At 34.3% G+C, this 72,089-nt stretch overlaps 1 protein-coding gene and 2 long non-coding RNA genes across 4 annotated transcripts; 2 read left to right on the top strand and 1 right to left on the bottom strand.

Moving 5' to 3' along the window:
* Positions 1 to 14,017: 14,017 nt before the first annotated feature.
* Positions 14,018 to 14,935, bottom strand: LOC138130300 (uncharacterized). Its single transcript, XR_011159539.1, has 5 exons — positions 14,840 to 14,935; positions 14,731 to 14,784; positions 14,438 to 14,674; positions 14,304 to 14,390; positions 14,018 to 14,253 (listed from the first exon to the last, which is right to left on the bottom strand). It is a non-coding gene; the product is annotated as an uncharacterized lncRNA (long non-coding RNA).
* A 16,701-nt stretch (positions 14,936 to 31,636) lies between these two features.
* On the top strand, positions 31,637 to 67,170 carry LOC138130252 (uncharacterized). Of its 2 annotated transcripts, XR_011159537.1 has the most exons (3): positions 31,637 to 35,133; positions 47,252 to 47,383; positions 47,438 to 67,170. XR_011159537.1 is itself a non-coding variant. In XM_069046684.1 (2 exons), exons 1-2 carry the CDS (start codon positions 31,781 to 31,783, stop codon positions 47,307 to 47,309), a joined length of 3,411 nt encoding a protein of 1,136 aa, XP_068902785.1. In that variant the 5' UTR covers positions 31,637 to 31,780; the 3' UTR covers positions 47,310 to 67,170. The 2 variants fall into 2 exon arrangements, 1 of the variants encoding a protein (XP_068902785.1); XM_069046684.1 differs by having other exon boundaries at positions 47,252 to 67,170.
* On the top strand, positions 42,967 to 43,420 carry LOC138134524 (uncharacterized). Its single transcript, XR_011160750.1, has 2 exons — positions 42,967 to 43,235; positions 43,288 to 43,420. It is a non-coding gene; the product is annotated as an uncharacterized lncRNA (long non-coding RNA).
* Positions 67,171 to 72,089: the final 4,919 nt, after the last annotated feature.

The following is a 72,089-nucleotide window of genomic DNA, read 5'->3' as shown; positions in this document are numbered from 1 at the left end:
ATTTCCAAGGTCACAGCCCATGAGAGTCCAACACCTCTACCAGATATTTTGATGTCCTCTTAGTCTTTCTTCTAGTGATAACGAAAAGAAAATACATTTTCTGTTTAGTTAGATATGAGACTCTTTTTCACTGTCGCTGTTTTCAATAGTGCGAAAAAAGACATTGAGGATTGAAGTGTACTTACAATTATAAAAATATGTATAACACTTGCTTATGATTCCAGAGCAAAGAATTCTCCATTCAAATCCCTCTAGTAAAATGTTTTATTTTTTTAATTCAAGTTTAAATACATGTTTTATTTCATTTACTCTAAAAAAAACTATCTACTATACCCGAATGCTTGAGAAAGTAATTTAAAGAATATTTTTCATTTTCTAATCTTAGAGATAAGAAAGTGGTAAAAATAGGAAACTTATTTAAACGAAAAACAGCGTGTCTTTATTAAAATATTTGGCTGATTAATGACAGCGAACGCTTCCTTAATGAAGAGAGTTATGTCAAAGATCGATTCTGTGAGTATCTCTACACTGCTTTCTGTTTGCTTTCTGAAGTTTGTGTTGATAACGACAAGATTATAATCATTGGTGGTAGTTACAGTCTGACTACGTCTGATAGCTAGACGGTTATCACAAGGCAGCAAACGTAACCGTGAGATAGCTACATAATTGAAGGGAAGGAGCTAAGAGCATCCTCGATAACATTTTTAGAGGCGTCGAGGTGTGCTTTTCATTATAATTAACCATTCAAAGCGAACCTTGCGCTTCCTTCGAAATTCAATCAAGAAGAAATAAGCGCAATTTGTACTTGAAGAGGGAACGAAATTTTTAATAGGACCTTTTAGTCTGGAGTCGCGTCTGGAACTTTAACGATCTAAATAATTAATTCCGCTTCGTCAAATATAGAGACAACTGGAAAAGAAAAGCAGGTGGACGCAGCCGAAGAATTCAAACGTCACCATAAAATCCGTGTTATTGCAACATTAGCATAATGGAAATGACGTCACGAGCGATTAAGCTATCCGAGGTGTCCATTTAAGTCCGAGCCAAGATTGTGGGCATAAAAGGCAATGGATGGGGAGTAATTGAGTTCAATTGCTGCATTTGCTGCGAAGTTTGTTCCATAGTGGCCTCTGTCCAGGAACAGAGAGTAAAGTTGTTGCTATGCGCTACTGCTGTCGGAGTCAACGGCCGACAGCCAGTAAGTACCTGGTCGTCCCCGACCCCCCTCTCTTCCCTTCGACTCTAAATAAATGCACTTAGTACCAAACAATACTGCAGGTACTTCGTCCCGGTAATTGTTGTGGGGGGTCCGGGACGGCTTCCACGAAAATGTGACTGACGCACGGTGCTGCTTTAGGAATCCCATTTTCCGCAACTGTTGGTGCTATGATTGATGCAAGCTGTTTACGCTCTACATACGGCACAACCTCTTAATCGCATCATGAAATGGTTTTATTGCACCAGTGCGGATGCGGCGACTGTTCGTAGGGGAGACCTGGGACAGATATCGACCCGGAATGGCGACTGACGTGTTTTCATAACAAGTCCAATGCAACGGACGTGTGTTTTGATGACACTCGGCAATATTCATGACAAATTACTGTTTTAGTAACGAAGGTGGAGATTTTTTCAACTATTTTATTTTAAATGTGTTTTAAAAATCAATTTAAAATCAACACTATTGTTTAAAGACATCGGGAACTTATCGTTATTATTATTTAGTGGCATTTGTAAGATAATAAGGCTTACTTACTCTAGGGGACAGTTTATAGAAAGAGAATTAAATACATATAATTCGAATTACATTGTAACGCACGATTAACCAATGAATTCGAGAATTTGATTGGTTCAATCTGGTCACGTGTTCAGTTAATCTCGCATTTGAAAACGATTAACTTAATTTCGCTTCTGTAAACTGGCTCTACACATGCTAAAATATTGCCGTGGAACTGAAGAGTGGATTAGAAAAAAAAATAGCTTGTTCTTTTTCTTATTAATTTAGACACTTTTTAAAACAACTAAGACATGATTTATAAAAATGTCGAAGTAATTTGGACTAAAAAACACTTTAAACATCGCGCGTTCAAATGAAATCCTGGGCTGGGAAGGTGTTGGAAACCGTCAATTGTTGTGCTTTTTTAAAGCGTAGATTAATTGGAGCATATTGACAGCTAACCTAAAATTTCAAGCCAAAAAAATCTTTCTTTTTTTTTGCAATGCTTTACATTAAAAATAGAATCACTTAACGATTCCTATTCTCGAAGAAAAGTATCTAAGGCTACCTTTTGCTGGAAACAAACATGTTCAATTATGTTCCGATTAAACATAAACAAATGTCATTCGTGTCAAACGGCGGGAAATTCAAACTTTACATTGTGTTAAACGGTTTAATTTTTCCAGTGCCTACTCAGCCCAGGATTTCATTTGAACGCGCGATATAATTATAATGAACGCACAATCTTAAAATCATTGATATTATTCTAATTTCTAAAAACTGGTTAATGTTTTTGTTGGTAAAATATGTAAAAAATTCTACATTGAATAATTAAATTAATAAATAAGTCACGTCATTTTAGGTTATATTTTTAATATAAATATGATGGTCCCAAATTAACAAACCATCTGTGATAAATTTTAGTCTGAAGGACCAAAATGGCATTGCATTGACAGAATTAATTAAATATTCTGAATATAACCAGTTTTATACGAAAAAAAATGCCATCAAAGTTACTTATGAAAAACAAGTACATATTATGTAAATATTACTGTCATGTAGCAAAAAGCTTTCATAGTTTTTGGAAATTCATAATACGAGTGTTGTTGGAACGGCCTGTCTAATTTGGTGAACAGAATTTTAAGACCTCTTCTTACATTACTTTTTACAAAAAGTGTTCTTATTCTCACATGTACAAAACGGCAAAAAATGAATCGGACTCTTTTGAATTAAATTTGGAATAAAATTTTCTAAGCACTCCTTCTTCAGAAAGTATGTATTGTTTCGTGATTCTTTTAATAGTGACTGTACAAATAATGGTATAAATGACTTATCAGAAATATTCCGAAGAAAATGCCTAATAAGTTATAACTGTAAAATTATCATATGACTCATGAGCACGTAGAAGGTTTTTTGAGCACCAGGACGAGTGCGCCAAATGGGGTTTCTCCCGGATACCTACACCCTGTATATAAATGCCTTGTACATAGCTAAATAGTAATAATAGAAATTGTTGTAATTAGCGTAGAAAGCAGACTTTATTCAAACGAGTAAATTAATATAGTGCGAAACGACGCATTATACATAACAAGTAAGTTAATTGACACAATATGAACAGCTCATCCATTTGGAAAGTCTGCACTGGTTATTCACGTTGACAAAACACAGTGAACAGAAAAACTTTCTTGTTTGTGTTAAAAAGCATCAAGTTTATTGGGGAAAGTTCTTAGGTGCCGTATTTCCTTGAAATTAAGACAAATTTGAACAATAAGAAGATTCTGGTCAAAGGAATAAAAACATTTCAACTTAAGAATACGAGATGAGATCACATATATAGAAATTTTGAAAGCTTTAATGTCAATCATTAAAGTATCTCCGGTATAATATGTTTACGTTTAGCTCAGTAACAAATCATTAATTTTCTGTCATAAATGTTTTTTGTTCAGGTGAATAATCCATTTTGTTACTCGTACAATAAATATGTATCATTTAATTTTGAATGAAAGTTGTTTTTTAATAGAAAATAGAGCACAAAATGGAAAACAAAGCCAGTTAATCACAAATTTGAGGTTAAAGTTGACAGCAGTGACAGTTTATATTATAAGCTACAACATACAGGAAATAAACAGAATTTGTGGAAAAGTACCGATCAGATTTTTATTTATACACCTGGTAGAAAATACAATATGATCAACAAAAGAAGAGATAAGGGGCCCCCATGGAAAACAAAACGGTCTGAAAACGTGTGGCCTAGCTTCAACTTCAGCGATGATGAAGTGAGGTTTTGCCGAAACTCCAGTAAAAAATTATAAACATAAACCACTGGAAAATATGATTTTGTCATGAATGTTCTGTATTTTCGAGTGAAAACCTTTTGTCACCTAAAAGTAAGTCAAGTAAATATTAAAATTGACAAGTGACAGTTTATTAAGTTACGTCGCACGTTTTCAGAAATTTTGTTTTCCATAACCGTCTCTTATCTATTTTTTTGTTATTAGGTATATTGCATAACATCCTTGGTTATACAGTGAGGTATATTATTAATTATGGTTTAACCAAGAAAAACTAGTTTAAAAAATAAGACAAAAAGGAAAACAAAATATCAGGTTTTCATTTAAATGTATCCTCAAAATAGGCGTTGAAGAGTCGATTGTGAACGCACCACGGATACAGATTACGCGGATCAGCTGTTTAAATCTAACCTCATTTTTTGCGTTGTTTGTTTTTTAGTACAGTCGCGATCAATAAATTTTGGACACTAGTGTCATCGTGCTGTCATACATTCTAAAACGACCTTAATGCTTTAATAACCTTAATTTTGATTGTGTCAATTTTGAAAATGTGAATGTCAGATTTACCGACAAAACATTCAAGAAGTTTTAAAAATCAGACAAATGGACTAGAACCAGGTTTTAATTAATAAAAAATAAAAAACAAATAAATAACAATTATAAACTTAATATTTTGTCATCGTTCATGACAATTTGTAGATACATTTGACAACAATTTCATCATTCATGTGTGACAATTTCAATGAAGCATGATTTGAGTATTTTTTTTATACGACAGAAAAATTATGTCCAAAATTTAATGATGCCAATAGTATCAGACTGACAAGTGGTGCGTTCACAATCGACTCTTCAACGCCAACTTTGAGGATAACATAATAAGGTAGTCAGATTTGAACAAAACTCAAATTCTGTGGAAATTTAATCGACATATGCTACAGTTATAATTATTGTGAGAAGTTCTGCAGTAGGAGTAGAATGGAATAAAATCAGAATTTACGTAATTAAAAACCTTCCAGCTAGAATAAAATTATCGCTAAAATAAAATATATATCTCTGTGTTCTGTCCTTAATTTATTTTTATGCACGATTATATCATAATTTGACAATTATGCACAAATTTTCTTGACGTAAACGTTTCTTTATGGGTCACGGACCACTTTATGCCCTTGGCCCATAAAGAAATGTCAAATAAAAGTCAAAAATCTTTCTGGTGAAATTCCGAAAAAAATTGCCACTTAACTTAAACTATTGTACCTAATCCCGAATGGGGATTACTGGACACTCATTTCTGCCGCTTTCTTAACCTCGTTCATCATTTCGTTGATGAATTTATAACCGAAAATTGCAACTGGCAAAATGGCTACGGTTGTTTTCATTGTTCCCAAGGTTACGCGCAAAACTAAAAATTTGACGGAGCACTACGCGATGCGAACATCCGTGACGTGAGCAGACATTTGTTTATTAATTTTTGTTAAATGTTAAAACTGGCTTTTATGGCCTTCAGCGTGTTTTTAGCCCTCGTTAAAAGCCCTATTATGCCCTTAATACATAATTAACATAAATAACTATTAGACATTCTATAGTTTAGTTCATTTTATTTGACTCACCTATGTTTTAAACAGATTAAATTAATTTTCTTTGTGTATAGCGACCCAGATGTAAAGCGAACAGAATCTTCTTTGTTTCGCCATACATTATTGTCTTTTTCTGCCAAAATTTATGAAAACTCTGAAGACATTTAAGAAGAATATATAAAAGAATTCGTCCTCTCTTCAAAAGAACGCGCCATTTTTAAGTGTTATTTAATTACTTTATAGCGATCCTGCTCGGAATTGCTGCCGGATGAGTCACTAAAAAATTCTTTTTTGTAAAGAGAAAAAGGGAAAGTCGAGTAACCCCCGAATCGACTCGATTTGTTCGACAAGGAACAAAAAGCACTTTTATTTTGTGACAGACTACAGTTCATTTGTCAAACTGACATCTTGTGGGAAAAGAGTTCACGTATGGCCAAAGCGATAAGAGTGCTCTTGTTTACATTTTTTAAAACAGAACAGGAAAAAATAATTTGAACATTTTATAAATACATACATTGTTCAAACATTTTACATTAGAAACACTAAGGGTCAGTTTACAGAAAGAGAATTACATATTTAATTCGAATAAATTTTAATGCGCGATTAACCCATGAATCCCAAACTTCCATTGGTTCAATCTGATCACGTGTTCATTTGATTAACTTATTTGCGCTTCTGTAAACTAGCCCTAAGACACTAGAAGATACCTATTCAAAACTGAGAAAAATTACAACTTCCTAGATTCGATTTGTTCACTTTTTACCACATGCAATTAATAGTAATTAACGTTATAAGTCCGGGAACTCATAGTTTACAGTACGAGTTAGACGTTTAAGGACGAGGCGACGAAGGAGCCGAGTCTTGAAACTCGAAACGAGTACTGTAAAAAGAGTTCACGGACGAATGTCGTTATGTATTTTATTTCATCCTGCGTCAAATTTCGTTTGAAAAAAACATTGAAATTAATTTCAAAATAATTCAACAAAAACTCCAAATCTAGTCACATTTTTGGAACATCATTAGCAACGGCTGTTTGGCAATTGTTTATTTTGTTGAAATAATTTGGTGCGTCAAAATGACTTCTAAAGCAAATCCTCCGGAAATTGTAAGAAAATCTGCAGAAGCCTGTGCTGAATTAATACCTAGCAAGTCTGGTGAAAGGTATCAAAAACAATTCAGCCATTTTTGTAAATGGAAATCAGAAAATAATGTGAAGAAAATTACGGAAGAGGTTATGCTGGCTGGCCTATTTTTTAGATTTGGTTTAAATGGGTGTATTATTTTATTTGTGAACTAACGTTTTTAGTCTGAGAAAGTAAGTGCATCTTCTTTGTGGCCGAAATAGTTAAATTGTTAATTTGTATTTAGATGTAGTTTTGAATAAAACATTTCTTAAACCTGAATAATTGTTATTGCGATTGTTACTTTTGTGTTTCCAATAGCAACACTTAACCGGCGTCCGGTCGTTTTTTGCGTTTTCCCGGATTCAAATTGATGACGTAAAGTATTGACATTTGACACAGGATGAAATAAAATATTTTCACACCAAGACAGTTATACCAACAGTAACCACCCAAAATCGTTATTCATCAATTACTAATAAGGCTGTGTTGAATGTATTAGTAAGTGAAGTAGTGCTCCGTCTGTATTGACTGATTAAGAAATAACACTTTTCCTCGTTAAAATAAGTTTTATTTGACTTGGGTGTGCTCCACCTTTCCTTTGTTTTCCAAATGAATTATGAAGCTAATGATAATTACGGAATTGGATAACGTGAAGTGTGATATTCCTGTGTAATTAAGCGCACATTGCTCGTGGCTAGATTGGCAGTGTTAATAATCATATTACTTTATTTGAAACGGAGCTAATTAATGTGGGAAACTTTAGAAACTCGCCTTGCAAATAAACCTCATCCACAATGCAATAAATTATTCGGATGAGTCGTAAAAGTTTTCAGGTTAGAGTAAATGATCTTACAACAATATCACTTCCAGACACTTCAAAAGTTTCTCTTCGATTCCTTTTGTTGTGAGACAACAACACAACAAAAATAAATAAAAAAACAAAAACGAATTGAAAACACAATCGTATTGATCGAATTTAAGCGAGTTGTTTTAAACTGATGCATGGAATGATTTGTAGCGCAATCATCAACAGCATGTAGCCATAACTCATAGTGCAACAGTATCGTACGGTCTGTTACGTTTTATTTCCGAGATTTGTCTCACTTAAGTTAAATATTCGAGCAATGTATCCGATACTGTAATCTGAGCATTTTTGTCCGTCGAGAAATTCTGACAGACATTCTGAGAAAATCTTTAAATTGAGAGAACAACATAATGAAGGATTAAATTCTGATTCTTATCTAAACGCCGCATCAAGTTCAACACCACTTTGCATGCACATCAATTATACATTTTTAATTATCTGGAAAGGATGAGAAACACTGAATGCACCGTTTGTGGCCTGAAATCCTGCAAGATTTACACAATCTCTAAAAACTAGCGCGTTTGAAGCTTTCCAGAGCAGTAAAAATGATAAATGAAACACTAAATCAATTTAATGAAAAAACTAAATTATAGCGGGGAATGTGTAATTGCGATGTTTCATGTGAATTTTGGTAATTACTGTGTGTTGTGGAATTAATTACATCGGAGTGGGTCGTATCGTAAATTAGAAATTACGATGAGAACATTAGATTAAACATTTTATTTTATAGATGAGTCACAATACTTAAAATTAACAATACTTAAGTAAATGTTAATTATGCAACAGACGAGATATTAATTTGCAATACGATAATAACGTTGCTTAAATATTTGATAAGTAGACCACGATAATCCAAATAGTTGTTCTTGACACTTATCCGAGAATCGTATCCGCAAATAAATAACACCTACAAAAAAAACCTAATAAATAACACTTACGTGTGAGGGAGGTGTTGACTCTGATGCTGCTTATTTCCTTTGTGGCTAGCACTTGCTGTATGTGTAAATGTCACCCCAAAGGGAATCTGTCTTACCCTAAATATATCAGGCAGAAATATGATATTGTTTGCTTTAAGGATGTGCTCAAATGTCTAGTCTAATAAACGTGATAATGGGTTAACTCCAGGATAAGCCACTGCAAGTGTTAAACAATACAGAATCATATTACAGTTGGAAGAACAATGATCTGGAAACACGGCAGGCTATGGAAAGTATTATCGGGCGTTCAAATGAAATCCTGGGCTGAGTAGGCGTTGGAAAAATTAAACCGTTTAGAATAGTGTGTAAAGTTTGAATTTCCCGCCGTTTGACACGAATTACATTTGTTTATGTTTAATCGGGACATAATTGAACATGTTTGTTTTCAGCAAAGAGTGCCCTTAGATATTTGCTTCGAGAATAGGAATCGTTACGTTATTCTATTTTTGATGTAAAACATTGCAAAGAAAGAAAAAAAAGAAAAAAATTTGGCTCTAAATTTTAGGTTAGCTGTCAACATGCTCCAATTAATCTACGCTTTAAAAAAGCACAACAATTGACGGTTTCCAACGCCTTCCCAGCCCAGGATTACATTTGAACGCGCGATATTTATCCAAAAATTGAAAAGCACTGTATAATTAATTAAGAGAAATAGTTCTATATCATTTTTGAGCAATACTAGAAGTGTCACAATAAATAGATTTAATTTTTTTTTTATTAAATGCTCTGGTGTTGGATTTTCTCATGGGCTATGGGTCATATCCGCACAAACGACGAATATCGATGTCAAGTAGGAGCTACAAACCGATCGGGCAACATCGTTACGTTAGTGCCGTCTCTCTCTCTCTCTCTCTCTCTCTCTCTCTCCCTCTCTCCCCCCCCCCCCTCTCTCTCTCTCCCTCTCTCTCTCTCTCGTCTAGTCGACGTTTTCAGTTTTCATTTACAGATTTTCACTCCGCTTTCGCGCAAATAATTCCAAGGTCACAGCCCATGAGAGAATCCAATACCTCTAACTGTATACATATTGAATTTATGTCAGAAAATTACAACAATTTTCAGTTAAACCAAAAATCATTACTGTTCGTATAAAGCAAAGCAGAATTAGAAAATTGTAATAAACAAGATCGTATAAGCTGAAAAACTCCGGAAATAATCAAACAAAGTGCACGATCTTGTTGTGGAAGATTGCTAACTATAGGTTTCTGAAATTGCTAAGACCGTGTACAAATCGGCAACTCTTCATGATTCATATCTTTATCGAAGAATTTGTTGTACAAAGCTACCCGCAAGGAACATACCGCGTGTGCTAACAATGGATCAAAAACGCATTTGAATGCAAATTTTTCAAGGTTGTTGGGACCCTTTTGAGAAGTTTAGGTAGATTTGAAATCGCTCTTGAAACTTGGATCCATCACTTCATAACAGACGTAAAACAGCAGACAAAGCAATCAAATCAAAAAATGCTAATTCAGGTTTGTTTGTACTATTCTGTGATACGAAGAGATAATGCTCCTTGTGATTAATTAAAGATTACACTATGTTGCCCAATTTTTGTTATTGCATAATAAATGTTATTTCCTAAGTGCGTATCCCTAAAAAGATTAGAAAAGTGTTGGAAATCGCTTCTCTATGTATCTCTATAGAAACAGTTGAATTGGCTTTTTTTTGTAACCGGACTTGAAACACTTCAAATCCTAGGAGTTTAAATGTTTAAAAATTGCTGAAGCGGAGAAGTACCTAAAAAATGCAGTAAACCCTTTAAGGAGTGTTTTGGTTGTAAAGAACAACTCATAATAGATACGGTAATAATGGAACAAGCTAGAAAAAATAATAGAAATATTTATACCGCATTCATAGACTACAAAAAAGCCTATGATTCAGTACCACATTCATGGTTAATTAACATTCTTAAAATTTATAATAGTTATTTACATTAGAGTACGGGATGTGAATTTTCCGGCACGACAACTGGTTTCGGGCACGATGGCGCAGCCGAGTGCCTGATTAGTTGGAGGGCCGGAAAATACGTCCCGTACGACATTTGTATTAGACTTTTCGGCTGACCAAAATATTAAATCTTTTAAAAATCAAGACTAATTTTATTGTAGAATTTGACATCGTCAATAAAGAATCGAATGCTGTGGAATCAATTCCTTGACGACCGTGACCGCTCATTTGTTTTTTTCCTAACAAATTATTTGCCGGCTAAATTTTCACGGTCGTGCTTCAAAATTTGATTTTGGTGTATTAATCGAGTGAAAAAAATGTCTAGTATATAATATAGAGTGAGTTAAATGTGACACCAGAGTACAACTAGTGGCAGGACTAAATTCTGAATTATTACCACAAAAATCGAAACAACGTTACATAGGACAATTTTTTCTCACGAAAGTATGTAATAACTATTCTTTAATTCACAAATTTTTAATAAACCATATTTTATTACAGACAGTTTTATTAATAGGTGTTTGTGGTGCCTGGCTCCGAAAGGAGTTATATACTCTGAAAATGGAAAATGTCAAGAGAAGATATTATATTGATAATTGACACAAAAACCAATATTTGTAGATCGTTTGCCATTACCAATTCAAACTGGGTTGAAACTGTGAAGAAATATATGGAAGTCAGGTTAAATTGGTATTAATACAATTAAAACAATTTCAAATAAAATTGACAAATATTTGAACCTTGATTGCTCTATGGACACAAGATTGAAGTTCCTAAAATGATTCGTGATGACTGATGGCCTTCCTTCAACATCAAAAACAAAATTTACTGTGTTGCAGCTACAGCTCAAACAATGGTGAGTTGTGTCACAAACTTCGATACAGTGCTTTAATCTACTTGAATTTTTAGCAGTTGCTTCCAATGTAACCATCCAACATTGAGAATTCCATCATCAGTACCGTAAGAGAAGCACCAGTACAACATATTGACATTCAACCCAGAAGTAATAAAGCTGACAGTTACCAAATTGTTTCTGCATTGTTCTCTAAAGTGGAGAATTGTAACAATAATGTTTACAACTGTAATTTTACAAAATAAATTATGTTAATGTTGCAAATTATTAAAATGTCTTGTACTTAACCACTACTTCCTGGTGAAAACGAATCATCTTTCTTCAGGTGAATACAAGATTTTGGGGTTAGAATGTTTTGTAAATTTTTATTTTCCAGTTGCACTTTAGCACTAACAGCTAGTACTGGATAAAGTAGGTACACAAAACTATATATCAACTTCTGTGGTTTAGTTTTATTGTGCAATTTTGCAGATATTTATGAAATACCTGACAATTGTCAAACTTTTTGACATATAAAGCTGCCAACCCAATAGGTTGTATTTTCCCTGTTACGATTATTTTCTTTTTCGATCGATATAAATTAAACAAACACATTTATCGGAAAAATTATACAGGGAAATGTGTTTTTTTATACTAAATTAAAGTAACGTATGGACACTTTAATTTTAAAGTAACTGCGAAAAGAATAAATCAACGGTGTCCGCACATTTATCCCGTACTCCACTAGATTTTTCCCACATTCCACTAGAAATTTTTGACATTGTACGGGAAATCGCACCTCCCTTGACCTAAAGTGTAAGGTAACGCTATATTTCCCAGATTGGGAGGCCGAAAAATTAATTTGGATTTGATTAACTTTTTATCCCATGTTATGACATTTTGGAGAACTACTTTAAATTTATCAATAAACAATACTAAATTAAAATCCGACCCTATTCAAATTAAACGGGGAATTTATCAAGGAGATTCTTTAAGTCCTTTATGGTTTTGTCTAGCCATTAATCCTTTGACAAATCTATTAAATAGCACTGGATATGGTTTCAATGTTAGACTTAATAATACCACACTATCCAAATTAAATCACCTTCTTTATATGGATGACATAAAATGTGCATCTAAAAAGAATCACATTTTATCTTTACTAACAATAACTGAAAATTTCTCAAATGATATTGGCATGCGTTTTGGTATTGATAAGTGTAAAACGCAATCAATATGTCGCGGTCATTACGAAAATTTAGAATATATAACTAAAGGAGAAATCATTAAAAATTTAAATAAAGGAGAATTATATAAATATTTAGGTATTAATCAATCAAATCATATTCAACATTCAATTATAAAAGAAAATTTAGAAAAACAATTTTATTTAAGAATTAAATCTATTTTAAAATCAAAATTAAACGGTAATAATTTAATTAAAGCAGTTAATACATATGCTGTTCCATTGTTGACCTATTCTTTTGGTGTTATAAAATGGTCCAAAACTAATTTACAGAATATAAACATTCAAACTAAAGTTCTCTTTACAAAATTTTGTAAACATCACCCCAAATCTGCTATTGAAAGATTTAATTTACCACGCGAAAATGGTGGTAGGGGTTTTTCAAATCTAGAAATTCTACAACACAATCAAATTGCTTCACTAAAAAATTATTTTCTCAATAGAGCTCGTGATAACACTTTTTTAATGCTTTGGTTTCAGCTAATATAAAACAGAAGTCTTTACATGGGAGATATTTTAAAGAACTAGAACAATCAGAAATTAATATTCAGGCTTCTCATGCCTGGCTTAAAAAATCAAATATTCATCCTGAGACTGAGGGTTTTATATTTGCAATACAAGATCGTGTTATAAATATAAGAAATTATAAAAACACATATGCGGTTTGCAATCGATCATTGATAAATGTAGGATTTGCGGAACTGAAGGGGAAACCATTGAACACATCATTTCTTCTTGCACCGTTTTGGCTCAAAGCGAATATAACAAACGTCATGATATATTCGCAAAAATTATACACATGAATTTAGCAGTTAAATTCAACTTATTAAAGGATACACAACCACATTATATTTATAAACCAGAAAGTTGTTTGGAAAATGACAATTACAAATTATATTTTGATCGTACAGTTTTAACTGACATTCATATTCAGCATAACAGACCAAACATTATTATTTTAAATAAACAACAAAAGCAAGCATATCTTTTAGATATAGCTGTTCCAAATTCACATAATATAACACAGACATATAATACAAAAATTAATAAATATTTAGAACTCTCCGTTGCTATGAGAACTCTTTGGTGTTTAGAAAAAATTTCGGTTTTACCATTTATAATTTCAGCAACGGGAATAATACCGCAATCTCTTTTTAACAATTTAAAAATTTTGGACTTAGAGAACACATTGGTGGTTGAAATTCAAAAAGGTATACTCATGTCATATCGTGAGGAAATTCCTTAACATTGACACAGAACATAAAACACAAAAAAGTCAAAATGTGGAGGCGAGACGCCGGTAATTATGTTGATAAGCACTGCACTATTACTTGATAGTATTATCCGTAATAGTGGATGTACTCCGGCAAAATTGCTGTGCCGCCGGGTGGTAGGGGGTTAAATTTCACAATGTAAACAATTTATTTTTGAAAAAAAATTTGTTAAACTTTAGTTTGTCGTTTTTATTTAAAATTACAGACTATTTACACTGCGATTGATTTTGTTTGCAACATTCTGACTGATTAGCGTTCGTACATTTCTTCTGTTTTTCAGAGTAGTATAAATTGGTAGGACAACTCATTTCGTACGAATTCCCTTGATAACATTCAATGTATCTGTTGCAGTATTGCGGATGGGGCCAATATGATACGTCGCCGTCAATGCACCTCGGATCCACATTACCTGGAAATACTCTCATCAAGGAAATAACAAAAACTTAAGTATATCAATACCTGGTGTCGTCCCTGTTGTTGTTGTTTCCGTCACCGGCGTTGTTGTTGTTGTTACCGTCGAAGCTCTTGTTGAACTTGATGATGTACCTGAAGATCCAGAAATTAATACTAATTAACAAAAAGGATTTACTTACTACTAGTAGGAGCAATAGATGAATCGGTAGTCGTGGATTTAGTTGGTGATCCAGAACCACCTGCGCATTCTGCATATTCTGGCAATACGCAACCTTTATTGTTTTCGCTAAAAAATAATCCATCTGGACATTCTTCTATTGTGAATGTTCCATTAAAACATTTGTAATATTGGCCACAATCTGCGGATGATGGAAACAATATTTCTTCGTCATATGGATAGCCAGCACAAAGAGGATCTAAAATTATGCTGTCATAATCGAGGTATACATAGATAAATTATAAGAAAACGTACCATCAGTTTTGACCGGAATAGTTACGTAAGTAATTATTAAAAATAGAGAAAGGCCTATAACGTACATTATGTTGATTTTATTTATGCTGTTATGTTTTATATACTATACCTTTCATGTTCGCTGCTCTTGCACTAAACTGAAAGTAAATTTTAATAATACTGCTTTTATAAGATTTTTTTAGTCTCGCCGATATTGTTATCATTGTCAAGGTTAAATATTTGTTATTAAGGTGTTAATAATGACACGAAAATAAGTGACATTAAATAGAAATGCTGATTTGATTTATTTAATCTCTAAAGATATCAATCAAATTTCCGGTGTTTAGTTGTTTGTTTAAAATGTTTTTGCATCAACTGCACGTAAACAGTTTAAAAAAAATATTTTTAACATGAAATCTCGAAGCAGAATTTGTCTGGAAGTCGGTATTTGATACTTATTGTTAGACAACATTGTCATAGGTACAAAATACATAGGTATGTGGAAATTTACCCATATTTCGAAAACATCTGATTCGTTTGGCTTCAAAATCACAAAACGTGACGGACATTTTGCAGAAATAAATATTCAAATCGGTGCACTCTTGCACAAGTTATCGTAAACAAAGCAGAAGCGTCCTGAAGGAATTGAAAATATATCGGGTGTGTGCACGAAAATATTTCAAATATTTTGTACAGGGTTATTCACGAGAGGGGTATTTCTGAATTTCTTTTTGCCGCAACCCATTATACACATTGCAACAATATCTTGATTTCAAATTTTAAAACTAATTATAACTGAATCCCACGATGGCTCTTAGTTCTGTCTCTTTGACGTTAAAGCAAAAAATCTTTGTCAATTTGAAAACATTGTTTTTACAGTAACGATGAAAAGACTGACATGCTCCGCATTTATGGAGAGTGTGGAAAGAATTCTGTCGCCGCTGCGGATGTTTACAAGCTGATGGTAGACACTTGGAACACCTTTTACATTAACTTCATTTGTTAATTTATTTGTTAAATTTTGATTAAATACAGGTTATCTGCCAATCCGACAAATCTATCCAACTTACTTTGATTTTTAAGTTAAAAGAAATAACACATTCGTGTAGTAGTTACTGCCATTGGTATTGTTGGTTGCGGCAAAATAAAAATTCAGAAGTACCCTTCTCGTGAATAACCCTGTATAACAGAAGAAAATTTCACAGGGAATGTGCTTCTAACAATTTTTTTCGAAAAATTAAAAATAAATAAAGCCTCTGTCATGTGGGCCAAATGTTCAATGTTGAAAACATCTATAAAATTTAAAATAAAGTTGTTATAGTAACACTTTGTTGTTGATTTTACAGATATTTCATCCTTTGGGACTTTTTTCACTCATGAAGGAGCAAAAATTTACATTTATTTATGTTACATATTTATTTTATTGGATCCACTTAATCTACTAGTGAACCCAAGTTTCTTGTATCTTACTGAAAATATGTAAACATCAAAAACAACATTTTGTATAAACAACTTTTGATAAACAATTGATAAAAATTTAGGAAATAACACTTACAACTAAGACAGGAAAAAATATTTCTTACATCGAGTTATCTTCCAAAAGATCAAACGATAATGGGAGAATACTCTAGTAATCTTTTGCACAAACTAATAATAATGTATATTATCTACAGGTTTGCAAATTCCGAATTCAGAGCGTTGTAGGAGATCACTTCAGTAATCCAAATATGGAAATAAAAAAAAATCGGGACTTCCCCCACAAAGATACATTGATCTGAAGGTGAAGTATTTATGGTATATATGATTGTGGAAAATAATAACGTAAAATCATTTTTCTACAAACACTAGTAAAAAGTTAATTTTTAACACGGTGTTCCGAAATCTTTCTTTGTCTCAAAATAAAATCTTACTTTTAACACTTATGTATACTTCAAAGGAAAGCTATTCTCCAAAAATAGTTATTTATGATATAGGTACCGGGTGAGATAAGTTTTATCGTCAGTGCGAAAACATCCACTTCTAATCAATTTAAAATTCTCAAAAAATGCAGGAATTGTGTATCACTCTAGAACAGTCTGTAAAAATTTCAAAATTTTTAATAAAACAGGTAAAGATTTTGTTTTAATTCAATAACTGCTACATTAATTTACATAATTTTTCACTGAGAGTCCTGTCAAACATTCAGCAAGAATTTGGTGTCATTGAAATCATGAAAACATGACCGGTTTTTGAAATAAATGGAATTTGAGATTAAAGCGTAAAATTTAGCTATGATTTAGGTATTATTAAATTGGGCGGTCACTTCCACAATAGAAGTTGACATGGGTTATTTATGGTACCTTAAAGGGACTAAAGAATTACTGGAAAATTCTCAACAGATGTTTCCCAACAATGAGATATTTATTTATGACACTGCAGTTGTAAATCTTGGTCATTTTTCGCTCTTAATGTTAAAATTGGAATAATCCAAAAACGAATAATTTTCTTTTGATGCGAATTTCGTAAATGTGTTCTTTGAATTAATTGTGAATTATGAGCGTGTACGAAAAAAATTTTTTTTTTGCTCAAAATCGATTTTTTAAATTTTATGGCTCTGAATTAAGTGATAAGTGAAAATGTAACCCTAAAGTTTCTTAATTTTTAGTAATTTTTTAATAGGGTTAATCGTGCTGACGATAAAACTTATCTCACCCGGTATATCATAAATAACTATTTTTGGAGAATAGCTTTCCTTTGAAGTACAAAATCTTAAATTTTTGTAATTTTTCTTAAAAATGGAACGGCAACGTAGCTAGAATAGTATTTTGTTACTGTGGAATGCAGGCTCCTATGAATTGAACAAAATTAAAGTGCTTATATCTTCTTCAGGAAGAGCGATTTTTTTTTCTAAGTGGGTTCCCTACCACGCTCTGAATTCGGAATTCGTCAATTTTGAAACACCCTGTATAAAGCATACACCCATCGAAGTATCGTCTCCATGGTAAAACGATGAACGGAAGTCTGCTTTCTAATGCATGCACCCATAGAAATAGCATCTACATGGTAAAACGCTGAACGGAAGTCCTGTCGCATCCACCTTATTCATCTGATTTAACTCCACCTGACTTCTATTTATCTCCAAATTGTATGCGATTTCGCTGAGATAAGCATTTCGAGATATAACAGAAACATCGAAGCATTATCATGACACAAACTTTCTAAGCCACCCTCGTATATTTATTTGTTTTCAATGTTTTGACATTTCGACTATATTTTATTTTAATTTATTAACACATTTCTGATTGTATTTTTTATTTCGTATTACTCCGGCATTGAGCCTTGACAAAAATGTTTTTATCTTGACTACCAAAATAAATACCTATCACTCCACCATTTTGTTTTCATTCTCAAACAAGCTTGAGCGAACGAACATGTCTGTCTATACCTTCTCCGTTTAAAAAAAATCTCGCTGGCTGTTCTCGCAATATTGCTTGCTTTTTCATAATCTCATTTTATTTTTGTTCTAAGTTGCTTTTCAAATAAACCTACACTTTATTACTTCCACGATACTTTATTTTCAAAACCATAATACCATCTTGTATTTCAACACTTCAACTCACTTCTTTGAAACATAAAACGACAATAAAAATCGATATTAATTAAACTGAATTCAATTTTAAACTAAAAACAGAGTGGTTAATATTTTTAATCCCCCTAATATTTCACAACGCTGCCATAACAGCTCTAGAACTGCACTTAGTTTGTACGAATTCTGCAATTTTGCATCCAAACATTTCACGTAGTCTCTTGAACTGGAAACAGTTTGATATTATTGCAAGAGAATGACCCTCCAAAAATTGCAATTATTACATTGATGTAATTGTCAATCGATTATCTCTCAACGTTCAATTGAAGGCTCGCCAATTGCTGGCGCTCACTCAATTGAACATTGTCAATAAACTCCAACAAACAAGCTAAAGAGAATATTTCATACAGTTCTGTCTATAAATAATTATAGAAAATATTAATGATGTGAATTTTCAACCCTGCATGTAATTATCCACACGCACAGTTGTCACACCTACTTGTTTGACACAATTGCAGGAAAAAGCTTTAAAGCAGTGTTGATTCATCGCAGGAATTATGAATGAACTGTTATGATGATGAAGAGAGGGCACATCAACAGTTACTCAACATCCCCAAACACGACCCTCTTATCAACGACTGCAAAGGACTCTCATTGAGGTCCTGTTTTCGCCATGCTCCTTTTTATTGAATCAATCTGACTAGACACAGCTTTGGAACTCGTTACTTTGCAGCTGCATACATTAATTGTGAAAAAGATTAAAATAAAATCGATGGTTTGCCACAGATTATTATCAAATATTCATGTTTTATGTTGGAAATTGGCGGTGCGATTTGCTTAAAACTGTCACGAGGATACCGCTGTCAAAATAATTTTCCGGTTAGCGGGTTATTGAATGTCGATACGATAGGTGCGCTAAGAATTAGAATACATAGTTATCTGCACTCGATTTAAAATTCAAAGTACTACCTTCACGTATATGAGTTGCATGAATATTTATAGAAAATTACTCGGTTTAAATCGTTCTAATAATGGTTTTAGAAGCGCTTACGTGTTTAACTGTGACTGGATACACAACTATATCGATTACGATTCCGCTGGAAAACAATGTTGCTGCATAAATTGTAAAGTAAGGGGCGGTTCACCGCCACCGTTGCTAATTATTAATGCCTCTACAGGAAGTTTTGTGGAAAAGAACAAATGAACGAGTCAAGGGGCGGGTGTTCGAGATCATGGAGATTGGAAACGGGATTCTGGTTCCAGAGGTGTTTCCAGATAAAATGATATATGAATGTACTTACAAAGATTCAACGAAAAATAAACAGACGTTGTCATAGAACTATATTTTTTCTACAGGGTATCTATAAACGATTGTCTGGTCCAGCTTGCTACGAACACTTGTTAAATTTTGAATGTGCCGCTTTATATGTAGAACAAATTCGGATCTGAATGTCGTATTTTCGGGTTAGGTTGTTGGCTAGGTCCTACCCTCACAATGTATTTCCAATTTGCATTAAAAATACAGATTTGCTGAAAACTGGATTGAAAAGCGCGAATAAAACGCCATTAAGGTCAGTACCTAGTGACAGTTAATAATAAATTAAAATTGGGCATCTGTTTCAAAAAGGCGGCACGATAATATTTTTTTCCAAAGCTGGCTTGATCCGACAGTACCCTGTAGTAAGGTAACTTGAATATTTTTAGCCCACATGGTAGAAGCTTCATAAATTTCACCCTCGGGATTAAAAGATTTACTTTAGTCCCTGGATATACTATTTTTTGTATTTCAAGATTATCATTAATTTAGATTTAAGACTTGAGAGCTAACAAGTTCTCTGTCTGACAACATAATACTCGATTGCATACTCGTAGGAGGGAGTATTGATAAGTTCTTAGCCTAACACAGAAGAAGTTACTATACCTATCTCAGAACAAACTGTTATTTGTTCAACATAATCTTCTTTTAACTTTTTACGCTTAGTAAATCAGCCATTAAGTAATTTTGAACTTACATACTTAGGTACTGTGCAAAACACTGTTTCGCAACAATTGCTGCAATTTCATTTGAAGGAAACTTCTTCTCACTTGTTAATATTCTTTGAGCTTTCGAAATAGGTAATATGTAGTCGGAAGGTGCCAAATCCGGCCAATATGATGGATGGTCATTGAAATCTAAACTTAATTCATTAATTTTTTGCAACGCTTTGCTCTAAGTATCTAAGTAATCTATCAGAACATAACACCTCTTTGGGAGGGAGAAACCAGACTGTTTTAATTTCTCTGACTAGCCTTTTAGCCCTGGTTCGTCATTCCGTCATTCCTTCATAGTTACAACGCCATCAAAAAACTTAGAAGAATCTCCCTGAACTCCACTCGACAATATTTTTATCATAAACGAGATGAAAGATATGCTCACACTCATATGAAATGTTCCAAGTGTTTACTCTTTAGCCCGAGGTCTCATTTCATCTAAAGTTTTGTTGATGTACAACCGGCTCAACTGCGTATGTCAGTGATGAGATGAAATATAAACTAAAAGAATAATAGGTAGGTACACGAAAAGTAACATTATAATAAATAATATTACAATATTTTTTAGAACATGTATTTTTAAAAGGATTTAGAAATATTTTTCTTTTAACATTTTCAATAGTCTTAAATGAAACGAATCAAAGAAGTGGTTCGGTGTTGGTAAAGATTGAGAACTTTTAATTAAAACTTTACTATGCACTCTTTTAATTGCTTTTTGTACAACTTTCCTACAGGAAAGTTTTTTAAATCACCGAACCCTAAAATGTTATGACCTATTTTATATAAATTTATTTTTTTTTCTACTTCCTTCTCTAAAGGGTCACATTTTGCACTGACAAATAGTGTACAAAACGTCACTTTAAAAACGATTGTTCATTAGTCACAACTTGGTGTCCATTCGGGCGTTTTCGGGATATTAAACACGCTCGAAATTTCTTTAAACACGGCTTGAATTTTTTGGACATATTTAGCTCTAGATCAAGTTGGTATTTTGACGTTTATCAGTTTTGCATCCGGCGTGAAAGAAAACGTCATTGCAGTGGAATAATTCGTTGTATTTTTCAAATATGGACCTGAAGCCACCAACAGTTTGTATCCTGAGAAATATATATATTCCTATTTGGTATGTTCATTTAGTTTTTATGTTTAAATTAACGTTTAATAAAAAAGTTGCTTGTTTCGTTTGCGTGTTCCATTTGTTAATTTGGTCGTAGAAAAAGTATAGTATTCAACTCGCTTATAAACTTCTCTAGACACTTGTTTATTAAACACTCGCTCCGCTACGCTTCGCTCGTGCCTAACATAAAACGCGTGTCTAAAGTGCCGTTTATAAATCTTGTTGCATAATATACTATTTCAGTCTATAAGAGATTACATATAAAATTGCAAATGACAGCAAATGTCTCGGAAGTTTTCTGAATGGCTTATAACATGATTTTTCTATTGTAATATTGTCCAGCGTGCTATGAAAACTTGTCAAACTTTGTGTGCCGCTTTATACAGAGTGTCCCAGAGTTGCGAAAAAGCTCCATAACTTGTTTGTTATCAAAGATATCAACTTTTACTTTTTTCTAGATGATAACTACGCTTCTACTGCACATTAGGAAAATATTGCGGTATATATAGGTACAGTGTGTTTCAATATTATAAAAACACTAAAGTTGTTCTTTTTAAACGGAACCTACCCAGTTTGATTTTATTTTGGAATTCTATGCTAAATTATGAATCAAATTTATACAGGTTGTTTTTACTTATCTGCCATCGTTTTTGATCAGTGGTGCTTTTTTTACCAAAATTTCGAATTGCAGGGGTCCTTTCGAAAATTCGTACCTTCCAAATCGTTTCACGTAAATTAAAATGATTTACGCTGTTTGATTTCTGAATGTTTGCCGTACCTATTGAGTGTTTACTCAACAACCTGCTCAGTCGCATATGCCTACTGCGATTTTTTAAACATAACGAACTAAAAATGTCAAAAACTCATTTTTTTCAAATGGGACCCCGTATTTATTCTTGCACTGGTCGAAAACTTTTTTGACAAGCTTTTGAACAATATAAGGTTTGTGTAGTCGAATCTGAAAATCTAGGGTGCTATCCTAAAATCGCTAAATTTGGTGCAATTTTTCCGTTAAAAAGACAATACAAAAATCTAGTAGGCCTAACAAAAGATAATCACACAATATGGTCACTCCATAAAGATGAATCAACCAACAAAACAGTGTTTAACAATTAAACATTTTATTTTAGTGATTTTTAGTGATTTTAAGATAGCACCCTAAATTTTGACATTCGATTATACAAACTCAATACCGTTGGAAAGCTTGTAAAAAAAGCTTTCGACCAGTGCAATAATAAATTTGAAAAAAATGAGTTTTTGACATTTTTAGTTTGTTATATTTAAAAAATCGCAGTAGGCATATGCGACTAAGCACGTTATTGAGTAAACACTTAACAGATGCGGCAAACATTCAGGAATCAAACAGTGTCAATTATTTTAATTTATGTGGAACTATTTGGAAGGTACGAATTTTCGGAGGGACCCCTGCAATTCAGAATTCTGGTAAAAAAAAGCGCCACTGATCAAAAACAACGGCAGATAAGTGAAACGACCTGTGTAGATTTGATTCACAATTTAGGATAGAATCCAAAAATGAAATCAAACTGGGTAGGTTCCATTTAAAAAAACATAACTTTAGTGTTTTTATAATATTGGGACACCCTGTATATATGCCGCAATATTTTTCGAATATGCAGTAGAAGCGTAGCTATCATCTAGAAAAAAGAAAAAGTTGATATCTTTAATAACAAACAAGTTATGGAGCTTTTTCGCAACTTTGGGACACCTGTACTGTAGTTTCAATTTGGTTGTAGGTCGTAAAATTTTATTGGATATTATGAGCGATTAACGGGCACAATGGGTGGGTTTGAAAAGGTTGGGAAGCGGCGCGTGCCGTTTGCCGTACAATGCAAATATACCAAATGTACAATACAACCCTGCTTAAAATATTACCTGCTAGTGGTAAACTAGGATTTATAAGCCCCGCAAGATCTTTAACTTAAAGTACCATAAAATTTTACGACCTACAACCAAATTGAAACTACAGTATGTATGTAGAATAAATTCGGCAAATGCTCAATGTCACATTTTCAGGGTAGGTTGTTGGCTAAATCCTACCTTCAGAAATTTTGCCAATCTGTTTAGCCGAAGGTATTTGCAATTTACGAGTATATTGAAAAATCTAGATTTTCGGTATTTATTAACTGTCGGCCTGTCAAATTTGGTTTATTTTGGCTTCCAATATAATAATTCTGCCGACAAGTAGGTACCTACTGTCGGTACTTTAGTGGACCCTCAAACAACTGGGAAAATCCCATCATCCGACATCTGTTTGGCGCCATTCTTTAGCAAATCCCACCCCTTTTTGAGAAGCGATATCCATTACTTTTGTTCATTTTGTCAGATTTTAAGTTAGTTGATCTGCGAGTAAGATTTGCGGGCCAAGGCTTGCAAATGCGAATACTCACAAAACCGTTTCTGGACGTGTGATACACAAAATTTTCTTCTGCGGATTTTTATTAAATAAAAGTTAAAGCACTTGTTTTAATAATCGGTATTAGGGACTGACATTTATTAAATTTAATTAATTTGTTTTTTTTTACATCTTCCTGAAACATTTGGTATAACGCATACCCAGCCCATATTCAAGAAGCCGCTCCACATTTGGAACAATTTGAAAACATTTCTCGAACCCCATTTGTTTTGGTAACTTAAAAGAAAAATCCATTGAGGACTCACTTGTGTGAAATTTTTGATTTCGTTTTTTCCGTCAAGGTGACACCACCGCCGAGTGCTGCAACCTCTAAATCAAAGCCTCATTTGCAGCGAGTGTGGAAGAGTGCCGTCATTACAGTTTTAATTTATTAAATTACAGATGCATTCGGAACAGCTGTGATTATAGGTTTTGACATTAAACGACGCGTATAATACACTTTTTATTTTCTTAATGAAACACTCGGATTACAGCAGCTGCAATCAACATCTTTTTGTGAGAATTCTTGCGGGGAAAAAGCCAACTTTTCATCACGATGACATTCCATTCGCATTAACAGAACTGGCATTTTATGCGACGTTTATCCGTCACCATATAGAGAATTTTTCTTCGACGGTTTTACGTCACGTCGTGTCGACCAGCTTGTACGGACAACAAAGCACCAAATACAAATACGCTTTTTTGTGAAAGGTTTAATGGCAATGTGTACTGTCCTTTACACGCGAAACCGCACTGTTAGCATTGTAGCGTGTAAACGTGTCTTTTGCTAGCGTTGGGACGTTTAAAACAAGGACTGGCGACAATAATGGAACGTTTGTCGATGTCCAGGATGTGTGTGCTCTTCGGAAAATAAACAAGACGCTTTGTTGGTCGCAATTTGCGGTCAGATACTAGCGCAGTCATGCGATGAAAAAACGTCCAACCAAGTGCATTGAGAAATAAGATAATTTTCAGCTCATTACGTTCTCACTAGAGAGAAATTTCTCCACTGCAAGATAATATCCGTGTCTTCAGAGGTTTTACGTAATGACAGTAAAGAAACTAATAGACAATAAGTCCACAGCCGTCGAGTTTGAGTGCTATAAAAGTTGCAATGCAGCAATTTGAAAAAGGTAGAAATCGTTTCAAAATCATTATAAATCATCTTTAAAACTACATTCTGTTTTTATTGATTTATTCTATAATATATGCGAGGCAAGTTGATCATTTATTATTCCTGATATGGAAGCAACAGATATTTTAAAAGCGCCATTACGTGTGCAGCAAGGACAGGAACTGCAACACTTGATGACGTCGAGGATAGTAGAAAATAAATTAATGCTTTGTTGGTGGCTATTTGTGGTAGTGCTGGACCTCGCTACCCAATGAAAAAATCACTAGATTGTATAATTAATTGTCTTTTTTAGCAATAAGGAAGGTTATAAGGAAAAAACAATAATTCAGCAGTAGTGAGTCTTAATGGGGCCGTAAAAGTTTGCTTTGCATTATTTTGTGCAAATTAGAGAGAATTAAAAGCTGTTTAAGAACCACGAAAATAATTATAATAGCAATTATGTACTTCTTTGCATTCTGTTTATTATTCTAAATGTTTTATGTGTTCATGAATATTTGAAGTTATTTCCTGTATTACAGTTAATCTGATGCAACCAGGACTTGGTATTTACGTCAGTCTTGCTAATTTATCCTAAAATATACAATTGTTATGGATTAAAACAAATTGAAGAGAAACTTTTCCTGGCCAAATCCCATAACTTCCATTGGTCTTATGATCTCCTGATGAATGATTTGGTATCATTTAGAATTTTATTTTTGTCATTGACGACAAATAATAATATTGTCTTGCCGGTTTACATTAGAAACATTAGGGGCCAGTTTATAGAAAGAGAATTAAATATTTAATTCGAATTAAATTTTAATGCGCGATTAACCCGTGAATCCGAAACTTTGATTGGTTTAATCTGATCACGTGTTCAGTTAATCTCGCATTTGATTACGATTAACTTAATTTCACTTCTGTAAACGGGCCCAAGATCGATTTTTTATAACTATTTTAGATTAAAATCTAGAGAGAAAGAATCGAAATAGAGAATTTCTGATAAAAAAGCTGCTAACAAATAAATGTACAACATTTAATTAAGAAATTTAAACATGATGGGCCGTATCACGACACCGTTATTAAAGTCGCTGTTAACTAAAATCGTGATTAAAGTAAACATAAAACGATATAGATTTATGCAATTATAACCTGCCAGAAAGAGATGAATTCGTCACCATGGTAATTAAAGTCATGATTAATTTTAATAAGGGCCCAATGAATTTACACAGTGAACTTAATCGTAGCAGTCTACGAACTTTTTCCACGTTTGATTAATCTGCCAGTTTAATGAAATTCTTCAAAACAAACCTGCATATCATGAGATCATTCTCCATTTTTTATTTCACGCTCTTTCGAAAATATAGGGAACAGGAATAAAAATCCAGAAAGGAGAAAGGGAGGGAAGGGTGGGCGTAGGTGGCCGGGGAAAGTACCCCGGAGCCCCGCCGCACCACCTAAGGAAAAAAGAGGGGAGAAGGAAGAAAAAACAATTAGCCGACCGCAAGGTATACCGATAGGCCAGGAGTGGTGAAAGGGGAAGGCTATTAAAAAAAAAATAGGAATAAAAAAACTTGTAGAGTATTGATAAAAAAGGACAAATGTGAGATGAAAATAGTAAGATAAGAATTGAATAAATAGAACGAAAAATGAATATATCGAACTTGCAAGATTTAAAGAACTCACAATCTTTACATCCTTAGTATTGTTATTTATTATTATTGAAACAGGCTGGAATTTTTATTTTATGCTTTATCGAATAATTTTACTTGAAAACTTTATTTACCAGAAATTATCATTGGACTCAAAAACAGTTGACTGGATACGTCAAAAAATTATGCGAGGGTGGTGCAACATTATTGTTCACGTTATGGAAGTAAATTCCCACTGGTAATCATTAAAGACACCAATAATGCCATTGCTTGACGTAAATGAGTACCATGAGGGTATAGTTAAAACACTAATACCATCATTACTTCATTGTCTGAAAGATGTGTTTCATGAAGGTGCAATTTTAATCGTGTTATGAAATTGAAAAACACATCTAGGTAGATGCAATCTCGCTGGCAGCAATTCCTTTTTGGACTTCTTGTTTTAATAAAACGTAATTTATTTACTGCACGATCCATTTTGAAAAAATACAACAGTAATGGACAAACTATGTAATTCTAAATACCAAATAACTACCAAAAGGATTAAGCAAATTTACGTGCATATGTGACTGCCAAAAAATTATCATTTGCTCATAATGATTTTAAATTTGTAATTCCACGTCTTTTAGGTCAGGGACAATGCATGTCCTGCCCACGTACAATTCCATATTTAGGACTACGATAATGCTTTACTGTAACAAATAAAATCAACACCAAAATTTCAGAACAAACTCAAAGTGCCTAATTAAAAGTATAAAATGAAATAAATGTGTTAATAAAAACTGTGGAGATGTATTCAGAACAGGGGACACCACATTAAGTGGTCCAAATTTTCCAACGAGTAAAGAACTTGCTAAATTCTTTATTAAGAATGTGCTTTCAAACGTGGATTATTACGTTCCGTCAATGTCTGAACTTTACGGTAAATAATTTCAACCACTGGGTGTTATCTAAGCAGAATCTTTTTAATAACAAAAATATCTCACTTTTAAGTTGATCAAAATCTTGTGATTTTGTATAGCAATTATTGTTTCCATTTAATCATTTTCGCACCACGTGTTTTATAAAAAAAAAACTGTACGGTTATGAAATATAACAGCACTAATGCTGTTAGTAAAACAAAAAACAAGTACATATCTAATTAGCATTATAACCAAGACAGTGGCAATTTATTTATATTGTTATGACATAAATGTGAATGATGTGAAATTTAAAAAATCACCCGGTATAATAAACATCATGTTTTTTTGTGTTGTTGCTTATAACAGAATCTCTCAAAGTGAAGAAACTCGACTGTCTCTCGTTTATTCAAACCTCTCCTCAACTCTGTAATATTGCACTTACCAACCTTGTAGCGTAATAATTACATAACCTAATTTTCAATTTGAGGATGACAGTGCTAGTGGATCAGACCTACGCGATAGCGACACCGTCAATTGTTAGTGACGGTGTTGACTCATTCATATAGGAACCAAAGTCCAATTTTGATATTGCTGAAAGTGTTGAAACACAAGTTTTGAAATCTTTTGTTGTGCACAGACCATCCATTTTTGTCTTTGAACGTTTCGGAAGGGCAGTCAGAGCAGACAAAATAAATAAAAATTGTGGCTAATGGACGATGGTCCGGATATGGTTCAGCGGAAAAGGTTCTTTCCCATTTCCTAGTCAGGACACGAAGCGTCCAGCTTTATGAATGGTATAAAAACAAATGCTCCTCCATCCATCGTGAGTATTTAATGCGACAAGGGTCGTCGTGGGTTATCTGGCTCGCCCGTAGCTGGGGTGGGCCATGTGCGGGTCTCGTGCCAAGACCGCAAGTAATTGCCTGCGGTGGCGATAATTGACATATTGACTATGTCAGTGACAAGTGCCGTTCCACGAGGGGAGCACATTCTTTATCATAATGGCGCTTTATCAACAACAACACCAACAACACGTGTTCCCCACTCCACCTCCACGTTTCCGCCGCTGATCCGTTTAAACCCAATTGATTTTGCCTCTCCTTTAAATAATTGCAACCTTCGTAATTGCACCGCGCACAGGACGCATGAGGCAACGTCTATTATTGATATGATAATTAAAAATGTCGGCCTTCGCCGTCGTGCTCGTTAATAATTCATCGGCCTGACACAAAAATAAACTGGGACATGGAGCAAATTACAACGAGCCGATTGCACACGTGCGATTGTCCGGCCGCTCCGGTATGAAAATGAGGCTTTTTCACCGGATTGCTCAAACATGAGGTACCCGTTGCACCCGTGGCATTTCTACGATTCTACGTTCCACTTTTCGATTGGTCTGCTTTAAATAACTTTTATTAATAGGCGACTCCAATCAATTTAATTGCTGTTGAAAGCGTTCACCTGAATTAATAATAGTTTTTGAATTACGGTCGCTTTCAGAAAGGATTTGTCAGTACCAGGCGAAGGTGGATTCGGAGGGTTTTTAAATCAGTTTTCTTAACGGCGCTCTCCCTTGAAAAATCGATCTAATTTATTCTGGTACTTGGGGCACAATTGGGGTAGCAAATTTAGATTTTGTTAAAAATTTATCAGTCGGTTTGACTGAGTTGCACCGCATGCAGATATGTTTCAAATAATGCGGGTTATAAATTGCGCCGAATTAAATGCGAGATGTGTCTGGCTCATGTTGCACGGTTTGTAAAAATGTGAAAAACAGGTGTTGCATAAATTAATGTGGCTCGGTTTCGAAATTCGAAACAGAATACAGCGGGCAAATCCAAACTAATTATTTATAAAATTATACAAAAAGGTAAAAACTGAATGAATAATAAATGTGACATTTTCTTTTAATGGACGTTTTCTTACTGTTGACATTTCTAACTTATACTACATTATTATATTCTTCAATCCTCAAAATGTCAGTATTTCTACATTTGCTATCTACTTTTAGGTATGTGATTTTCTTCTTCGTCTTTCACTGAATTTTGTAACTGTTTAAAGTCCTTCCGCCGTCTTTTCTTGAATGTTATCAAAATTTTGTTGTCCAATTTTTGTAATTGTCTCATGTTCCAACTTTCCATTATATCGAGCGTTCAAAAAATTTGTAGTCAAGCAGGCCACGGTATTCTCTCTTTTCTATAAACGCAGATCATCTTTTTGCTTAATGTGCGACATTTTCTTCAGATACATAACCTCACTTTGATCATCAATTTAGGGTAATTTAAATAATTAATTTCATGTAAAAATCATGAAATTTTTTATCGATTAGCTCTAAAAAGAACAGTTTTTTGGTAAATCAATCTTTCTCATCATCGCTGAATAAATGATGTTTGACATCTAGACATCTGACGAAGCTGAATTAACCAAACAGAAGCTAGCTCCAGACCAGTTAACATTTTCAACGCATGTTACCTCTGCATTCCATTACGTTTACTTCCACCCATTTTTATTTTTCCTCTAAAGGTTTTGAGGATCCGTTGTCCTTTCAAAAGAGTTCAGCTCCCAATAAACGACAAGATTTTGTCTTTTTAAGGATTTTTAGCGATAGAGATTGCGATATTGTAGCATATTAGGTACCTACGTTATACATACCTATCAGAAAACTAAAAGGATGGAAAAAAAGTAAAAGGGCTAGTACCTGTAACAGATTGGAAAGGTCATATTTATTTTATTTTTCCTTTTGTTTAACTGTCGTTCCGTTTTGATGTTTTGTACCTAACAATTTTTTGGTCTATCGTAAGGATTTGTAACGCTTTCTTCTCTTTTTGAGAAAAAAAAATGAATAACTTACTACTATTTATTAAAATTTATCCTCAAAGTAGACGGTGAAGAGTCAATTGTGAACGCACCACGAATTACAGATCACGGATCAGCTGTTAAATTTAACCTCACTTTTTGTGTTGTTTGTGTTTTCACTCTGCAGACTGACGAGTGGTGCGTTCACAATCGACTCTTCAATGCCAACTTTGAGGAAAAAGAAATGAACACCCGATGTAAAGAAATATTGCAGATGACAAACAAACAAGAATCTCAATATCCAATCAACGTTTTGGTCTAGAAAATAAGTAATTGAATCATCTTTAACCACTGGTAGATAACAATTAATAAAAACACTGTCTGACACGTACTTTTTTTGATTCATTTCATATTTTTATGATGATAAATGATAGCTTAGGAAAGCGAACAAGGCAATGGAACAGAATTTGTGGAGAAAGAAGGCGTCTCTTGAGCATTCTCAGCTGAAGGTTCTTGCCGAAAAAATCACAATGCAAAAAACTTAGGTATTTTTCCTTGAACTATTGCGTCTGAAACAACACATAATTAAAGTGTTTTAAAATTTCTGTGGTGAATTTCGTAATTTTTAATTTCTAAATGAAATTATAAAAAAAAACATTAATAATAATGAATTTTGATAGATACGTGAGCGGTGCAGCAAGTAAAAATATTGCATAAACGCAATTTACTAATAAAATTTTAGTTGCAACATATCCTAAGTCATTTTGTTAATTACTTTTTTCGCAACGAATGTTTGATGATGTAATCTTTTAAGCGCAATAAATTTTTTACGATCGTATTTTATACATTCTTCTGTGGTATCCGTTATTATGGTGCATTCATTTTATGGCAAAACAATAAAACTAGTATCGATGCGTACTTTTTCCTCGACTCATTTGTTTCGCATTGCAAACGTGGTGCAGAACCCGACTTTGGAATGCAGTTAAAAGACTCGTGAATAGCTTTACGAGTTCTAGTTACACCCCCTCAAGTGTTCGGCCAACCGCGATGTAGCAGTCAAGGTTACGATTTCTTCGTCGTTGGTAACGTTCACCGCCGGCAGAGGCGCCCCAGATCGGGTGCCTCTTCGCGCGGTGCGCAGCGATGAGGCGACGGGGGCGTGGCGATTTGAGCGCGCCCCGCCCACGGGCCAACAAACTCTAAGCAAATTTCTAAACCCCTAACTAAGTTGACGTCAGCGAGCTGTTTCCGATCGCCTTCGTGCGGTCGTTCGGGCGTCCTCGGGCGAATTCTCATAGTGGTGTAAGAACACTTGCCGTGTTTAGTTCGAGCGTAAAGTGAGGCGAGTAGTGTGCGTTGGCCGTGTCGTTTTCGCGTGATAGTTCTCCAGGTGTCAGTGCACTGTTCGGTGATGGTGAGGGCGAGCGGCGCCATGGGGGCCGGGAGGTGATCGTGCGGATGTGCGAGCGCGGCTCAGTGCGATGAGCAGCGGGCCCCTGCCCCCCGTTCCGGATCTCATCCCCATAGCCGCGCTGCTGAAGAGCCCCAACAATAACGGCAGGGCGCGCCGGGAGTGCGCCCCTTGCGCGGCCCACTCGGAGGCTATGGGCGAGCAGCGCTCGCGGCGGACGGGGAGCCAACCTTCCGCCGACCTGATCGATAGCGCACAGTCACGTGGCCCCAGCGCCGCCCCACAGCCGCCGCAGTCCCGGAAAGCGAGGTCCGAGCGTCACCGTAAATCAGACAGACGACGCGAGCACCGCAAGCCCGCCAGGACACGGTCCGGCAGCAAACACAGCCCCAGGTCCCGCGACCCCTCGACGCCGGCATCCTCTCCGGAGAGGCCCGCGAACCCGCGAGTCAACCCCATTTTCGTGTGGGTCCGGCAGGAAGACACACGCATCGTGGACGTGAAATGCGAGGACTACGACAAGCGCAACCGCATCCTTCTGACCAAGACGGCCCAAGGGTGGCGCGCCATCCCCCGCACGGAGACCCTCGTGCCCACCCTGAAGGAGGCGGCTGAGGCGCATCACCACCACCACCACCACCACCGCAACCGCAAGTCCCGCAAGACCAAGGTGCGCCGGAGGTCCGCGGCCGTGCAGGTGGACTCCGACATCCAGCTGGACCAGGACGACGATCGGCCGCCCTCGCCGACGTGGACCTCCCCCGTTAACGTCGAATCCCATCTGCCGTCCCACAAAATTCACGTCCCCAAGAAGTGTCCGAGTCCGAGCCCCTCAGACAGCCCGAGTGTAAACAGTATCGTAATTGACAGTGCGCAGACTCAGGATGAGAAGTGCAGTGCCGCTAAAATATGTGACGTCAGCCCCTTAGATAACCTCCTCGCCGTGGCCGAATTCGAATTCAACCAACACATGCAATCCGGCGAATGGGAAAAGACCCCAGACAACGATGACATCGACGACGAGCAAAAAGAGTTCATCAACAACATGGAACAGCTCAACAATCTCATCGAGTCCTGTTCCAAAACGGACGACAAAGACGAACACCCCGATTTCGACGGACACCCGACCAAAACGGAAGATTGCGATTATACAGAAGACGACGACAATAATCTCGCCATGGACGACATCCTAAGTCGACTGGAACAGTCCCTCAGAAGCCCCGAATGCCCAGAAATCACCGAAGTCCTCAACACTTACGAGACCAAACTAGAAGACATCAAAGAAGCCGACTGCTTCGACAGTGATATAAACGAAAACAATTACAAATCAGTACCTGAGCTGGAGAGCTTCTTCGAAGAGACCAAAACAACAACCGACAAAGAAGCCGACCCCGACACCCCAAACCAATCACCCCCGGAAGACATCGTCGAGTCGTCGACCACCAACGAAGACGAACCCACCGACCTGTCGATAAAACCAAAATACGACGACAATGAGTGCAACAACGTCAACGACGTCGAGCAACCCACCGACCTGAGCGTCCCCAAGAACCCCAACACTGCGTCCCCCGTGCGATCGTCGACTCCTCGACCGCCCTCGCAGAACTCCGAAGCCATCCAGTCGCCGCAGCCGAGCGGGATCCCGGCCGTGCCGCCCTCCCCCGACATAGTTTCAACCAGTGCCAACAACTGCAAGAACAAATCAGTATTCCTCGAGTCCCTGCTGACCACGACTTCCCAAAAAATCGCACTCAACTCGGAAGTGACCATCATCAAGCAGAAAGAACCTTTGGATCTGGGAAAGTGTCGAAAGTCAGCCAGTCCCACCGTGACGTGCTCCGAAGAAGTGAAAAACGGCGGCGACGATTCGGAACCGCCCACCAAAAAATTCAAATCAGGCGACCTCACCTTGAAGAATCTGTTGGACTTGGAGATGGCGAAGTCGGGGGCGGAAAGCAAGACGACGGAAAAATCGAGCGTCCCGGAAACTCCCAGATTGCTCGAGCTGTTGAAGACTGATTCAGGACCTGATCCTTTAACGCAGCTGAGACAGATTCTCTACGACACTAATTTGAATATCCCGGACCCGATGTTGGTACCGAAAGAGAGATTGAGTCAGATTATCTCGCATCCAGGCCGCGAGATCCCGCGGTTGTTGAAGCAAAGACCCGAATTGAGATTGCCGGAAGCTTTGGCGTTTCCACATTTGCTCCAAGACCCGGATATTCTGGTGATTACCCTCCAGCAACTGGAAACCATAATACTCAAACAGAACCAGTCGTTAAATCTGAGAGAAATGAAAGGCACCAACGAGAAGAGTCAAGACAAAGGGACCAAGAGGCCGGAGAAACTTCCGGAGTCGAGCAAAGACAGCCACTCGAAGAAGAAGAGCCTCGACGAGTCCGTCAGCAAGCTGATGACCTCCGTGCAGGAGTCGCTGCCCAAGAGCGGCTTCAACGAGCTGGCGAGCGACATCGACGCCGCCACGACGGCGGCGTTCAACCAGATGATCTGGCTGCCGTATCTCAACCAGCTGGAGGCGATGTCTTTCGGGAGCAACCCCGAGATGATGAAGATGCTGTCGAACTCGCTCCCGATGTATCCAGGTCAGCTCCCCGACCTGAATCACTTGATCGGGGCCAATCGATTCCCGCCTCCGGTCAACTTCCCGATGCAACAACCCCAAGTCAACTACAACTCCCTGGAGTTGTCCATGTGGCAGGAAGCGATGATGCAGGCCAACATGTTGCGACCTAAGCACCCCTTCGAAGGCCTAAACCAGAAGAACTCGTTCAGGGACTACCTGGACAAGATGAATTTCGCTGCATCAGCGAAGACCCCCCTGAACAATCACAAATTGCCGTCGACCCTGATGAACAAGCCCCCGCCCAACAACTTCTACCCCTCGGGAACGAACGGCCACGCGCCCTTCCCCAACTCTTTCCTGAACGGGCCCGGCTACCAGTCGAACAGTTCCAAGCAGAACCTGCAGATCCCCCACTTCAACCCCCTGTTCGGTCAGAAGAACCTCCAACAGAAACCGCCGTCGCATCCGTATTTGCCGAAGAAGTTCGACCCCAAACCGAACTTCTCCAGTTTCTACCACCAGCGGTCGGACCAGAAGCAGGAACACAAACAGAAAGTTTCCTGCAAGTCGTTCGCGAACGTCTCTTACCAGAGGCACTCGTCCAGCGAACAGAGGGACAAGAACGGCGACTTCTCCAAACACCACTCGCAGCCTATTGATCTTTCTGGTTCAACGGCACCGGCGACCAAGCTGAAGGTTAAACAGCATCTCATCGATCCGGCGAACGCGTCCAAGTTGCTAAAGCACGACGACGTCCCCGAGGTCGGCAGCACCACCGCCAGCGTCGAGGAAATGCAGGACGCACACAAACACCTCTGGCACCCGCTCTTCGGAAAGTGAGTACCCGCTTTTCAATCCTGCTGAAATTCTTGTGCTTTCAGGCGACACGATTATCGCACTTAATTATCGTTTTGTTGTATCTTTAGTCGCAATAAATTTTATGGCGAAAATATTGCACCAACAACTTTAACTTTGCACGAGTGTTATAACTTTCTTGGCATTTTAAGCGTGTGTTTACTTTGAAAATGCAGCGTAATCGTATTAATAGCTTTCACGCTTATCTCGATTATCATATTGTATTATTCAAATTTATGTGGTAAATACGTTTTAACAGAACGAATTTGCATTTCTATTGTGATTTTATCGGCGAACGTAAAGCAAAACTCGAAGTGTGTTGAAATGAAAGGGTTTCCACGATTGAGTACGATTGCATGTTCGAAATAGATAAATATTTTTCAATTTACTACCGCTTTCGTCTACCAACTTTTCAAGGATCTTCCAGCTGGCGTGTTATACTTTAAATTTTACACTTTTCTCTCGGTGGTAAACAGTAATTATCATTATCTAGTTCAAGCTTCTAGCACTTAAATTTACATAAAATGCCTTCAAACTTAACGTGCTTCATTTCAACTAATTGTCTTGTTAATCACAGAGGAATTTTTTGCAGTTACTGCATAATTTCAATAGACCTGAAAATTATAGAGCTTTTAAAAAGTTCATGGTACTTCAATTGTTCACAGGAATTGTATATTTTTGGAATATTATACATTTTCAAACATTAAAAATCTTCCTCACTTCGTTCGACAGCGAAACTACCAGCCTCAGCACATAAAAAATCATTTTTACTCCTAATAACGTAATATGCTATTTTGGTGCAAAGTGCATTTTTTTTTTCTACTACCAGCTTTATCAGTATGCGTAAATAACTATTCCATAACATTTGATTAGATACCAATTGTCATATTTTTTTCATTTAGTAATACATATCTGTCTTGGTATTGTCAATGTTGCTAGAGCTTAAAACTTTTTTTGGTTACGATCTCCATTCCTTTTTTAAATTTTAAAAATAGGGATTTGAAAAACTCTACGTAGTTTATGCAAAGAATGCAAAGAAATAGTAGTTTATTTAACGAGTTCGTGTGTAAATTGGGCTTTTTTTGACATGAGTCATTTTAAAATGCGAGTGAAACGAGCGTTTTAAAGGCCCATGAGTGCCAAAAAACCCAATTTACACACGAACGAGTTGAATACAACGTTTTTTTATTCGAGAGAGCCACTTGAAAGCTCCAAATCGCTTAAAATCTTTAAAATTAACTTGACGTTTCGTTTTGACAAGTTGTGACATTTATCAAAATCCGTTCTCACAGGAGAAAATTCTCAAATTCTGACAGTGTCGAACAAAAAAATATTTTGTAAAATTAAATCTACATAGTTAAATAATATATTTAATCAACTTAAGTACAGTCGCGAGCAATAAATTTTGATCGTCAAGGTCATTCTTTGACGCAATCGAAAATGCTCCATTGTAAAACAGTCGTAAATATCATAACCTATCATCATGTTGTATGACATTAATTGTCTTTTTTTTCTCAATTTTTTGACACTTTGTTGACGTGGGCATAATCAGGCAGGGAAATTTTTTAAAAATTTGTGACAATCTAACCAAATTTTGAAATGACATTGACGACCAAAATTTATTGCTCGCGACAATACATTACATTTTTGGTTTACATTACAAAAATTTCCGATAATAATGCGGAATCTGGAAAAGTGCCCCGAATGCTTGCAGCGTTTCCACGTTGAATAGCAAGGGAAATCCTCTCGAAAAGGAATTTCTTTGATTAAATTGGTCACATTCACAGTAGTTTCTACAGAGTGCATTTTTTTGTAGATCCTTTTAAAGGACCATTATTGCCACGCAACTTGGACCAAATTTGCTAGAAACGTGGTCTAAACAGGTCTAAAAATATTTTGATTATGACTTTGGCTGGCCACGAATTCGTTGGCTTCCTAGGTATTAAAAAAATTAAACCAATCTATTTTTCAAAATTTGAAATTTAATTCACCACGACGAGACAAACAAAATTCAAGTCTCAGATTAACTCGGACGAACTTTGACCTAAAACTAAGTAAATCGTCGAGTAGAATTGCAGTTTTTCATTTAATTACCCATTATTAGCACATACGTGTCAAAGACGGTTTTGTAAGAATCAATCTACGAGTCAATTCTCGTTTTTCAGTGGCGACTTACCTTGAAGTTTTCACTTGTACTGCATTATTATACAAAGAAATACCAATTAATCAAACAGGTTCTGAATGCAAAGATACTGAATTATACATCTGCTTATTACATATATGCAATCCCTATTTTTTGCCTGCAAGTGTAAAAACTCCACTTTCGCAAGGGAGTGATTCGTGACTCGATGACTTCAGCATTCCTCTCCTCCTGAAACATTTAATTGGTCTACTTAGAAGAAATCACAGAAATAAAACTTTAACACCGTCTTTTTTGAATCGAAACAATCGCCTTGCCGTAATTGCTCCCAGACAAATGATTTCCTGCAATAAATTACATTTTCTTTGTAATAACAGTTGGTAGGTTAAAATTTAAGCGTACGCCGTGTAATTACGCATGCAGTGTATTACGTGAAGTTCTATTTTGAAAGTCACGTGTGATTTCCTTGTTCCCACAGGATTCGAGAGTCGTTTTAGCAACAAGTCGAAGGAACGATCTATATTAAGATCGGTTGCAAAACGCAATGACACGAGCGTCTTGCAATGATCGATTTGTTTCTTTCGTTTTATGTGCAATTTGCATTCGGGTTTATGGAGTGGCAACCTTGAAACAATTTCGCTGCATAAAGACGAAAATAGCAGTTCTCTGTTGGTAAACAAGATCGTTCACCTTCGGGCGTTGCGGATTATTGTTATTCTAGATTAATTATTGTTATTATGGCGAAGAGCTTCCGTAAACACGGCGGAGAAATGAGGCGAACGTAGAAAAGTTTGCGCAAATCCACATTCGATTTAATTAAAATGGAATTGGAATTAAAGATGAATAAATACAAGAAATGTCACGGTTCGACTGGTTCGACTTAATTGACTATTTCCGCAAAGTAATTGTTAATTTAGTACAGTCTTTTGACTCCTGGAATAGAATATTGATTAAAGCCATAAATTATGGAAACGCCATCGTAAATAATGACAGTGTTGCTAAAAATTGACGCTTCCTCGAGCGATAAAGAATTTATTGATTACAATGAAGAACGTTTTCAAAATTTCAATTTTCTCTTCGTTGTTTTTCCACCGCAATCAGCAACTATTACAACTCATAAATCAAGATAAAAGTATCACGTTTAATGATAAAGTGGAAATAACGTTTTGCAAACTGGTTCAAAATTCTAATTACAAAAGCGTGTTTGTGCAGTTCTTAATTTTATTATAACGTAAAGCAGATAAGCGCAATGATTTTTGAACAAAAGTAAAATTATTACATAAAAAAGTGTATTGTTCTCTACAAGTTATGTAATACTTTATAACGGGCCTTCAAATAATTTTATATTTAGAGCAACCTATGGAAATTCAATTGTTTGCAACATTTTTCCAGCGTAGAAAATGACACAAGAAACGTCTGGCATTTTAACGAAATAAAATTAGGTTAGAAAATATTTTTAATTTTTGTAGTGCATTCTCCCTATTCCCCCTCCACGGAATATGACAATATGAAATTGGGAAAAAGCTTACTATGTAACCAGTGTAACTCCGGAGAATAATTGGTTACCTACAAAAATTACTTTACACTGTTAACAGAATTAGAATGTCGCCTACGCCTACTCTAAATATATATTTATTTGAAGGCCCGATACAAAGACAAGTAAAATATATATAAAATTTATTTTCTTAAAATAACCCGTTTCAATTTTTTTGGATTTTTTTTAAAGTTTGAAATTCAAAAATATTTAAAATCCAGGAAGAATAAATGTTAGTTGACTTAGTTTTTACAGACTTTTTTTCACTAAATCAATTTTTTAAAGAAAAGAGGCAGAAATGATCATTTCTTATTTTCAGTAAAAGCTCAAGGTTAGTCATATACAAAAGCTCAATTTAGCGAAAAAAACGAAATTAATTGTGTGTAATGGTAATTTATTTAATTATTATTTTATATGCATATACATATGTATGTATTTTGTAATTTGACTTTTTAACCTTGTACCGATTAATCTCTTCTATTTTTTAAGCAAATTGAAGCACAATTTTTATAATTTTGTCTAAGAAAGCAAACATTTAATTAGCGCATTTGTAACATTTATTTCGTTATTCTGGTAGTGAATGACATTTAAAAAAGCATAACCTTTGCAGATGCAATAAACGTCAAGATAAGAACAGTAATTAATTAAATTTGAAGATAACCTTCAAATATTAATCAATTTTATGAAGCCATGGGCGGATCCAAGTTTTGTGTGTTTAGGAACATTAAAGATAATATCTCTTATGTAAGCCAATTTTATTGTAAATATTTACGATAAATAATTATGAAAAAATATTTGAACAAGAAAAGAAAAGCAAACACGCCGACTTAATTGACAAAATGATAAAATATAACGCAAAAAAAACACATTCAAGAGTATTTACTCATTTTACCTTTATTAATAGTCTTCCTACTCTCTTTTCATTTTCACAAAAAAATCTATGTATTTCTGTATATGTATTTATCATTGCGGATGTTTCTATCAAGCAATGAAACTGAAGTTACAACGGAAGAAGGTTCTTCAAGCGGCCACCCATCCAAACACTGACTCCACCCGACGCTGCTTAGTTTACTGATCGAATGACGGTAGCACTTTCATAGTAGCAGGGCCGTCATATTATTTATTACGAGTATTATCCGTGGAATCTTTGTTTTACGATAACTTTTTTTTCAAAATATTTGTAAAGGCTCCAAGGCTACTGATTTCGGTACCAATCGATTTAGTACTTCAAGAAATATACACAATTTTGTACAATTTTTCGAAATTGAAATCTTTGAAATCTTCTTTGATGTAAAATACCGTGAGATCGAAAAAAAAAAATTGTTGGCTGTGACCAAGAATTTCAGTTGGCAATTCGTTAAAATTTCAATCATCAGATGTCAGTCTTAAAAGTTAGGTTAGTGATTTTGAGGACATTGAAATCTTGATTTTCATAAAGGTGTGCATTATGTGTGACGTGTCATAAAAGAATCATGAGGAGCTCCAATCGTATTTACGAACTAGAGTAAATGTTCGAAATGTCTGCCTTCAGCTTCCAAACATAGTGCTACTCTCTTCGCTTCATGTTTTCAAATGACCTTCGCAAAGTTGGGACCGGGGACATCAATTAAATTGCAGTTATCAGTAATTACATGCATTAATTCGGGAATTGTGCCAGGCCTGTTTTTGAACACGTTGTTTTTCAGGTATGGAAAAACAAAATAATCAAGGAAAGTTGTTGATAAGTGCCTTAAAAGTCCGGAATGACAGTTACTATTGTAATTAATGACATCTGAGGACATTTGAATTAGATTTTTACGTGCTGTCAACTGAAGTGTATTAATTATGGCCATCTCGATTTTTTTTTCGATCGCACGGTATTAGTGGCCTGTTGATTTTGATGCCGATCGGATCACTGGTTTTGGAGAAATTCTGCACCCATTTAGTACCTACGCAGTATCTTCCTAGCAGAACCAAATTCTACTAGTGTTTTTTTTATTAAAAATTATGTAGGAAAATAATTTTGGAAGTCACTTACTGTTCCCCATATTGATATTTTTTATTACAGTATTATTCTGTCTCCTTTTTAAGTCGCACGTACCAACTGGCAATTTGTCTGCGACTGATTAACAATTCCGAATTAAAGGAAAAGTTCTTAGTCGAGAAATAAACTGGACCTGCTCTTGCCAGAGCCATATGCGAGCCTGGCAAGAAACTTTATATAAGTATTTGAATTTCATAGAAACAGTTAGAGAAATATTTCCGTAGAAAAAGCAGAATAATTTTATCAATCAATAAAGCGGCACTAGAAATGTCGATTATGCGACTCGTAACCATTCCCATAAATAATTTATGAAGTCACCTTAATACTTTTTGAAGTGTGGAATTTCGCCTGGAACCCGGTATTTGCGAGATAACGAGCGCCATTAAAATACAAACAAACGCCAGGTCGTATTAATATCGCTGTTAATAAATTGTGTCGCAACACCATAAGAAATTCATTGTACAAAACAGAAAGAGGGTTCAATTAAATCAGTAATTTTAGAAATCAACGGTTTGATTGTTGCGGGTGGTTCTGTCGTTAATTATAAATATCAGGATAGCCTAGAGTTCTTAATGACATTTCACCAGCCAATCAATAACCTTAATGCCACACCGATTTTCAACAAGACGAGTAAATTAATTAATGGTTGAAGCAGAACCGGATGAGTTACTCTGCCCTTGAATGTCCATCCCACTTAATAAAATTTAATATTTCATGTTGAATGCCATTCACTGTCGATGTACAGTCTGTCGCAAAGCATACGCCACTCGCCTTTAGTCGCTGCACTTGCTGTACCACGTAAAGCGCGATTTTGCGCTAAAAATTGCCGTACGCAACCGACTGTACTTAATTATGGAGATAAAATGCAATGCTGCAATTCATCTGGTCGTCCAGAGTGCACCACTCAAAGAACGAACAAATGGTGTGCTTTGTGGTTTCTTTGGTGAAAAGGTTTCACGCACCAGCTTCTTCGACATTGTTTTTTGGCGATAATATATTTTCCGACACATTCTTTCCATCGAGAATTCCATTTTAATGCTCTTTTGTGCTTTACAAACAGCGAGCTTTGTGTCAAAGCTGAAGGCAACACGCGAATGCATGAAATCAGCGTTTTGGGAAAAAAGATTTTTGTTACAACAAAAGAGAAGAGGTCGTTGCTTGCACATCGAGTCTAAAATGAAAAGTGTAAAACAAAAGAGAGCTTTCAGGTTTTCAACAAGTGAAAGAAAAATAAATTTGATTGTAGACTGGAGGAAAGCACAGCAAGGCTAACAAAAGCACAAAAGAAATGTAATGTTTATTTTTGTGTGCAAAACTTTAAACTTTCTGAAGGTGCTTCACACTTACACTTTTTAGATGTACAGAGTGATCAACAAGAATCCAAATCAGAGCAAGCGTTGCAAATTATCGGTCACGTCGTAGCAAAATCATATGCACATAATCGGTGAAAACATGGGCGTAGACAATTTATGGTCTCAAACGCTATTTAATAAAAAATGATACCTTATTTTATTTTAGACGTTGGAATTATAATTGTGCATTTTATTATTATTATAAGATAAGGGAAACAATTTATAAGATTAACAAGAGCAACATTTTACATTTGTAAGAGTAAGTAAATTATCATCTTTATTGCCAAACGCGACGCCACTGGTACGGAGATGCTTCGTTGAAATGTCACATTTCAAAATTCAAGGATGTTGTTGTTGACAATTTAAGTGATTTAACCTAGAAAACAAATCTTCGATTTCGGCAAAGTTTACAGACGTTTATTGAAGTTGTAAGCAATAATTATCCCAGAATAAGTTGTAAAATGGGTTTTACCATTAAAGAGAAGGCATTTTTATTAGATTATTTTCGAAAGAGGGTGAAACAAGAAAATGAAAACTGGCTTTACTTTGTACCACCTTACACCGAAGAATTTCAAGCCAGATGTCTGAACCTGATGGTATTGGTTATCAACAAGTTTATCAATGTCTTAAAATTATAGTGCCTAATTTTAACACATCATAATCCATCATTAAGAAGAAGTCAGGTCAGTCCTTAGTTCAAATTTTAGAAACGGTGCAAAATGTTCGACAAATTATCAAGGAACATCCCTCAACTTTCGTAAGGTGTTTAAGACAGCAAGTTAAATTGTGTTATGGCACTTATCAGAAAATTTTTAAGAAGGATATTAATTTGTTTCCCTTTGTGTGTTGCAAGAAATAAAACCCACACATTACCTTAAACAAATTGACAGCTTCATAAGGGTTTTTGAAATTATGAGAGGCAAGTTTGATTCTGTCTGGACCACAATGGAGAACATTTTGAGCAGTTTTTGTGAAAACTTATTTTTTGACCTTGGAGTAATTTAAATGTTTTAAACACTGCTAGAAAAATACGAGTAAGTTCTCAATTACCCAAAAATTAGAGAATAATAACTTTTACACTTACAGAAAACAACAAAACAAAGAATTGTGAAAAATAATTATTTTTAAAATTTTGTAACTCAAGATTGTGCCTTATGAAGGAATTTTGTGTAACTGTGTGTTTTTTCCTTAATCAATAATAAATAATAATTAATTATAACTTGCTTTTAAATCTATTATTCATGAATTACAAAAAATTTATAAAGGCAATTAATAATAGATTTTTGAGAGGTAGGCAACCAACAAAACGAGTTGCACAGCAAGTAAATAAAAGCGGCTGATTCATGATGGAAATACGTTTCGATAAAACAAAAGATGAGGTAGCACTCTTGATTTGGTTTCTTGTTGATCACTCTGTATTAGACCGTATTGCAGCATAAATACAAAATTCACGAAAAAACCAGGACAAAACTGAAGGTGGAGATGTAAAATGTAAGAATTTGGCAGCAAAAGGGATAAAATATTAATGAAACAAACAGCTACGGCACAAATGTATTTGTAAAACTGTGAAATTAAATATTTTATAATGATTGTGGAAGTGAGGTTATGTTGACGTACCCGCCAGACGGAGATTTTTGTGCGGGAAATTTAAAATTCGGGGTGCAAACGTTAAAAATTCTCGTGCCAGGTAGATTTCACTTGAGTTTTGTTATTAAAAGGATTAACAATTAGAGGTATTAAGTCAGTGCTCGCAAAGAGCCAATCGCTTTGAAGTTGGTGGAGCATTTTAGCCCGACCCGTCCAAAACAGAAAATGTAAATTATTAATACCCCTTTTACGTCAAGTTTTATCTTCTATAAAAGTGTTTGATCAATTAAGTTGTTTGTTGTTGGTAAAACGCCAATCGGTTGGTAAAAGGCAACATTTGGTGCAGAAGGGTATTAATTTATATTTTTTGGCTTGTCAAGCCTGATAAAAGCTCGCCTGGTGTACTCGTTACGAGAAACACATTTTTAATAATTTGCAAACAAGCCCCTCAAAAATAACACAAAACGCATTTTCACTCATTTCTATTCATTACAATTTTAATTAAATTTTTTCCTGGAGCTTGTTAGAAAAATTCGCTTTGAATGACAAAGAACCGAGGGAATTTGTTAGTGACAGTTTGTGTTTCATATTTTTTTAACTGCTAAAATTGTTTGCAATTTTTTTGCAACAAAAGATACGCCCTTTGTGTCGTTCCAAATATTTGAAGCACTGCAAATTATTTCAACTTTGGTCAAAGGGTCTTTGTTGTGCTGGAAGATCGAGCTGCGATGAGCACGTCCATCATGATCGTTTACAGTTGTAAATGTATGTAAATGTTTGTTAAATTGTGCTTGAAGTGTGTTTAAGGTAAAAATGCGTTAAGTCTTATTTATTGTTATTAACTATCCGTATTTTGTAACTTGTTTCGCTGTATATGGTGGTGGAGCAATAAGGCACAAAGAGATTGGCAATCGCTCGTCTACTTCGCATAAATAATTCTCCTTAACTACTTTCAGAAGTTATTAAATATAAATGTCATTATTAAGAAAGCTCAATAGTATTTCTGCTTAAGTTTTCATTTTATTGTGAAATCTATTGATTGTGAGGGTTGCAAAGGATCAAAGAACAAATTTCATATTTCTCGTGTGTGCGGAATATCTTAGAATTAGGCGAAAGTACTCTCGAACACTACAAAGAAAGCAAGCCCCAAAGCAGCTTAGAGAGATTTAAAAAAAATTAAAGAATATGACTAAAAAAATTCGATTGTGATGGATGAAGAAAAATACCACATCAGCTTACAGTCTTGTGTGAGAGTGAAAGATTTGAATGCTAAAGGAAATTTCGAAAGAATATCTTTGCTTGAGTTATCATAACAAAAGACACAAAGAGGAGATTTACACAATGTACATTTTTTATGAGAAAATATCATTCCATGGAAAATTATTGTATGTATGTTGGTTTGCTTTAGTTGGCTCTAATTGGCTCAATTAAGAAATAATTTTAGTTACCAGTGAACTCAACAAATGTCTCAAAACCTGAGTGAACAGCTGGAAAACTAAATAAACAGTTGAAAATAAAATTAAAAAACCTAAAGACTTCAACAAATTAACACAAAATCAAAGGGTTTGTAATTTGAAAATTTCGCAAATCAAAAAGTGAGGTTAGATTAAACAGTGGTGGTGCGTTCACAATCGACTCTTCAACGCCAATTTCGACGCCAAATTAAAAAAACAACACCCGTTATTTGATGTGAAAATTAAAAGAAATAATTTCTGAGGCACTACTTTTTTTTACAACTGGGAAGTTTACATGCACGAGCCCAGCAAGTGCATTCATTTTTCGGCAGCATCTCCTCTGTAAAATATGAATGAGATCGCATTGTTCTGTCATTACATTTAGGTAACCAGCTGAAGGAGAAAACTCATCATATTGAAAAGCGCACATTTTATCCTTTACAGTTATTTCCATAAAATGAGTAGTGAATGTGATAATGAAGCATTGCTAAGTAGTTTACCAGAAATTTATTTTGTGTGTTTTTTATTTTTGTGGCAAATTAAGCAACATCTGGTTAAGTACAAATGTACTAAAATGTGAAATAAAGTTCTCCAAATTGTAAAACAAAATAGTTTATGTATTATCAATACATAATGTCAAAGTTTATGACATTCGTTTGAATGTCATAATGACCTACTTTACCGCACTAATGTGGTAAAGTGGCACTTTACAGCACTATTGCAGTAAAATGTCAAGTGAAATTTTTGTACTTTTGTGGTGAATTTGCTGAATTTGCAATGTCGATGTCTGAGAAAATACTTTATTGATCTGTATCGTGCGTGTCGTGTAACAGAAATAAAAAATGTCTCCAGCTTATTGCTTTGTCTATTTACAAATCCTAATTTCATATTACGATACTTATCGTAAATAACTATTATTTTCTAAATAAAAAACAATATGATTTTTATAATGTTCAAAAATAAAATTAAAACCACATATTCGGTCCTTCTTTTGGTACAAAATGTTGACATTTCAATTAAGTTTTGAAACGCGCGTTTTCAATTTTAATTACTATCGCTATCTACTACATATCTAGTAATATTATCATGTTAATTATTACTTTTGACGTCCATGTTATAATTCTGCCAAATTAAAAAATTAACTAGCATATCCTTTGCATGATACTTTGAATTTCAAACGCGAATTAATATTTATGAATTCTACTGCTTTCAGGTGTCGCTGCTCTATGTTTGGCGTTGTATTAATAAATAAATAAATAAATAAATAAATAATAATACATAATTTATTAACCTTCCTAGATTAGCAATAATTAACTATGGTACATGAGTATAAAAGAGTAAAAGTAAATGGAGACACAAGTGTAGCAACAAAAACACTTCTTCAGACATGCTAAAAAATTTTGAAAAAGTAGATGGTCCACATACAGGGTGATTCATATAGTATCATACAAACTTTAACTGGTGGTAGATTCCAACTCCTAGACATTCTTACAAAAATGTCTAGGTTCTAAGGTTAAAATTGTTGAAGGTAAAGCATGTTCAAGAGTGTACTACCACCACTATTTTACGTTGAAACAAACTGTCAGGCATTGTTGTCAAAATGAAACTAAGCGAACTTTATAATACATACCAATATTTTCTCTATAGCAACAATTGTTTGCTTCTATTATGACATTCGTTACATTTGTTATACATTGGACGTAAAATGGAATAATTTACAGAAGAATTACATTTACTAATAGTGAAAAAACCGATATGGTAATTTTTGCTAATTTTTGATGTATACTCAAAATTTTATTGTCAAGAGTCTTTTGAGACCGGAATCTGGCACTGGTTAAAATATTTATGAAACTATATGAATCACCCTGTATATGTAGACTGAATAAATGAGAAATATTTTACTAAATAGTTATTGTTTTTTATTACAAGGAATCTTGAAACACGCTCTTTTTCAAATTTTGTCTTGGTGAAAGCGGGATTTTTCTAATTGACGATTTTTCCTTTTGCAGCCAGAAAGGCTACCACAGCCCTTGGAATTGGACGACGGTGACAGCGACGGGAGAATAACATCGGCTTCAACCTCCACCAACATGGAGGTCATCCTCGTACCAAAGCGTCAATAACGATGCTGCCTTCACAGGGTTCGACTTTGACTATTTTTCCAAATAGAGTTTGTTTCACTTCATTTTCTTCAGATATTCTTGTACGACTTATGTGAACTGACAAATCGCTAAACGCAAAAAACAATAAGAACCACACCGAATTCACACCTAAATCAACGCACGCTCGATTAATAATTCATCCCGATGACGATTAGAATTTGTAATTTCGTTAGATGACATTTACATACAATTTTGGAACGTAATTTCCATTTTAAATGCATCAATAAAAGGGTGCTCCCTCTATTAAAAATCAATGCTTTGATTATGCTTTCGAAATTTATTAATGTCAATTGGGTCCAAAATGGACGTTTGATGGGATCTAACTCCGAGAAAATCCGATCTTGCTTCTGGGACGGAATTTATTAATATTTTTGGAACGACAATGGCCGCCCGCATGTGATCCTTCAATTGATTATGGAGCGTTTTAGAATTATTCCATGTAATTAGTTCATGCCCCAAGTGAACTACCCACATCCTTGATAAGCCCGTGGAATCGTTGCAACAATCTTAAATTCTTTCAACAGTGGCGGTAGCAGAGGTCACGGCTATTTATAAAACAGTCAAACAGGAGGCTCGCGGATTTTGCATAAATACACATTACTTTCAAATTTATCTTGGTAATATTGTCGCCGACTTTAATTCGAAACACCGACACCGATAAACTCGTCCTTTGGTGCGTTTTCCTTTCAGAATTCGGTCTTTCAGCTCAACTCGTTTTCGCTCCAAATTAATCTGAATGTTCGTGTACAACTAAAAAAATTTACACGCGAACATGCATTTACATTTATAGCTCGGCGCTTATCTGATGACGCTGATTAAAATTAAAATATCGTGTTCGGGTTAATTAATTTGAAGCTTCGCGGATTGCCATTCCGTTTAAACGAATCTACTTAAGCAGAATCATTATTTTTCTATTGAGTTTTTGTTAATTTGCTCAATACTGTTTGCAATTAATTGTACGTTTATCCATTGTTTCAAAACAATTGTCTATAAAATTCGTTGCGGTTAGTGCAAGCGATAATTTTCTGTTTCTCTGAAATACTCAGTACTTTTCTTCGAATCGTACGCTAACATTTTTTTTTAAATTATTTCGGAAGTTGCAGATCTTTCTTGTAAATCTCTTTTTGGTAAACAGTTGTTCGACGGTCGTAACAATGATCTATGGAAAATGCATTTCTCTTTTCTAGTCGTTTATTATATCTAACAGTAATTGTGACGTTTGTAATAAATGATCGAGAGGAGAAATTCATTTTAAATGTAAAATTTTTAGCGGTCAGAGCACCGGAACAAGGACAAATAAAATCAACATTATTAAGTGCCGATTTAATCCTAGTTTAACCTACGCGTATTATTACTGCAGTAATTGGTGTAATTATATCCGCAGTAAGTAATCTTCTCATTTAGTTAATTTTTTTCAACAAATTACAATCGGTAATAATATTATGACATTAATGGAAATAACAAGACAATTATGCTGTTTTAAATATTTTTTGCCGATCTCTGGTTTTTTGCTGTTGACATATGAGATCAGAAGATATTAATTATGGTCTGATTCATGGCAGTAATAACAATAACGTCAGAGAATGTAAATTATTGCGTTTTTTTTCATTTAAACATTTGGAATTTGACTTTTAAAAATGTAAAAAAATTTTTGCTTAAAACGTCAGTAAAAAATGACATTATACAGCTGCATTGATAATGCTCAAGTATCACTTCATTGTCATGGCACATCTAACGAGCTGACGAGCGGTAGATAAAGTTATTATCTCCGCTGACGAGCGGCAGATAAAGTAAACTAGCTAAATCATTTGAAATTCCTAACTCAAATTTTAACAAATTCGTTTCTGAATCTGGCATATGAAAAGCGAAAGTGAATTTATCAATTGTACATAATTGCAAAACATACTAATGAGACTTTAAAAATACGAAACATATATTTTTTTCTTAATGGAAGTGACACATGAATTCTTCTATTTTTAACTTACTGAAATAATTTGTAGCGAAATATTCATTTTTGTAGTGACATTTTTATATTCGTCAATTCCAAAGTTTAGTTTGATTATTATTAATTAATAAAATGCCTAAAAAATCATATTTTTAATATGTAATAACTAACAAGTACCTACTAAATTATTTAACCTTGAAAACGTTTCATAATTGAGAAAAACTTGTTTTTTGTGCTCTTCATGTAACAGCAGACAAGTAGATTGTACATCCAGCATAAATAAACAGTAATTTGTTCTGCAATTATTATTATTTACAGTGTTGTTTTTATGTTCTTCAAAAATATATTCAAGGATCAAGAAACATTAGTCACAAAATCCTAAGTATTTTTTTGTTTGTTTTTTTTTTGCTATACTATGTAGAAAAAGTGTATAGGTAATGGAACAACTATACCCTGGTAGCAAGTTGTTTAATTATTTAAAACGTCATGTAACCATTTAAGAAACATTTTTTCCCTTTAAAGTATGTAGATATACCTAATTATCTACTAATTTACGTGATTGAAATAATGCTTTTTTAATTTGGATAAAAGTGTTTTAAAATTGGTATATTCTTAATAAACAATAAAGAAAATGTAAAACAAGGATTTCAACTTCAAATTTTGAATGTACCGCTTTATAGATATGTAGAATAAATTCATCAAATTCTACATGTCATATTTTTAGGTTAGGTTGTTGGCTAAATCCTATCTTCATAAATTTTGTTTAGCTCTAAAATCGGACGTTTTTGCAATTTGTATTGAAAAATACAGATTTTTTGTTTTAATTAACTGTGATAAAACGAATATGTACAGTTGGCTTCAAAAAAAAACGGGAAATGAAATTTTGACCTAATGTGAATTGGAAATTTAATTTGTCAATTTATGTCAATTTGTGTCTGTTTGACAGTGGTATTTCTGACACATAAGTGCAGTTTTTTAACCTAAATTCTAAAAGGCCGTTTCAAACTATAAAAATTTAATAAAATCTGACAGAGCTTTTTCTGACAGTTCCCGTTTTTTTTTAAGCCAACCGTATAAGGAACAAAAACTGGATTGAAAAGCGCGAATAAAACGCCATTAAGGTCAGAAGTGACAGTTAATAATAAATTTAAATTGGGCATCTGTTTCAAGAAGGCGGCACAATAATATTTTTTTCTACAGCTGGCTTGACCCGACAATCATTTATAGATACCCTGGTAATAATTATATGAAAGATAAAGAAAGTTGATTTTTTGTATCTTTGTACCCAATGATTCAGACATTTTTTCCAGTTTTTACAAATTTTTGATTTAGTGGAATGATGTTCATGTCTGATTGTGTTTACAAAACTCAGTGGTTTAACTCCGATTTTCAAAGGATTGTTGAAAAGTGTAGTCTGTACAAGACAGAATTGTTTGTTTTCAATTGGAGATCGATAAACACAAAATATTATTATTTCAAGCCTGAACTGCTTTTCATATTTATAGCAATCGTTCTCCCATTTGACGAGTGCTACATCTGTTATCTCATTCCAGCATTCAAAGTTGCTGTCATTTCCGATGTAACATAACATTTTCATTTTTTTCAAAGACACTTTTAGAGAAAGATACTAATTTGATTTTTGGAGACTACAAAGCACTCTCGACAAAAAATTACTAAACGTAAGAAACATTTGGGTCAATGTGAAGATGTACATTTTGTTTCTCGCCCAAAATCAATCCTCTTTGGTGAAAAATAAAAATCTGAAAGCCGCCTGGCCTCGGGAGAGCCTCGCCGCCCACTGAATGTACCTTTTCAATTAGTGTCGACTTCCTGCTAAGCAGTCGTGAAGACAACGGCGTTTCCAAAGCAAACATCTAGTGAAGTGTTAATAACAAATTAGCATTTGAAATAGTTGGTTTTTGTGCATAAAGGGAAGCAAGCAGTAAATCCAATGCAAGCAAGCAGCCAACGGCCGTTTAAATTTAGAACCTCCGCTTTCAGTCGAGGTGAACTCATGACCCTGCTAGCTTCCATCCGTTTGAAACTCTGCACGGCTGCGGTATTGATTTTACTCGGTCGATGTCTCCCCGACTGAAACACTGTTTCGTTTCAGGAAAGTGCGTTCAGGGGTTCGATAAATGTTTTAATGAGGCCGTCCTTATTCACCGCGAAAATTCCGAATTGTTGTGGTTTCGCTGTTTGCTCCAGTTTGGAGGGTTCAGGGTGTCAATGGAGCACTTGGGGATTCCCTCCCGATTGCAGGACCCGGTTTATTTCACGCTTTGCCATCAAAACAAATGGCATCCGACCCGTTTGTTCTTACTTCACCCCGCACACTTTATTGGACTTTTGTTCAAATATTACGCACGGAATTATTTATTATATTTGTGCTACTACTTCTGGTCTTACCCAAGATTCGCATAACTCATTTTATTGTAAATATTAAATTAACGCCATTCCACGGTGTAACTAGACTACGTCACGGAAACGTGTACGCCTCATTAAAAATTGTTATTGCGGTGAGTTTCGCAGAACCAGGAGCTAACGCAACTTTTATAAAATGAGAGGCTAACGGACTTAAATGCAATCTTTGCCTTCAACGTGAAGAAATTAAAACTGGAAATTCACGAAAAATCCCAACACGTGCTTCGCATTAAAAAATAATTAAGACGGTTTCAACAAGATCCAACAACTCTCAGAAAAGAAACAGACTTAAAAAGTTGAAAGAGCTAGGCAACATTTTTATGGAATTTGAAACTTCTACTCTCTCATTTGTTGTTGACGCGGAAGATGACAAAAATTTGCCATAAATATTTTCTTTTTTATTTCACTGTAGGATTGCATATTTTGGTAGTGCCAGAGTCTATAAATATAAATAACCAGATTTCAATTTACATTAGCAGTTTAGAGCGTCCCTTGGGTTTCGATCGTAAAATCGTGAAGGATAACGTACATCACGATGATTTATTTACGACTGCTGCTTCAGGAAAAAATGAAATGTCAAATTTATTTTTCTTTTTGTGTTGAATTCATGATGCAAGAAGCGTTCGGTTAATTTATTTATAAAAATATAAGTAATAATACGAAATGTTCAGGAAGTGACATCAATTTTGTGTTAACTTTTGGAAACGGATGAAACGTCGATATTTTTATTAATATCAAAATAAAGTCAACTTTATGATCAATGTTTCCTGGCATGTGAGTTACTTACGTTGGCAGCACACGCTACGATAGATTAGTTAAGAGAACAAGGAACGAATTGTGAGAAAATTCTAGGTTACGTGACCGAGTAAGCGATTCATTCATTGAATAATTTAGTATTTTATTGATCGCTAAAAACTTTGATGTTTCTATTAAATTTTATTGTCTCATTATGTTCGACATCTGTCTATTCTAAAGTATTGTCAGTCCTGGACCACCCGACCTTAGATCTATTGAAATTATTTGGTCACACCACAAGGGTAATTTGGATTTTTGAAATTTTTAAAACAAAATGTACTGCACAGTCAACTTTTAACAAATTCGTTTCTGAATCTGACATATTGAAAGCTGAAGCGATTAAATAAGATTTAATCGAGAAGCACAAAAAACTTCATTTTTGCTCCTCATAACATAATAGGTACTATTATTCGAAAATTTGCTTCTTATTAAAATTATTCCAGATTTAACTAAATCAATGAATAGTAATACATCAAAACATGTCTGATTTAATTTTTATTGTAGCTATACAGAGTGTCCCAAAAGTACCGCCTTTCCTTGAAGGTAGGGATGTAGTAGAGTGCTGAAAAAATATTTAAAAAAAATCCTAACGCTCCATTTAGGAAATATACGCAATTTTAAAATATAAAAAAGGCAACGCTGTAACCTGAGATTTACCTCTACTTAGAAATACGTAATAGCATTGTATTATTGAATAGCTAGGCAACCATTTTGATGAGCTTGAGAGGTAACACAACAACCAAACACTGCAACAAAATTTATTTCATTTAAATAAATTTTCAAAGTTTTGCCCATTTGGGGCTCAAGCATTTCAGGAGTCACCGTAGAAGTAGATATTACATTTTTTTTTTCTAAATGACGTACCTTCAAGGAAAGGCGGGACTTTTGGGACACTCTGTATAATGATTTTTCTGTTGATGACAAAATGAGTTTTATGGAGGTAACTTTGTTAGTTTATGTAACGACAGCAATAATGAAAATAATAATTTGCATTATCATTATGCCATCAACAATAGACCGGATGAACTGTTTCGGCTCATTTATTTCTCTCAATTTTAGAACAAACAATTCCCAAAATTTTAAATTTTCAAATTAAACATAAAAGAAACTGGAAGATTTGACGTAATGTAAATTTGACGATTACTTTTACATATTTTGAAATCAAATCGAGTAAAAATAAGTTTAAAATATTTTAGTAACAACAGTCGAAGCATTTTGACAACATTTTTGATCTATTCCTTTGTTCCGTTCTTAAGTTTTAAGATTTGGTTCTCAACGAGTATAATAGCTATTTTCAATACAAGTGAGCAAAGTAGTGCATTTAATCACGAGTACTGAAGAAATCTAAATAACAGGATAAAAATTTAAATAAGTCAAAAATAAGACAAGCTTTAATTATTAATCAGAAAGTATTTTAAAAACAGATTTAAAAAACTTTCAGTACAATATATTTGGCGCCCTCTATTGACAAACTCGCAAAACATTCACTTTGCTCACTAGTGAGAAAATATTATTTCCTCACTAGTGATTCAATTGCCATCTTTGCTAACTATTTTCAGTGAGCAAAAATCACTAAAATCCAATGATCATGGAAACATAAATTTCATTTAATAAAATGATTTCTTCTTTAAAATAAAGAGAACGGGTATGATATTTAATTCTGGCAAAACAACATTTCCAAATGGGTTCTCCACTTACTGGGCGTGTTCAAGTCACCAGAGGGTAAATAGATAGAGCGAAATCGAAATATTTTTAATTGAAAAGTAAAAAATATGGCATATATGTACATTAGTTGCATTTAGAAAGCTACCTCTCCCTGCTCAGTCCATCAATGTGAAATATTCATCGAGAGAAAGCGGGAACAATGAAAAAACATATGATAAACAGAGACGATAAATTTAAAAGTGTTTGTCTCTGGTTAAAGAGAAAGAAATATGAGGCATTGTGTTTTGTTCATTAGGCCAGCCCAGACACTTGAAACCGTGAAAAAATATTAAACCATACGACGAAACGCCTGCAAGAACAATTTTGGGAAACTTCCAAGACAAAATGAAAAAAGCTTTAGTTCGGGCAATCTATAATTAGTGTCTACTAAAATTTTTCTGTGGAAATCTAGGTTGTCTAAAAATAGTTTGAGAAGGAAAAATAAAAAAAAATCCGAGCACCTCCCAGAACTGGCTTATCTCCGTGATTTACGCCTTTTTTACGAGTCCGCCCTAGAGAACGTTTTGGGGAAAAATCGGCGATCAAGAGCGTGACACGAGTGACGTCGATGAAATCGGTGGTAAAAACGTCTTTGTGCGGTAGACGAACACGAATCAGCCGGCCTTGGTGAATTGATTACGACATGAACGGTGTATGGTCGGCCTTATCAAATTATGGAAATCGGCGAAATTTGGCATCACAACAACAACGATTGTTACTTGCACGCACCTGTGCAAATCAAAAATGGGAAATTATTGTTGGCGGCGGTAATTCATTATTCAATCAAATTGAATTCATCAAGCTCGCCGGTAATAGTAATAATCATAATTGCCGTGATATGATCAGGAGTAATCGCGAGAAGGAAACTCCAGGCGTTGCACGTAAGGGGTGGTTCAGTCGGTGGATAAAGTTGTCCAGAAACGACTCAAGTCTGGTGTCAACTGGCAACTCATTAGCGTGACCAAAGAAATGTATTCTCCTTTTCGGTGTACAAGAAGTGTTAGACCAGTAAATTTAAAATGTTCCAGGTGTCGGTGACACGTCCAGACGATAGTTTTTTCTTGTTCCTCGCATGCTTGCGTGGAAATTGCCAAATTTAAGTGGGCCAACGTAACTGTTAATTATGATAAATTGCAAATGACATATTCGTTGCTGTAAAATAAGAGCTTGACAGCGACAAGATCGAGACGTGGAAAAAAGTGATTGTAACGATCGATAGTTTCAAAACTGAATTTTGATAAATCATGATTTGTTACCATGTTCTCAGTAATAGCATCCGGCAAGGATGTGTTGTAAGACTACTTTGGCCAGATAAAATTGAAGAACACTATTATTATGCGATGCATTTATCAAAATCTGTCAAAGAATTAGTGCCACGTTAGTTTTGGTAAGGTTTGGGGCTAGTGACATACGTGTGAAGGAATCCTTATAAAAAAAAATGAGGACAATATTATCGGATAATTTAAATAACTGATAGGTAATACTTCCTGTTGACTACTGACACTTGATATCTTATGTGGTGATTCAAATTGTTGAATTAAAAAAAATGTTTAATTTAATTCAATCTGCTAAATAAAATCAGAGACTTTTTAAATATTTGTGTTATTTAATTGACATTTTTTCTACACGTTAAAACATAAAACTTTCCACACATTTTTTTTTAATACCTACCGTAAAATTAATCAAATCTTAATCTGTAAACAAATAAAATTAGAAACATAACTTTCTTATCAAAGTGATTATTTTATTTGTTTAGATTTTGTTGGCAGTATTTTTAATTTTTAGAATTAAACGAAATTAAATGGAATTAATTAATTACTTAAAATCAGCCATTGTTAAATAAAAAAATAAACAGACTATAGTAAAAACGTTTTAGATGTGGATTGTCAAACTCAAGGTCGCTTAAAACGTTAGTGAGAAATCTGTCATAAATTCCAAATAATGTACCTTGTAAGCGCGCCTAGTTACTTTTCCTAGTAGTGCCAACTTAACGACAAGTCCCCAATCCACATCTATAACGTTCAGGTGTTTAATCGACTTTTTTTCCTTTTTAAGACAAAACTTTTACTGAAGAAAATTATGTAATATAGGCTAATTTAAAAAAAATCTTTTAAATTAATTCTATCGTCTTAATTTCGAAAAAAATGAGATTACAAAAATAACTTTCTTGTCGAAGCAATTACATATTTTATTTGCTTGTTATTTTACGAGTTGAATTAAATGAAATTAATTTGAATTAGGTACATAATTAATCAAATAATAAGAATTAACCATTGTTGATTAATTAATTTTTAAAAATGTTTCAAATTAATTTTGCTTTGTGCTTGCAAGGAAATGAAATTACTAAAATAATTTTCTTGTCTACGTGATTATTCTATTTACTCAGTTGTTTTCACAGTAAATTTAATTTTTATTAATTTTGCATTAAATTAAATTTCCCATTCTGCTCTTTACATTTGTTTTTATTGAAAAGCATTTAATTTCGGTATTATGGCATAAAAAATTTACTATTGGCTTTTACTAAAATTTTTGATCACTACAGGCGTTTACAAAAACGAAACCAGGTACGTTTAAAAACTACCAGTTTTAAAAACAATAAAATAATTAAACTGAACGGGAACCAATTGTACCTATTAATTACAGTCCACTTTCTCAATAGAAATTAATTAGAAAATATAAGGATATTGTTTCATCATAGACACATCACTTTCACTCGAATTAAACATATTTAAATGATTGAAAAATTCCAATTTTTGGAATTTCAGCTTGTTTCACTACACTTTGATTGTTGCTCAGATTTTTCAGCAATTAACGGCTCCAAGTTGTTTTGTTAAGTCAAAATTATACTTATCTCCAAATTACAGAGCAACTGAAAATTTCGTTACACCCTCAGCCCTTGCAGTCGCTTGTTTTGCACGTCCAACTTTATAATTAATGAAAGATAATTTCTTCACTAACAACCACCTTGTTAGCTCCCAAGAAGGATAATTAAGATCTGAGACAATAGCGGTTAATTGAAGAATAAAATACAAAATCGACTTTCTTGTTTTGTTAATTAAAAGAAAAAAAAAAAGGAATTGTCGCACTGCGAACGTTGTTAATAATTCAGAAGCAATTTCAGATAAATTGGAGCCTCATCTCGAAAAATGAATAAAATATCTTAATTTTCTTCAAGCAAAATTGCTTCTCCTCAACTTTTATCATTTTATCTGTAGCGTTCCTGGTGATTCAGATTGTTTACAAAATCGTTTAAATCGAAGCAAAAATGAGATTGGCACCGTTCGAAATCGAACCTTCTCTCGCTCACTTTGATTACTTTTACATACTTCGTTTTCATAATCAGATCGGCAATCTGGGCGATTTTTTTCTAATAAAACGCCCCAAGCTGCTCCACAATTTGCGTTGCGCAACACGACCGATAAATATACATTTCATCAAAATTTTATAACCCGAATAATGGAACCTCTTGCGTGATTTTGATCCGCTCTCGCCTAATTCAATCAAATTTAATAGGATTACGGACGGAAATAAGTCTGCGTAAGTCTTTGTAATAATTATTCTGGCCCATGACAACCACCCACAACCCGCGTCCCCAAATCGCGATTTGCACGCGAAGTAAATCACAAAAGAGCAATCGACAACACCTGAAATACGATTTTTGCAAAGACCCATCGGCGATTTATTTATGCTTCGATCGTAATTAATTAGCGTCGGCAGGAAGCAGGGATTCCACCCGGAGGAACCCAAGACGGGTGATTAACACGCGCCGCTGCCTAATTTACGTGATTGTGGTGAATTGAACAGCAACGTCTCGACAACCACACGAAATCGCTTCGAACAAATGGAACAATTCACAATTTGACACCTGACGTGTTACGCCAGTCAATAACCTCGTAAAAAAGAAACTCCGGGGCAGGTATTGTTCTCATTACAATAACGAACAAAAAGAAACGATCGCCACTTGCAGTTAATTGAATGCTGGTCAATGAGGACGAACTGCTGCCGAGTTTACGTAAATCGAGAGGAACGGAAGCCTGGTCGGTTCCGCTGTTTTTATCCCGAGACTTCTGGAAATAGTCGAGGTTTCGAGTTACCAATCGCCGCCAGTCACAAGACACACCTGTAGACCGATTGCTTTCAAAAACAACACTCTCATTACGCTTTAATTCGATACTGTTTTTGTGGGCTAGCCTGTAATAAAGCCGAGCAGGAGTGCAGATTTGTTGGCGTTGTTGCTTTGGAGTCTGTGTTGACAATACTGAAACAACCAATTTCACAAGTACTGCTGTTGGTTTTATTGCTGTTTGTTCTTCGGGAGATGATTTCTCTTCAGCTTTGTTATGACCGCTTAAATTTTTGACTTGTTAATTTAAAATTTAATATATTTTCATGGCGGTGATACACTTTTTAGAAAATAAATAACACTGGTAAATGTATGTTTATGATAAAAACTTCCTTGTTATTTCCATTTTTAGAGATTTTTACGTGGTGAAATAGAAACTTGTAAATGTGTCAATTTCATAATCACAAAGATAATTTTTCTATAATTGAACAAAACGTGATAAAAATACGTTGTTTAGCATGAATGGATAAACCCACATATTAATCAAAATTAATTTAGATTATTATTTAATAGATTAGGCATTTTATTCTTGATTTAAGCAATTTGTTTTCATTAAATAAGAGTTGATCACGCTTCAAAGAAATACATTCGTTCCAAATTAGAACTGTTTAACCCAAAATAATAGACCGAAAATTGTCATCCATACATTTAGAGTTGACTTTGGGGCAACAGTTGTTTAATCTAATATGTACCCTATTAAAAAATTTGTAAAAATTACGAAACTTTAGGGTTACATTCCCTTCATGTAAGGCTTCAAACGTGTGCAATCAATTTTCCCGTATCACTTCATTCAGAGCCATAAAATTTAAAAAAAATTTTTGACCAAAATAAAAAAAAAATCGTGCACGCTCATAATTCACAATTAATTCAAAGAACATATTTATGAAATTCGCATCAAAAGAAAATGATTAGTTTTTGAATTATTCCAATTTTAACATTAAGAGCGAAAAATGACCAAGATTTACAACTGCAGTGTCATAAATAAATATCTCATTGTTGGGAAACATCTGTTGAGAACTTTTCCAGTAATTCTTTAGTCCCTTTAAGGTAAATAAATAACCCATAAATAATTTTTAATTGGAATAAAATTCTTAGAAAAACTGAATATTTTGAGCAACAAATTCTTTATTTGTTTCACTTTTGATAAACATTTCAATTTAAAAAACCCAAAAAAATTCTATTCCTTAACAAAAAACATGTAAAATCAAAAATCTTTTTTGTTTGTTACTACAATGGCCGGCAAAAAAAGTTAGCCATCATTTAAATGTCAGTGTCAAAAAAGCATTAATTACCCATTTGGATTTTGATGTGACACAAAAGTGATGGCTAATTTTTTTTGCCGGCCATTGTACATATATCCCATATTAAAAAAGAGGTGTTTGCTTATTATTCCTTATTATTGGTTTTTATTGTATTCTGTTGAAAAACAAAACAAAATTATCCAAAATAATCTTTTTAAAGTTTTAAAATTCTATAAATAAAAACAAATTAAAAATCGACTTTAATTTGACTAAACCAAAATTTTTAGAAATTTCTCCAAAAAAGTCAAAAATTTGAAAATACATACGTTAATGTTTGTATCAAATTTTTCATTTTCTCAATTAAATTTAATTAAACGAAAATAAATTGTTAATAATTATAGTCATTAGTTTTCAGAAAGTAAAATATTTTGAGAAAGCAAATATGTATCACATTTATTTTGGCAAAATTAACGTTCATTCACAGTTATTGAAACATTTTGCTTTTTTTTTTTTGGTAATTAACCAAAGCCCTCAAAAAATCAAAATTTCGGAAGGTTTCTAAACTCCAAAAACAAAATACATATGTATATTAGAAGCAAAATTTTATTTTGATGCATCCAGAATTTTCAAAAATTTCTATTCTTGAGTAATGGACTAATGACACAAGATGTCACATAAGGAACTTTTATTAAATAATAACTAAACTGTATACAGGTGTATCTGAAATACGTGTGTTAATTTTAACCAGTGGAAGGATTCGCCTATTTATGAAACTTTTCTCTATAACATTTTGCAAAATTCGCAAAAGTTTTGCCCCCAATTGTTACCAAACGAAACGTTTTGTGTGAATAACCTGTCTCTATTTTGTTTTTTTTTTTTGTAACTGAAAATTTTAATTTTAATACAAATTTAATTTTTTCTATAATAACGTAACTTTTTTGACAAACCTCTTACACATACACACACATTTTGACGGGTAATTTAAAATCAATTTTTAACTCTCTTTCGTAAAAAATATAAATAGAAAAAACGTTTCATTTAACAAGCTCTGCTACGTGTTAAAATTAACACATGTATTTTAGATACACCCTGTATAATGTTGTGCCTAAAAAATCTGAAAAATGTATGTTTGTTAATCGAAATTAAAAACTACCAAAACACGTTTCTTGGTATCGTATTGTGTACATATTTCCTTTTCTTTGGGCATAATTAAAAATGGAATTAAAAATCGAAATCAAGTTTTATTTCAGCTAAATCGTCGAGTCACTATCCCTTTAAGATTATCAAAACCTCTTGTCATTTAAAATTTGGGCGTTTTATTTATTTCAAAAGGTTTAAAAAGCCAACAGTAATGTAAAACTTGTGTTTTTATTTTAAAATTTCATAAAAATGAATCCAAATTGGCAAAATTTTTCTTAACTTCTGAGCTAGAGACATCAGAAAAAAAACTGCATGAAATGGCATAATGTCTACTACTTTTGAACGTAAAATTGCATCTGAATCTGCATTTTTGAAATTTCAATTAGCACGAGAAGTTACGTGATACATTTTTAAAAATAGTTATTTGTGCATTATTTGAGGCACAAGCGACGAAAGAGCGAGTGCTTCATTTGCGCGAATGTACCGAATACGTCTTCGCGCATCGAGGTTTGTACAATATTTTTTGAAACGAACATTAAAATTTTTAAATTACATATTTCCAATAGTTTCCAATTTAGTAAATAGATGGCACTTGCCCAAGTGTCAGTCGAATTAGTAGCGATTTATTTTCATTCTTTAGAAATTTTCAACATCCAAATTGGAGAAACGACGTTTTGTAAACCAGATTTTATTATTATCAAGTCAAATTATTTTCAGAATGCTCAAAAAGGCCAATGCTTTTTGGATGATTTTGAAGCACTAGTGCGCGAAATCTACGTTCGCGGTGTTAACTGTTGCGTGTTTGCGAGATGTCATTTTGAAGTTAGTGAGTTCAAAAAGTCTTATTTGGAAGGTCTTCCTAATGATGATTTTTCAATTTCATGAAGTCGCTATGAAGTTACGTTCATTTGAATGTGATTTCATAAGCTTGCTGAAGAAGTTTTTTGGCTCGTTTTTAGTCATTTTCGAATAAAAATGCCATTTGGGAAAGTGAGTTAGATGCAATTTTAATGGGTGAATAAGAATGAGAAATATGTAATGACAAAACCGTAAACAACAATCGTTATTCAAACTTAGAAAAAAAAACAAAAAAATATAAAGAAATGTGATCACTTCAACAACTCTCGAATATTTCTTGGCGTAATAGTCACACACCCGCATAATTTTTTTCCTAAGATTTTCCAAAGGTAATGTGCTTTTAAACATCACCAAAAAATTCGAGAGGAGTTAAATCAAGTGAACAAGATGGCCATTCGAATGGACCACATCTAACAATCCCCCTATTCGGACATGTTTGCTTCAGGTAATGTCGTGCCTAAAATAATCCGAGGGAGCTCCATCCTGTTCATCTCAAACGTGTTCCCGGATTGCATTTTTTTTTTAGAAACTACGAGAGTGAAACCAGGGGGGACTATTTAGTCTGCACTGTATATGAGGCATTTTTTCGCTGTAATTATTTAAAAATGATCAGAAATTTTTGAAAACATTTTGTATTTCTATAAATGACAAGGTGGAAAATGACCTCTAGATAACTAATCCCTCTTTGTATTTTTCTTAATTTTTTTAATGAACCGGTCATATGTGACCTCAAAATGTCTGTTAGTTGAAAAATAGAGAACCGACAAAATATTTGGAAACCTCTTGCTATGAAGCTCAAATCTTCTACTAAAAGACTCAAAAAGTTGAATTTTCGTTTGTAGATATGTATTTAAAACTTGTGTCACGTCAAAAAGAAAGTAATGATATTAACAACCAGTCAAAAAAAAAAAAAATTGTTACACAGTCTAGGACTGGTTTACAAATCTATGAGGGGCATGATGACCAACTCAATAGACCGGGACCAATGGCTTAACGTGACTTCTGAATCACGAGACAGAATATAGCCTTTTTTTTAATTTTTTAATTTCGCCCTGGGTCGGAATCGAACCCGCGACCCTCGCGTCCCTGAGCCGAAACGGACTCCCTTAGGCTATATTCTGACAATATTGTTATTCTATCATTGTTGCATAATATTCATCAGGAAATTTTCATTTTTGATAATGTTTTCTGACTTTTTCCATTGGAAGAAAATTACCAGAAAAAAGAGTACAGTATGTAACATTACTTTTTGTTGTTTTTTATATTTAAAATTTTATTAAAAGACGATATTGTAAATATAATAAATGGAAAAAAATGGTTTGGTAAATGTCGGAAATGAAGCGTACCCAAGCGGTAAGAGTAGAACGTTACAAAGGAAGCATCTTTGCCTTTGCAAAAAAGACATCAGGAGAACAATATGACATTAAGCGGAAATGATTTTGGGCAAAAATCCTTGGTTTCATAAAAGCTGCGCTCCGAAAGCTGTCCTCGCGCATCCACGCCGCAAGAACCTCCGATGTGAAATAGATTAAGCTAATGGCGTACACGTCTGGATCGAAAGTCGGTTTCAAAACTACAAAGCGCTCTAAAACTGCATAAATATCTCCCCGACCATGCAAAAGAAATCACTTCCAACAAACAATTTCAATTAATTCAAACGCAACCTACATTTTAATTAATATCTTTGCACTTTCCGTTCGAACATACAGCTGGCATTCTCCGTACCCGTTTGCTTTGGAGCTCGTGTACAGAGAGCAGGTCAGAACACTCGGTGAACTCTATTTTCACTAATTCTGTATACGCGGCCTAGATTGTCGGCATACAAGACGCTCTATTAATCCAAATTCGTACTCCAGTTGCGCCCGGAAAGCTTTTCCCAACATGGGGCTCCCAGTCTGGAGCGCGACTTGACAGCCGCTTAACGATTTTACCAGGCCGAAAGCATTTCAAGGAATTATGCTCAAATGGAAATGTAAATGTTTGAACATTAATTGTATAAACATTTATATACTGTTATGGCAAATGTAAACCGAGCGAAATAATTATCGCGGGTTTAGTCAACCCGACAGTGGCACCCATTAAAATCGCCCGAATCGACGACAGTGGCGGAGCGAAAGAGGCACAGATGGGGTCGCAGGCGCGCATGTGGCCTGTAATACCGCTAAATTCTACCAAAGATAAAATATATTATATTCAACTGGGTTAACATCTGGAGCGTAAGACGGCGCAGAAGCACTTCAGAAAATGAAAATTTAATAAAATTTTGAAAGAAATTACATATATGATGGAACTGTACTTATATAAATTTTGAAAAGTTTTAATTTTGAGAGTTTTTAACCAAATGTATAACTAGGAACTGAGAAAATCTAAAGATCTAAATAAGTAAATAGTTTAGGGGAAGATAAAATGATCCAAATGTTGCCAAAACATTTTTAATGGCTGGTAGAGATGTTGAATCTCTCATGGGTTGTGACCTTGGAAATATCTGCGCGAAGGCGGAGCATTAAACTAGCGAAAAATCTATAAATGAAAACTGAAAACGTCGACTACTTTCAAAATAACCCATGAGAAAATCCAAGACATCTACTTGCTTATTGCTTCCTAGTTTGTATTACTACAAATCAGGTCAGGTCAAGTCAGGTTATTGATATTATTATATAGGATTATTTATGTTTTACGAAAAATTTAAAATTCCAGGAGCACATTTTACCAAATAATCAATTAAGAAAAATGTAAAGAAAGATGGCCACAGATTTATTAATCAATTTTGTATAAATTATAAATCTCTTTTTAATTATTTGCAAAAACTACAAACACTGAAACATCCTACAGTTTATTGTAACAAATAATAGCATTAAATAAAATATGTTTTTAAATTTCCTAGACTAAATAAAGATTTTCTCTGTTAATAATATTAATAACGAATATAATCAAAACACTTAAAATAGGACCACACCATGTAGATTACAACTTTTAAATAAAAAGAGAATTTTCAAAATACATATGTAGTATATTATGTATCAAGGTTTATAAACGCCATTTTAGTCACGAGTGTTTTACAAAACGACTGTCTAAGGGAATTTATAAACGAGTTGCATACTATACTTTTTCTACGACCAAATAAACAAAACAAATTAAACAAATAACTGCTTTATTCAACGTTGATTTAATAAAATTCGAAACTGATAAACGTCAATTGACAAATGACAACTAACTTGATTTTAAGTGTCAAATGATTTTTGCGATTAAAATAGCTGAAGCTAACTTTAGCCCGTGCCTAAAAAGCCCGTTGCTAACTTCACCTCGTGACTAAAGCGCACAAAGTCACAGCTTGTCAAGGTGTATTTAAAAGATCACTTAGCGTCATGGAAACATACGATAAATGGCATTTTAAACTTGGTTTTTTTTCTTCTTTTAAAATTTCCTCGTTGAAACAAATTGAAAATGGAGCTGCCTAATTATCGATTTAATTACCAAAACTTTTACGACTTTTCACACTGTATAAAGAATGCGTGAAAACTTCTAAATTTTCCAATTTGTCCACTAATAATTATTTCTTTAACCATCTGCCTGGCAGAAAACCACCAAAAAGACCCGCATCTTAGCCTTGTACCGCTTTCGTACGAAACTCGAGACCGCCATTTCGTAACACTTGCAATAAAAATGCACCTCCACTTTACTGCACACTCTTCTATTTATAAAATATAAATCATTTTACAACATCCGATCGTAACAAACGTTTTATTTGTTCCCAAATCCGACATGACGTACACTATTCCACAACAAACTTAATCAATTCTGCATTATCGAAACCGCACTCTACTCCAACTGCATTACAACTTCTAACGCCATTACGTGGCGCAAGCTCCATTTTCTCAACAACTCAGACTAATAATATCAACCGCATCTCCAAAATGAATCGATATTGGCTCCTTTTACGTTGCTGACACGACACGGGTGTCGACCAAAAACAGCTTCTTGTTTGACAGTAGTTGCGCCGACCGGTCGGCTGCTACGCCACTGCGCCCAGCCGAATTTTTACAGTTAGCTAATTAGCAATTGATAATGTTCGAATGTTTTACATGTGATTTACATTTGAGTTACAAATTTGCGTTACGTAATGTGTTCGTCACGCGATTTCGTACAAGCTGGTGGCACTAGATAAAAAGAGCGGCGGGTTTGAAAGCGGAAAATGATGATCACAGTGATTAACACCCTTTTGTTGGAATAATTTATGATAATTGTGTTGATATTGTGGCCGCGGTAAAACAATGATTTGGTGTGAATTGATAGGACAAATGATATTTAGCGATTTGTTGGCGGTTTTAGTTAGCATTAACTGGACTCGTCTTAGTAATGGATTTACTATACATACAACATTCCACGCTTATTACAATTATTAAGAAATGTTCCTGAATGTAAAAATATTGTATCTTGTATTTATATTGTGTATATAAAAGTATATAAATGTCTGGACTAATGTTATGTTTGATGTAATGTTATGTAAATGTTGTTAATAAATTTAAGTGTATGTTTTATGTATCATTGAATATGGGTTTGTTCTTGTGTTGCCACCTGTTATCTTTTGACGGTTCCACTTGCGTGCAATATTCTTTTGATTTGTATCGTTTCACGTAGTTTCACTGTAACTTTTCCATGTTCGCGTCACGGTTTAATTGAGGAGATGAATTAGATTCTAGCAATATATTTATACAAAGAACACAAATTCATGTAAAAATTTAGTCTTCGACTTTTGTACATAAAATAATTTCATAGTTACAAGAAAAATATATATTATATGCTTTGCATATCTTGAAGCGTCATTGATCGAAACATTTTATAAAATAAATGAAAATTAGACTTAAGGGAATTTAGATAAAGAAATTGGTAGCCTCTCCAAATTTTCATCATACTTTTTTATATAATTGTTATACCTAAAATTAAAGAAAATGTTTACCAATGTTTAAAGTTTAATAAATTGATTATGTGGAATTGGAAGAGTATTGTTTCTAAAAACTGTGCAGCTATTGTTTGCCATGTAACGATTCTACTAGTTTCCTTCAGTGAGCCTGTAACGCTGTAATCTTAGGTCCTAACACTTCAGGAGAGTCGTTGCTTTTGTTGATATTTTTCTGTGCATATTTTGTTCGAGTTGCAGTATTATGTCCGATTTCTGTTCGATCGACATGAAAATACAACTATCTGTGAGACACAAACATCTTCTAGGATGTATACAAACATATCGTAAAGAATTATTTTATATAATTGATTTTACTTTTAAAAAGTATTAAAAGTGTAGACAATAAATAACACGTTGTGAAATTTGTTTGTAGAAGAAAAAATATGGTGTTTAAACGCTTTATAGCGATACTATAGTTGTTGTAATGATTAAAATATGTACAATTAAGTATTATTTATTGATTTTTGTAATTATTCAAAGTAATGAGTTTTGTTTCAAACCAAAGAACAACTATTATAGTTTTAGAATGTAGCTTATACATAAACTTCTAGCGATAATAAAATGATTTAAAACATCGACACGAATTTCATTACACCCCGATACGAACCCTGAACTCATTCTTTCGCCCATTATTCTCCACTTATCGCCCGATTTCATCTCTATTTGCAATTTAAAAACACATTAATATGTCCATAACCAGTTTTTGGGTGGACTTGTCCTTTTGCAATCGCTCCTCTTTGTTACGTGCCCGATCGAAACACTTTGTAAACGACAAAGTCAATTATGGAGCCATGCAGTCGTCTCGATGGCAGCTCAATTAAAAAAAAAATACCAAAAAGGCACACAATGAATTAATTCCCTACAAACATAAAAACTACACGTTTTACTTACTGGAAGCAGATTGACGGTTTAATTTATTAAATAAGTCATGAATGGTAACAAGCAAACATTTTCTCGCACTGAAACAATGCATCTAAAGGCTCCATTCTTCTCTGGCAGTGAAGCATCTTCTGAAAAACTAGTTACAATTGGTACAATCAATTTCAAGTTGAGAGAATTTTATTTAACGTGAAGGAAGACCAATTTCTACCGTTATTGAAGAAAAATAAAGTCACCTAAGTAACATTTTGGACAATAATTTGGTTTGGACGTCAGAAAAATTTGGTGTCGCTGGATTTAACAGATAAAAGTAACATTGGATGGTGGGAAGAAATTCTAAAAAACGTAATGAAGGTGCCTTTAAGACACTCAGCAATCTAGGTCATCCTAAAGGGTCCTTGATGTACTCATTACAAATAGTCAAAAAAAAATCAGTCAAAATGAAGCTATCTAGAGGTACCTACATATAAGAAGAAAAAAAGATTTTTTCTTTTTTGGGAAAATTTGGATCTGTTGCAACTGATTTGAGAATCAATTCACTGTTTTGTTTTAAAATGCTACATAAAATATTCTTCCCCAAAGTATTTGAAGAGTGTAATTTTCGACTTCTTATAGGTGAGGAGTAGCCATAATAGTAGTAGTAAAGAAATAGTGGTAGTTGCAGTAGCAATTGTAGTAGTAGTTTTACATAACCGAGTACATAACCACAGAGCTTCATTTCCTATTGCATAACAAACAAGGCACTTTTTGGCAGCTTTACGAGTAAGTTATTTCAACATCCATCGTACGCTCCTGATCTGTCTCCTTGTGATTTTTTTTGTTTCCTAGATTAAAAGGTAAGAATGGTCTTAACAACTTGTCCTCCGAAGTAGGTAACTTTGAAAAAGTAAAATTTTTGTTTTGTTGAGTGATTTCCTAGAACAGCAAGATAGAAAACAAAAGTCAAAACGTCTTTTGCCAAAATAGGATTTATTGGTTCATTAGACATCCGACGTCTGCAACAACTGTTCTGTCCAAGACAGTGAAGTTTTGACTCTGGTTGCTCTAGAGATTCATTGTGTTGGGTTCGAAGAAAAAATCATAGAGAATCATGAGCTCGTTTCATATGAAATGAGTTCTAGTTCTTCACATACTTCGCATTGTTCTTAAACTGTGACTTACTTCACCAAAATTATCTTAAGCAAAATTAAGCAACATCATTGGTAAGTACTTCTGTCTAATCTTGTTTCATGTGTCGTGTCCTAAGTCGATTATACCATGTAAGCAGCATTTAAAGAAGTGACGAAAAATTTGGAAAAATCTTGGATTTCAAAATTGCAAGACTAAATTTGAACTTGAATACTGTTTTTTTTTTTTTTGAGTAGAAAGCAATAGTAATGACTTCCGTTCATCTTGAAAAGTCAATTTTTGGCGAATTTATGAACACTACAAACAGCAGAACAAGAATGTGTAATAAAAATACACAATTTCTGATTTTATTCTTTCTAATTTTTCTAATTCTTCTAATTTTGGCTGCTCTGTATTTTGAATACTGGATCAATACTGGATTTGCTGATATGTACATACATATTTGCTAAGTCCAAGAAACAAACTTTGGAAAGTTAGTACCAAGTCTGTTCATTGAAACTTATTAAACAGATTTTTTATAAATAGAAAAACATCTTCACATGTTCTAAATTTAATTTTGAAATGAAATATCGTAATGAGGAACTACACAAACGACCCTTTTTGTTAAACTGTACACAGTAATATACATATCTATCTATAATCGGCGCGGCGACTCAATGGGGTAATAATCTGGCGTGATCTTCACGTAATTATCGGGGGATGGTTTGCTATTGGTCAAAGGGCGCGCGTTAAGAAATGTGGTGCAGCTCAATGCAGGCAGCCGAAATTTCCATCCATTCTTAATGTAAAAAGATTTAAATTTTCAGCACAAAACTCAAATTTGGGAAGCAGCGTAAATCAGGCTTTTCACGAACTATCACGTGAACCCCCCGTGACTACCTACTCCACTAGTTTACCGCGCCGACTATAGGTTTGACGGAAACCTATAAATCTTAACAGCGATGCTCTTCTGAAGCAAAACTGCCACACACAAAACATGAAACGCACTATAATTTATGGCGCCAAATTCTACTTGTCCTCATCCTTTTCCAATCACACTGTATTATGGAAACACCTTGTATAACAGTTCAGCTTTCGGCTCTTTGAAACATAATACATTTTTATATCTAATGTAAACGCTTTGTCATATTATCTCTAGACTTTTAGAAACTGTGTAGCAATTTAAGTCAAGATTTTACGTGAAGGATTTTTCTACCGAGGAGACTTATTTGATATGTAACCCAATGTCACGTAACTTCAGGCTCATAAAAATATTTTATGAACCGTAACAATACAAAATTAGGGGGTAACATAGCATCATAATATGTCCAGAGAAAGTTCCAGGTTAAGTTCTCCAAAATGATAAACCGTGTAGTTCCAAAGCACAAATTAATTAAAACTTTTGATAAAGACGTCTCGGATCTAATAATATTTAGATGAGGTATATTTGCCAGATAAATTCATTTGAGTTAATACCTGTTGCGTGTTCGTAGCAATTTTACGTATCTCGAGACGTGTTTCATTTGATTTAATAGCAATTGCATTCGCTGTCTTATTATCAGCACTAGTCGACACTGATCGTTGAAACGAGCGCAATCATGTCTTTAAACCCTTGACATAACAGACTTTTTATAGTTTAATACGAATTACGCTTTAATTATGTTAGTGAATTGAATTTATTATAAAATACATTTCTTTTTTGCTCCTAAACACTTTTCATACTTACGAAGCTGAGGTATGCTATTTTGACCCAGTTAAATTGTACGTTCATTAAAAACAGATAAAATAATTTATGGTGTGAACGTTTCATAAATTGGTAGATCTGGCAGAAAGTTCATGAACTATCTCGCTGGAATTATGAGTCTAGACCGAGAGGGCAGATATCTGTTTCCATCAAAACTTTAACAACTTTAATTCTTCTACAGTACGCTTAGTATGCATTAAACGGTCGTTATAATTCTTTGAAATTGTAAATTTATGGATAAGTGCCCGAAGGGGTGCAGCAATGTCTGCAAAGACACATTGCAGCTATTAAACCACCATTATAGATGGTTTTCTGTAACCTGTTAAGTGTAAACAAGCTTTTGCAACATTTTTGTTACACTTTCGTTGGCATCGTTCCCACATTTTACATTTTATATTTTACAAATGTTTTAGGTATGTGATTATATGCGTGCGATAATAATGTCTATATCTCACTTGTTGGGTAAATAACTATTAAATCTTTAAAAAAAAAAAATTTGTTTTATTAAATAATCAGAACCTGTTCCAACTATTTTCTCCCCCTCCTTGCACTTTCCTCTCGATTCCATTCTTTGAAAATTCTACAAAATTACATTTCGTTCATTTTCGTTTTTCTTGTCTTAATTTATTATTCTATGGATGATAAAACAAATAAACATAGATTGATTGCTGGAAAGGATGAGTAAATAAAGAATAAACAAATATGAATAAAACAACGATCAACAAAGAGGAATGATAAAAACACAAAAATGAATAGATTACTAAATAAGGATTAATGCTAAGTGGAAAAAGCATTGAAGAACTCGTGCAGGAAAAAGTGAAGCTACATGTGAAGAAAATAAGAGCCGCCTGTGAAGAAGAGAAACAAGTTTTGACTGAAAGAGAGAAGAAGATAATTAATCATAAGAGGATGTTATGGAATGAGATTTGATAAATGAATGGGGTGATGCTAAATAAAGATGAAAAGGGGGATTAGGACAGATGAAAGTGTTAACATGAGCGATTGGAAAAAAAAGAATTGTACCCAAGTTGGGTGCAATTTTTTCACAGTTATGAAACAAATGAATTTATTTTTGAATCAAGAAACACCACACTTTTCTGGAAATTGTGTTGCTGCAGGTGCATTCGCGGTTCGACTTTAATAAGGAATAGGAAATTGAAAATATGAAAACGCGGAGCCTGCAGGAAGAGTAAATAAGGTGTATTAAGACTGTATTTTAATAAAGCGTCGCTGCAACCAGGTCGGAAGCGACTAATTTTTTGGTATTTCATTTGGTTATTAGACGTAATGACGGAAATTGAAAATGACATAGAAAATTGAAGCTGCCTCCCAATGAAAATTGAATAAAACAAAAATTTAATATCGGATCATATTGCAACGGCCCCGTGCTTTTATGCCCTCTTTGCGATTTAATTAAATGTGGCGGTGGACAGAAGCTGAGGGGCTGATTGAAAATTTGATCATGTTCCACATGAATATGAGCCGACATAATTTTAAATGGAGTAAAAAACGTCCGTTTTATGCGACATTATTACTGCGACGATTGTTCAGGGCATGTTCGGCATAAGTGTTAATGCTTTTACGAGTGTCGCCAACGAAGTCGATGTCTAATAACTATTTTATTATAACTAGTAATTACAAGTTTACTGCTACAGCTTTTAAACAACAACTTGAACGTTGTGAATTTAATTTCCCTTTGGTCGTGCTGTTTACAAAGGATTATTTCAATATCGACGTGATTTCTGTCAAAACTCGGGCATTAATG

The sequence above is a fragment of the Tenebrio molitor genome, chromosome 1, assembly GCF_963966145.1.
Source record: "Tenebrio molitor chromosome 1, icTenMoli1.1, whole genome shotgun sequence".
In the NCBI taxonomy this organism is placed as follows: Eukaryota; Metazoa; Arthropoda; class Insecta; order Coleoptera; family Tenebrionidae; genus Tenebrio; species Tenebrio molitor.
The sequence above is the reverse complement of the archived record's forward strand: the minus strand, read 5'-3'. Positions and strand labels throughout refer to the sequence as shown.

Excerpts from the sequence above, each read along its gene's own strand:
- LOC138130252 (XM_069046684.1), top strand. The coding sequence starts at position 31,781 with ATGAGCAGCGGGCCCCTGCCCCCCGTTCCGGATCTCATCCCCATAGCC. Across the intron at positions 35,134-47,251 it reads TGGCACCCGCTCTTCGGAAA|CCAGAAAGGCTACCACAGCC; the intron begins GTGAGTACCCGC and ends TTCCTTTTGCAG.